General features: G+C 44.8%; 2 protein-coding genes, 2 long non-coding RNA genes and 2 pseudogenes across 4 annotated transcripts; 2 read left to right on the forward strand and 4 right to left on the reverse strand.

Moving 5' to 3' along the window:
- Positions 1-8,931: 8,931 nt before the first annotated feature.
- LOC136484074 (uncharacterized) lies at positions 8,932-13,406 on the forward strand. The gene is made up of 2 exons (XR_010765758.1): positions 8,932-12,506; positions 13,199-13,406. It is a non-coding gene; the product is annotated as an uncharacterized lncRNA (long non-coding RNA).
- Positions 13,407-31,143: 17,737 nt separating this feature from the next.
- LOC136482580 (uncharacterized) lies at positions 31,144-34,751 on the reverse strand. Its single transcript, XR_010765127.1, has 3 exons — positions 34,365-34,751; positions 33,555-33,699; positions 31,144-31,709 (listed from the first exon to the last, which is right to left on the reverse strand). It is a non-coding gene; the product is annotated as an uncharacterized lncRNA (long non-coding RNA).
- Positions 31,719-33,205, forward strand: LOC136482579 (thaumatin-like protein). Its single transcript, XM_066479805.1, has 2 exons — positions 31,719-32,779; positions 32,965-33,205. The coding sequence occupies exons 1-2, from the start codon at positions 32,189-32,191 to the stop codon at positions 33,058-33,060; spliced, it is 687 nt and encodes a 228-aa protein (XP_066335902.1). The 5' UTR covers positions 31,719-32,188; the 3' UTR covers positions 33,061-33,205.
- A 735-nt stretch (positions 34,752-35,486) lies between the features above and the next one.
- LOC136480524 (rust resistance kinase Lr10-like) lies at positions 35,487-40,581 on the reverse strand (annotated as a pseudogene).
- Positions 40,582-49,747: 9,166 nt separating this feature from the next.
- On the reverse strand, positions 49,748-52,212 carry LOC136482581 (MEIOTIC F-BOX protein MOF-like). Its single transcript, XM_066479806.1, has 4 exons — positions 52,054-52,212; positions 50,530-51,627; positions 50,281-50,430; positions 49,748-50,187 (listed from the first exon to the last, which is right to left on the reverse strand). The coding sequence occupies exons 2-4, from the start codon at positions 51,613-51,615 to the stop codon at positions 49,861-49,863; spliced, it is 1,563 nt and encodes a 520-aa protein (XP_066335903.1). The 5' UTR covers positions 51,616-51,627; positions 52,054-52,212; the 3' UTR covers positions 49,748-49,860.
- A 3,890-nt stretch (positions 52,213-56,102) lies between these two features.
- LOC136482582 (MEIOTIC F-BOX protein MOF-like) lies at positions 56,103-58,767 on the reverse strand (annotated as a pseudogene).
- Positions 58,768-65,106: the final 6,339 nt, after the last annotated feature.

Below are 65,106 nucleotides of genomic sequence, written 5' to 3' on the forward strand. Positions count from 1 at the left end.
ATTAGATAGTGATAAAAGAGTCCAACTAGCTTGCGACCTCTTTCATCACGCCATTCGGATTGTTCTGCTGTGTCACAATGTCGTTCGGTCTGAAAAACGCAGGGCTACATACCAGCGTTGTATGCTTAAGTGTTTCGGGGACCTCATCGGGCGAACCGTTGAGACTTACGTAGACGACATCGTGGTCAAGTCCAAACAGACTGACCAGCTCGTAGCGGATCTAGAGCAAACTTTCGCGAAACTCTGAGCAAATGGCATCAAACTCAACCCTACCACGCCTCGTCTCATCACCTCTCCAGGAATCATGAGCACACCAACTCTGGCCGATCCCTCAAAGGATGCGCCGGATAACAATTAGCCCCTTCAATGGGCCAAAAACCGCCGTAGATAGAAAGGGATACAGAGCTGAAAACACTCCCATGGCCCATTACGGCCTAGGAGTTTGAAGGTTGGCCCACCGACAGGTTCACAACCGCTCTAGGGCACCTTTAGAGTGAGGGGTGGTAAGGGATGGGCCCGCTAGCGGCCAATACCCGGGCGCACGAGTGCCACCGGCATCCTGGCCCACGTTTGAGTCTTGGCCAGAGCATAGTCCATGGTTTTTCCTCAAAGAAAGGCAACGAGCCCTTAGGACCGGTTGAACGGACCCAAGAACTATATGGACCGACTGCTAGGAATCTAGAGTCGGTCACCAGCTGACCCATGCTGGACCCTCACGAATGGGAAGCCAGGGCTCCACTCGGACTAGCCCGTTAACAGCTCACCGAGCACCATGATTCGTCCATCGAGGAAAACATGGCACGGCTCAACCCCTCTGTTTTATCAAAAAAACGCTTGAGGGAGGACGATCATAAGACGAGCCGATCCTCCGATCAGACCCCTGCTACGCGTGGGGACTCAAGGGAAGTTGGACTCGCAAGGAGACCGAATACGCGGTCGCATGGCAATGGTGGATCGATCGGATCCTGGGAAAGGATTGGAATCAAGAGAAATCCTTTCCGATCCCCCGAATCCCGCGCCTGCATGCTCCTGAAGAGTCCGATCATAGCAGAAAGGAATCGTAACCCCACCAAGACATCCCGTGGGCCACAAAAGATCAAGGCTCTCAGAGTCCCTCCGTCTGAAAAAGCCTTCAAAGGAGTATACTACTCCTCCACAGGCTCAGGGGCTACTGTTGGGTATCAATATTAGGCATACCCGGAAGTAGGAAGCTAATGGCCGTGTAACGATGATTCACCCGGATGGTCAGGGGCATATTTAAAGTCTCACCTGACCCCGAGGGCACGGGCTTCATCACGCCTCACCCCGAGGACGCGAGCTCCATCTCGCTAGACCCCTCGGGCATGGTCTTCGCCTTGCCAGACCCCTCGGTCTCGGTCGTTGCCTCGCCCGACCCCGAGGGCACGGGCTCCGTGTTGTCCGACCCCAAGGGCATGGGCTCCGTCATGCCTGACCTCGAGGGTGCAAGCTCTGTCTCGCCCGACCCCTCGGGCGTGGTCTTCGCCTCGCCAGACCCCTTGAAGGGGGATTCCACCTAGCCTGACGGGGGTCCATATCGCCCCCAACCACTACGAGTCTTAGGGTACGAACCCAGGGTCAAACTTCTGACACCGAAAAGGGAGTAGGCGCGTCTTGACATGACCCATGGCCACGACGGGCCATACCTGGGGGCTCACATCGCCAACAGTGTCAGTCGTGGCGGCGCTATGCCGCCTAATCCCCGTACGGCTTCTGACAGGGGTGTCTGTTAACCATGCTACCCGCTGGGATGGAATGGAGCGCCACGACCGACTGATGCCCGCGTATAGTGCCAGTGGTGAACAGGGCCACGACGTAGAGCCATCCCCGTCATCATCGACAGGACCAGTGGGACCCGCATAAAGGAGATAAAGGACGCCGCGACCCGAGGGCCTTCCTCCTCCTTGCTTCTCTCTCTCTCTCTCTCTCTCTTCTCTTCTCTTTCTCTCGTGTAACATGTGCCTTCCTCTTCACCAATAAAAGGGGAAGCAGAACGCCCCACGAAGGGCACGGCTCAACGAACTCAACGAGACTCAACCCCATTCGATCTTTCACCAGAGACTTGGGACTCTTTCCCTCTCTCGCCTGTTTGTAATCCCTACTGCAAACCAGTGCTGGTAACATGAGCAGCCACAGACCGGACGTAGAGACATTCTGCCCAAACCAGTATAAACCCTTGTATCCCCCGAGCACACCATCCGGGCCAGACGTGCAAATACAAATTCACTAGCCGATGATTCAAAACACCGACAAGAATGGACGATGTTTACCAAGTAGGAGCATATGATGATATTTAAATTCCCATTCTGTTGTCATTTGTGACCTCATGATGTTGTTTCCTAATTAACGATTGACAAAACGCTTCCCGCCATCAGCAGCTAAGCAAAATTCTGCATTGTGAATTACGAGAAGGTTCGGTGCCAACTATCATTGGCAGCGTCATGCATGTTTGTGTGAACATCATCATGGTTGACAACTATCGTTATTGTCAGCAAAAGGGCAATATGACGGTGTTTCCTAACTAATGGTGGACAAAACGCTTATATTGTTTTTACCGAGAAGAGCCAAGCTACTATAAAAAAGGTAGTGTGTATATATACATTGTTATTACAGTGTGAAATTTCTACAATGGAGGATAGCTGTCCCATAGGGGTGACGGCTTCTCATACTTTAGGTGGTAGACACATGGCCCCCTGATGGTCGGATTATAATGACTCTATTTGGCAAACAAAAGACACTCCAAACCCGTGCCTGGCTTGATTCTGTGGGGATGGAGCACTCATTCTCATGCAGGTTGAAAGTGACGTGACGAGAGAGAGAGAGAGGTGAGAGGGGACGCAGCAGCAGGCAACGAGCTTTTCATGAAGCTCAGGTCTGCTCCATGCATGGTGGGCTCTCCACGTGGGCATCCCGGCCCGCCTGTCAGTGAGCAAAGGAAACACAGATGAAGTCCTCGTTTAGTTCGCGAAATTTGGATTTTGGGGCTACTGTAGCACCTTCGTTTTTATTTGGCAAATAATGTCCAAACATTGACTAATTAGGCTTAAAACGTTCGTCTCGCAATTTCCCACCAAACTGTGCAATTAGTTTTTCTTTTCGTCTACATTTAATACTCCATGCACGGGTCGCAAACATTCGATGTGACAAGTACTATAGTAACTTTTTGGATTTTGGGATCCAACTAAATAGAGCGCGGGCAGAGACCAGAGGGGACGAGCGATGGTCACTGCTTGGAGAAGGACGTCAGCTTTTTCAAAACAGGAGACAGTGAGCAACCTGCTAGCCTCCCAACCTGAACTTGAAAGTTTAGGCTGTGATTTTTGTTTCCAAAGTTTACTCCTATCACATCAAATATTTAATATATGTATGGAATATTCATATATAGACTAATTACAAAACTAAATACACAGATTGTGATTAATTTGCGAGACGATTTTTTAAGCCTAATTAGTCCATTATTTGATAACGTGGTGATACAGTAAACATGTGCTAATGACGGATTAATTAGGTTTAATAAATTCGTCTCGCGAATTATTAAGGACTTCTGTAATTTGTTTTTTCTTCTGAACTTTGAAAGGTGAACCGTGATTAGTTGGAGATTGGGCTAGCCATTACTACTAATAAGCAGACCACAAATGGACTGAAATCCGCATGACAATTCCTACTCCCTCCGTTCTAAATTATAAGTTGTTTTAACTTTTTTTGTTACATCTATTTTACTATGTATCTAGATATAATAATATCTCTAGATACGTAGTAAAATGAATAAACCAAAAAAATAAAAGTGACTTATAATTTGGAATAGAGGGAGTACAATCCTACCGAGATGCAGCAAGTTATCGGCTTGTTTCATTGACGGGGTGAATTAAAAATTGAGGAACATGTGGAAACCACCTGCCACTTATTTTTTTAGTATAAGTCACGCTTTATGCAGATAGTCCTGCTGCGTGGTTGGACAAATTATTTAAAATGTAATTAAATATAATAATATTACCAGTAATTATAATTTTAACTGGCAGTACTATAAAAATAGATTCAAAAATGAATCTAAAGGCTCATAAACAGTAGTATTTTCTACAGAAATTTTGATTAAAAAATAATTATTTGAGCGGCAGTACGTGTACAAACTAGTCTCTAGGTGGAAGCCAATCTCTCCTCTCTACCTACAGCCAACAGGCCAATCTACGAACCAACACACAGCAGCAGCGCATGCAGCCAATCTCTCACATTTCTCTCACCTCTCTTTCCCCTCGCGTCACTTGAGAATGGATTTTCTCAAAAATTCAAAATGCAATATCACACAAACCGCAAGCCCGTTTGACAAGCCTTTTGAAGACTATTGTTGGAAATAATGTGCCAAACAAAATGAGATCCATCAGGGCTACGTTTTGATTAAGTTTCAAACGTAGGGCCCATGTGCCACTTATTTTTTAGTATAAAAATATAGTCATTATGGGTCTTGTTTTATAGATTTAATTACAAGGAATATTCTAGCGCAAACATATTACAGAAAATAATACACTGTTTAGAAGCTATGGCCTTGCAAATCATTACAATATGTTTGTTTGACACAAAAAACACTATTTCCATCTTCACAAAGCACCGCATAATCCGGCTCGATCACTAGATGAGTCGAGCTGCTAGATCAGGGGGGCGGAAGATTTCAAGAGATGGCGAAGCATTGCTGAATAGAATAGGACAGAACCTCAACGGAAGACTGAAATCGAGAAGGGTTCGCGAGGGCCGAAAGCTAACAAGTCAAGGGTACGGGAAGCGGGGCGAAAGAAGGAGGCTGCGGAGCAGGGCTTACCGAGCGCCGCAGCGTGAACCGGGGAGGAGCGGATCCTGCCGGAGGAGACGCGGGCGTGAGTTGAGAAGGGCAGCGCCGGCGCCGGCGCGACCGGTGCCTAAACTCTCGTCTCCCTCTACGGCGGCGAGAAGTAGGGGAAGGGAAGTGCACAGCCGAGCAATTTTGGGCCGGCGAGTAAAGGCCCAGTTGCCGCCACCGAGTTTCTTCGCTAGGGAGGATTCGTTGGGGTTTTTTTTTTTAAATCTCTATCCATTTCTCGATTAGGGACATGTTTTTTTAAGTATACCAGAGTTAATTGCTAGCAAGCCAAAAATTAGTCCTCACTGAATTAAAAAATATTTCAATAGTTGGTCTAGTTGTTAGCCAAATATCTAGCTAGAAAATAGATGTTCTTAAACAAATACACAACTTTTGCTTCTGAGAAAGTAAAAAAAAAACGTTTGCTTCTGAGAAACCAATTTTCGAACTTGGTTGTTTGTTTCATTATTTGGCTTTTGACCAAAAGCCAAAAGAGAAATTTCTAACAAACATGACCTTAAGCTCTGCACTCAGTCTCGCAGCCTCCATTGACATGCTGTTGCATAACCTGCATTAACCTTTGTTCCTCCTCCCGCCACTAGAAACACCCTGTTCAGCCATGGCGCTAGAGGTTAGGGATGCAAGGTGGGTTATCCGTGAACCTACAAATAGATAAAAAGGACAACCTGCCTTGCATCCCTACCGATAGTGTACCATTGCTTTTGCCACACTTTGTGTGAGTCCAAATTAAAGGGCCACCACTTCGGTTGTCCCACTAAGTCTCTCCAATCAATTTTGGACCCTAATCCCTAACTTGGTGGTGCCAAGGTGGATGTTTGGTTGCCAAGCAAACTTTGCCTACCATTGTTAGCTCAAGAGTGACAAACCTTACCAACATGGTAGGGGCAAAATTAGCTTGGTCGCACAAGGTCAAAAGCTTGCTAGCACATGTTGCGAGGTGAGCTCGACAAGCATCCAAACACATGTGCCTCTCCAAATCCTCACTCAGCAAGTCAAGGCAAGTTTTGCCAGGGGGTCAAAACACTAGTACAGCCGATATTCTTCCAACGATTTAGATGCGTTTTGAACTGGTTCTAAAGTGTTGGATCTTGCGACATATCCAATATTTTGGGGTTGGTCATTAGATTCGGCATAAGATTGCATTTTGGCTCCAGCATTCGAGGGAAGCACTGTGGGAGAAGACGATAAAAGAAAAAGAAAGAAGCAGCATGCACACTGTCACAGCATATACACTTTTACATGCCAAGCTAAGCACGTGTACACTTTTACATTGTTAACGTGCGCTGCACATGAAAATTGAGTGTCTTAGTTGGTTAGAACATGTCCATCCGATTTTAAGTTCTTGATTCGACATAAATACTCTGTTTGTGTACATGTATTCATAGATATAAGCATAATTTTTGGAATGAAAAAAAAGGTCTGAGCACCGCCGCATGCATGCATGCCGTTGTCACAAACCGCCTCGGCCCTGGTTAAATTCAGGGGCCTCGGAGAAACCTTGGGCTGTGGAAATGGGCCTCCAGTGCGCCATCCGTCCCACACGATTCTTCCTGCCCGACATGTACCCGTACGACCCACCCGTAATCGATTGCTGTGAAGGAATAGGAATCTTCGTATATATAGGATTGTTGATCTCTAATACGGAAGTACATCTTCGTAATCTTGCGTTGCCTCCCGATTTAGCTGCACATCCCGTCTCTTAATCGGATCGGATTTCGTGCGTTCTTGTGTAGATTGGAAATAAATGGGGATTCCACTCTACTGTCCCAACCAAACTTTTATTTTTAAAAAGTTATCTTCAAGTCTTTTTTTTTGGCATTTATTATTGTTCAGACAATTTCTGCGTGAGTTTGAGCCGGATTCTGATTTCTGATCTGTCACACCCTTGGCCGCCGGCTATCGACGTGAGCACGAGTAAATGGTTGTCGATGTTTCACCACCGATAGCCTGCCACGGGGGTACCCGGGGCAGTACGTTCGGGCTTCGGCGTATGCTCAACTCGATGGTTAACGCAAGAGACGGTCGATTTATTCTGATTCAGGCCCTCGATCGTAGATCGAGTAATAACCTTACGTCCAGTCGGCGTTAGCCTTTGCGTTGGATTGATTGTGATATGTTGTGTTGTACAATTGTCGTCCTCCTCTCTCAGGAGCCCTGCCCTCCTTTATATAATCAGGAGGCCAGAGTCCTAGTCGGTTTACAATGAGATTTCCTAGTAGGATTACTTAATAGTTCTACTACTAAGATTACATGGGAAGAATCCTAGTTGGACTAGACCTTCTCTCTCCCTTGCGAGGTATCCTGTGGGTCCCGCATCGACAAGCCCCCGAGCACTTCATGGTTGAGCTCTGAAAGTCTCGCCTTGCTCCTTCAAGTCTTGTTGAGTAGGAACAAAATGTCATCCGAGTGCTTTCTGGAGTGAAACCTTGTAGCGCTTCTTGGGATCTTCGGGTGATGAGTGCTTTTTGAAGAAAAAGTGCATCCATCTGGTTGTAGCCCCCGAGCCTCCTGCTATTTGGAATAAGGAGCTGGAGGATCTTGTCTTGAAGTTGCTCTGATTATTCGTTGAAGTTTTATCAAAAAGAACTTGAACATGGCTCGTTCCGGGTTCTTTTTGTCGTAATGTCTTGAAGTGGTCTGCGTTGAGGAAGTCTTTTGGTGACGTGCGCTTTTTCAAAGAAAAAGTGCACTCACTGAGTGTAGCCCCCGAGCCTCTTGCTATTTGGAACAAAAAGTTGGAGGGTCTTGATCCTTTATGTTGTTTGAAAATTTGTGTTCTGAAGTAGTCCCCGAGACTTGGATTATGTTATCATTCGAGTAGTTTTGCGGCATCTTTCCGAAGCGGCCCTTTAGTCTTGGATTAAACCATCATCCGAGTAGTTTCGCGGCATGCAGCCTCCGAGCTTATGTCCGGGTTCTTTTTGGGTGGGTGCAATTTTTCGTAAAAATTGCACTCACTGAGTGTAGCCCCCGAGCCTCTTGCTTTTTCTTGCAAAAGTTGGAGGGTCCAGATTCTTGTCTTCAAAAAATTCCGGGGCTATGTATCCCGCAGCCCCGTGCTTTCTCCGAGTTCTTCTCTTTAGAAAAGAAGTCGGATGAAGAGTCTTGATGTGTCGGCGTCGTTGTAGTCTTGAGTTTCTTGTATTCTTGGTCCTTTGTCTTTGGTTCCGAGCCTCTTTTCGCTCAGTATTTCTCTCGTGATCATTCTGGCTTCTTTTTCTCATCTGAAAATGAGAGAAAGTTGTCTTCTGAGGTGGACGCTCTGAAAGCCGATCTCGACCTTCTCCGGGCTGAGTTGGAGACAGAGCGTCAAATGCACCGAAAGGAGGAGAAGACCCTTCGTGCCCGGGTAGTGGAGACGGAGAAGCAGAGAGATGCCGCGGTGGAGTCTGCGAAGAATGAATGCAAAGGTGCCGCGGGTTCTGCCTGTTTCTTCTTGTATCTTGACTTCTTTTTCCGCTGACTTGTTCTTGGGTGTCTTGTCTAGTTCTCCGAGTTGAGAAGCAGAAGCTTTCGGAGAGTATCGATGAAATGAAGGCTCTTGTCCGCTCCAGTCATAATAAAGCTGAGGAGGTAATTACTCATGCTGAGGAAGAACTCGCCCTTGCTAAGCTGATTAGGCGCGGAGCTGACAGAGATCTTGTGCAGGCCCAAAAAACTATTGAAGGCTTGTCCGGGAAGCTGGCGACGGCTACTGAAAATTGGAACGTTTTGTGGAAATCTTTTCGTTCAGTAGCCGATGTTCTCCGGACTCCAGCGGATGACGGGCAATCTTGGGCGCAGTTCATTCCCCAGATTCCGACTCGTTTCCAAGAGTTCGCGAAGAAGTGTGCTCAAGTATGTACCAAGAATGTGCTGGCCCAGGTCCGGGTCCTTGCTCCAGAGGCGCCTCTGTCCAAGATAGCAGAGGAAGCTGAAAGCCAAGAATACCTTGACGCCGTCGAGAGGATGGAGCCTGAGGTCGAAGGTCTAGCCAGTAGGGTTGTAGACAGTCTAAATATTGACATTTCCCTTTCTGATGACAATGCCTGATTCGATTGAGCGTCCCCTTCACTACAAGAGATGTGTGGCTTTTTGACGTATTTGGTATGACAACAGGTGATAATGTCATTATATCATTCGGTTTATGACATTATGTTTTAGGCAATTCGACTTGGTGACAATAAAAGGTTGTATGTCACAAACAATGTCATACAGCTAGTTCAATTCCATCCAATGACGATATTTGTGATGTCATAGAGGCATTTTCTGTGTCACAAAGGCTAATTTACAAATTCCATCAATCTATGATAGAGTTTGTGCGTCAAAAAAATAAAATTTTGATTTGTTTACATGTTGTTCTCCATGTTGGCATGTTCAACAGCTGTGCGGCCGGGTTGGTCCATATACCTTTTTATTTTCATTGTTTTCCCAATATATTTCATCTCATGTTATCTATGTTTCACAGCCCACGTTGTTAACATGGCATTTTATTTTATATAGCCTAATCACTACATAAAAAAAACACACAAACAAAACATGCATTCATGTGATGTGAAGAGGGGTCGCTAAAAATATCAAAGCACCGGTGGACGATTGGTCGTTTAAGACTTATAGTCGGTCGCAATAAAAAATGTACGCATCCATTGTTTAAAAAATAATAAAAGAATAATTAAAGAAACATTGAGTGTTTTTCTTATCATGTGTGTAATTATTCATTTCTAAACTCAAACTAATAGGTTGGTGATATGAAAAGGATATGCAGAAAAGTGAAGTGGAGAGATAAAAATTAATAGAAACATACATTCATATATATAAAGAAAGAAAAGAAAATAAAAAGAAAACAAATTTAAACACACACACACCACCCTGAACGCCCGACGCTCGCTGTATCCTCCCTGCGCCTGACGCTCTCTCGCGTAGTCGCGTGCGCGACTGCACAGCCTGAGAGCCCAGCGAGTTGCGCGTCCTGAGAGGCCCAGCAAGCATGCGAATCTTCTTTTTTTTTGAGGGGCAAGCATGCGAATCCTGAGTGCCAGCCCATTTGCAAAGGGTCAAGCGTGAGCACGGAAATTACCCAAAAATACAAGTTGCTGCTAGAGGCGCTCGAACCTAGGACAGAACAGATCCAAGGCAACATGCTCACCACTGCGCTGTGATGGTTTTCATAATCAATTGTCCATCCATAATAAATTTATAAAGCAAGTATAGCAGCAAATTGACTTCCCCCTCAGCGACCAGCGGACGTACCGCTCGAACCTAGGTTTCGGCGCGCCCATCACGTAGGGGACTCAGGACACACCAACAGTTTTTTAACAAAAAAAACTACAGCAACTAGGAATGGAACCTGGTATCTCTAGGCCTCTAAGCACCATACCATTAGACCACGACTAGTTTTTGTTCAATTGCTGTGACCAGCCCATATTTATAAACAATCAACATTACAGAATTTCCAGAGTAAAATATAATAAAATACTAGATAAATCAATAAACAAGATTTCTAACTTTTAATCTGTGGATGAAGCTTCAAAATTGTTTATTACAATCATACAAACTCTAAATTGGATGATCTTTTTTCATTGTCCATCTACAATAATTATATATGCATGGTTCTTTTTTCATTGTCCATCTACAATAATTATATATGCATGGTTCTATGAAACATAGGAGTTGTAGTCCGGGTTCCATGAAATGGCGCATCCATTTTTGTGAACCATTCAAACAATGTTGGATGGAGAAATGACCAATACAAAATTTATAGATATTAATGATTTCTTCAGCTTTGTAGTTGACAACTTTTCCATTTAAAATCATTTAGTATCCAAAAATTCTGTTTGAAATTCTCATATTTTAAAATTTAAATATTGAACTGTTCAAACAAAGTCGTATGGAGAAATGACCAATACAAAAGTTATAGATATCGATGAGTTCTACAACTTTATTGTTGATGACATTTTCATTTAAAATCATCTACTGTACGTTGTTCATAAATGGATACATCTCTCACATAGTTATATGGCTAAGTGAAAGATCTATCTATTTGTAAAGAATGTATAGTCTCCCTTTATTAAAATTGCTTGAAATTTTTATGCAGTGCTTATAGACCTAAAGTATGCTGTTGTGTCAATTTATAGATTTTGCTGACCAAATTTATATATTATTACAATTATATTGTGGAATTACCATGCAATAGTTGTAATAATATCTAAATTTGGTTAGAAAATTCTACAAACTTGCATGAAAAGCATGGTTTTGGTGTATGATCATTCCTAAAAAAATTCAATTCATTTTAGCAAAGCGTTACTACATATTGTTCACAAATCTATACATCTCTCACATAGTTACATGACTAAGTGAGACATGTATCTATTTATGAAGGATGTATATAGTTTCACTTTGTCAAAATTGTTTGAAATTTTTATGGAATGCTTATGGAACTAAAATATGTTGTTTTGTCAATTTGTAGATTTTTTTCAGACAAAATTCATTTATTATTGGAAATATATATCATTATGAGGGCATTAAACTTATTTTATATTACTTAAAAACTATAATTAAGTTGCTGAGAAAGAATTTAAACTAAATTAATAAACATAATGAGGACACTACGAGCTCAAAACTTAATTAAAGCACTTAAATGATGTGCTTATATTAAATAGCCAACGAAACTTATATTCTAAAATAAATAAGTCTTAATTCGTCTTTTAAAAAAAAGGAACAACCAAACCAGGCCATTTGGCTCCCAAGCGTGCGGCCTGCTAAGGCCCGTTCAACTCAGAGAAGCCCAATAAAGACACGAACCAGGGAAACCCTAATACCAAAACGATAGCAGCCATTGATCTCAATCTGATGGCCAGGATTCATCTGAACAAGAAAAACACATATATAAGCCAATGAAACCCTAGCGAGCTCCTCAGCCCTCACACTCTTCTCTTTCTCTCACATCGGCCGCCGCTTTCTTGCTTCTCACGCGCGGTGGCGCTGGCGGCTGGCGGCTGGCGGCCCTAATGCGTGCGTGCTACGCGCAACAGGCAAGGCGCTCCTCCGGGATCCGGGGCGGCGGGGCCCCACGGCGGCGAGGTGCGGGCGCGCATGCGGGAGGTGGCCTGCTGTTGCGCAAAAGGCACAGCGGCCTGGTGTGTGCGGCACAGGCTCGCGCGGGCGAGCCGCACTTATGCGCATGGCGGAAGAGGCGACACAGTACTTTGGTGGTGGCTCCTGTGGCGGCGGCGGTCCCTCGCTCAGGGCTAGAGCGGTAGTGACTGAATCTGCCGTGGCCGAGTCCTAGCAGCAGCGGGCCTGCGCCTCTGTTCCAGCTCGCGAGGCGAACCAGTGCGTGTCTTCTCAGGGCACTCCAGATCATCGTCCAACGAGCGACTAGAGCCCAGGAGCGAGGGGCGCGTCCAGCCATCCGAAATCACTACTGCGGTCTAGCACAAGGAAGCTAAGAGGCAAGTTTCAGTTCTAATCTCATCAGTTGGTTGGAATTCAATAGATCTCAATCATGGTGGGTTTGTTGGTGCTCGCGGATTGCATGGAGTAGCCTGTGAAGGGAGCAAGGATGAAGATGCTGCTGCTAGTCTGTTGGATTACTAGATGATAAAAAATTGATCTTCCTCTTGATGTGCTGCTTTTTTCCATGTGTGGTATGGGCTAACAGGTCTGCGAGCTGCTCAAGCATCAACCTTGTTTCATGATGCTCGAATCTTTTGCAATGAACTATCATCTGGACTATGTTAATCAAGTTGCCTTCATGTGATCTGGCGCTGGGCAAAAAATTTGTGCAGATATGTGTTTTCTCTTTGGATTTGTAGTGTCCGTAGGAACTTTGTACCACATGCCTTGGTGCAATTTTAGTCAAAAAAATAGAGGAATTATTCTTTTGGACTACTATGTCTGCGTCCAGTAGTGCTAGCCCAGGTCATACTCCTAGTTGTGTCAATTTATGTTGCTGCAGTTTGACCTTGCTCGTTATCATTTATGTAGTAGTAGTAGTGATAATCTGCTCAATAGCTTGTGTCTTGATCCGTGTGACATGTTAGATCTGTGTGATTATTGAATCATTGATCTTCAACTGTACAGGTGCTTCCATGTTGGTCTGTTCCTTGTATTTGCAACTTGTTTGATATCAGAAACTTGTTTTTCTAATTTGTTTCTCTATTTGTATAGAAAAAGCTAATTGCAGCAAAATTTTGTATAAAAATTGTCTTACATTAGAGCATACATAATCAGTGTTTCAGATTTCATTTGATGTCTGATTCGGATCTAGATTTATTTTGTACTCGTGCATGTTGTTCTATGTGATTTTTCCTTTTGTTCGTTGAAGTTGCTAACTCCTCTTCTACTATGTAGGTTGTCACTGGCTGTCCCACTATTCATCAAGCCTGAGTACTGAGAAATGGAAGTAACGGTGATGGGCACGCACAACACGACAGTGGGGCTACGATTTTTCTCCAGTTTGTTTATATGTGATGCCGATACATTAAATCGGATAATTTAAGTGGATATTTTATAATGTATTTTGAATGGTTGATTAAATAAATTATGTGGGCTTCTACTCCGTACGGGTTACATGGGCTGCTTTGATCTATTATGTTTGGGCTGTTTTGATGGGCTGTACAAAATTAAAATTCTGGTTGCGTGGCCTATTATGCTTATGGGCCCGAGAAAATTTGCACCGGCTAGCATTAAAATTTGGTCGCAAAAAATTCTTGTGGGCTACGAAGTGGGCCCAAAATAAAATTTGAGAAAGCTAAATAGGCCGAAAGACTACAAATAAATGGGCTGCTATGTAAAAAAACAGGCTAAACAATGTTTTGGGTCTGTTATAAGTCTGCCAACCACGTGGGCCTTAACAGGCCATATTTTAATTTTATGACATTTATTGATCTGTCAACTCAGTGCCACGTCATATGCCTACATGGCATGAGGCAAGGTTTTGTGACAATACACTAATGTCAAAACTTGTGACGTTAGATATATAAACGTCACATAATAAATTTGTGACGGTGGTTTTTTGACGTTTGGATTTTCGTCAACTGGATGTCACAAATATTAAATTATGACGTAAATTCCATATATTATGACATATTATAATGTCAAAAAACCACACATTTCTTGTAGTGCTTGTAATATTACACTCCTCTTTAAATGAAGATTCTTTATTTTTGTTGATGTATTCTTTGCCTGGGTGCGGTTGAAGTTACTTGACTTGCTGAGTACTGAGACCCCTCGATTTGTCGAGTACTTTTCTTTTCTTCCTCTTTTGTGATCCGTCGAGTGCTTTGTCCACGCTATGACTTGTTAGATGTAAATCTTTGTGTTGATAACCTTTCGTCCGTGCTATGTGAAAACGACTCGGCATAGAATGTTGCCTTGACGAACTTGGCGCTTGTGCTTTTCTGAGGAAAAAGTATTCCTATCTGGATGTAGCCCCCGAGCCTCTTGCTTTTTGGAACGAAGAGCTGGAGGGTCTTTTGAAGTTCAATTTCGGTCGACTAGTTTTAGCTTTTAGCTACCTTCATCGGCAGGCTCAAGCGTCTTTTCAGCTATTTTGCTCTTGGCCGGGATGCTCAGGTATGTGTTCAGCCATTTTGCTTTTTGTTTCGGGTGTTAGCTTTTAGCTACCCTCATCGGCGGGCTCAAGCGTCTTTTCAGCTATTTTGCTCTCGGCCGGGATGCTCAGGCATGTTTTCAGCCATTTTGCTTTTTGTTTCGGGTGTTAGCTTTTAGCTACCCTCATCGGCGGGCTCAAGCGTCTTTTCAGCTATTTTGCTCTCGGCTGGATTGCTCAGGCATGTTTTTAGCCATTTTGCTTTTTGTTTCGGGTGTTAGCTTTTAGCTACCCTCATCGGCGGGCTCAAGCGTCTTTTTAGCTATTTTGCTCTCGGCCAGGATGCTCAGGCATGTTTTCAGCCATTTTGCTTTTTGTTTCGGGTGTTAGCTTTTAGCTACCCTCATCAGCGGGCTCAAGCGTCTTTTCAGCTATTTTGCTCTCGGCCAGGATGCTCAGGCATGTTTTCAGCCATTTTGCTTTTTGTTTCGTGAAAACAACTCGTTGGAAGTCATGACAAGACATGCTATGGATGAATATCATCTTTATTGATCATGAGTATAAACTAATACATATGTTGTTGAAGAGTATTGTCTTTCGTCGATTGTGAACGTTGGTCCCTTGTGGCTTGCATATCTGTTTTTTCTTGAGTTGTTTTCACGCGTAGAATCTTCTTAGCTGGCTGATGTGCCATGTATTGCTGACTTCTTTTCCATCTTCGGTTATTAACTTGTATGTGCCTGGTCCGGTGACTTTTGTGACAATGAACGGACCTTCCCATGGACTGAGTAGCTTATGTCGTCCGTCAGTCTTTTGTATCCTTCTTAGCACTAAGTCTCCGACTTGTAGTGATCGAGGTTGGGTACTCTTGTTGTAGTGCCGTCTTAAACCTTGTAGGTATCTGGCTGATTGGAGGGTAGCGTTTACTCTGACTTCTTCTGAGCTGTCGAGTTCTAATCTTCTTGCGTGTTCTGCTTCTCCTTCATCGTATTGTTCTATCTTTGGGGATGTCCAGATCAAGTCGGCGAGCAGTACGGCCTCTGACCCATAAACTAGGAAGAAGGGTGAGTAGCCTGTTGCTCTGCTTATTTGAGTTCGTAGCCCCCATACTACTTTCGGTAATTCTTCAATCCATTTGGACCCATAGTCCACTAGTTCTTCGTATAACCTTGGTTTTAATCCGGCTAGTATGAGTCCATTAGCCCTTTCTACTTGTCCGTTGGCTTCTGGATGTGCAACAGACGCATAGTCTATACTGAAACCATAGTCTTGTGCCCAGCTCTTGAATTCTGTAGCTGTGAAGGGGGAGCCTAGATCTGTGATGATTCGATTTGGCATGCCGAAGTGGTGCATAATGTCTTGGATGAACTCGACTGCTTTGGTTGCGCTGTATTTCGCGAGTGGTTTGCATTCAATCCACTTGGTGAACTTGTCGATTGCTACAAAGATGTACTCGAAGCCGCCTTTTGCTTTTTTCAGGGGTCCTACTTGATCCAGCCCACAGCAGGAAAAAGGCCAAGCAGGTGGGATGCAGATAAGATTGTGAGCTGGTACATGGGCTTGTCTTGCAAACATTTGGCAACCTTTGCATTTTCTGACAAGCTCTTCTGCGTCTTTCAAAGCGGTTGGCCAGTAGAATCCGGTGCGAAATGCTTTGCCAACCAGTGTCCTTGAGGCGGCATGATTTCCACAGCAACCTGAGTGTATTTCGTCTAGGATCTCTTTACCTTCTTCAAATGAGACACATTTTAGGAGTACTCCTGATGATGCTGCTCTTCTGTAAAGTTTATCTCCTACTAGAACGTAGTTTTTGCTTCTGCGAACAACTTGGGTGGCTTCTGCCTTATCTGCTGGCAATTTGTTTTCTTTGATATAGTCGATGAAAACTTGGCTCCATGAAGTGTTGATTACCAAGATCTGAACGCTTTTAGCCTGAATTTCATGTGTTGTTTCACCGGGTTGTTTGATAGAGGGAACTGATAGCTCTTCTATGAATACGCCGGGTGGAACCTTCACTCTGTCTGATCCGAGCTTGGCAAGGACATCTGCTGTAATGTTGGAATCGCGTAGGACGTGTAAAATTTCTAATCCTTGGAAATATTTTTCAAGTTTCCGTATTTCAGCACAGTAAGCACCCATGTTTTCTTTGGTGCAATCCCAATCTTTGTTGACTTGGTTGATGACTACTGCTAAATCGCCGTATACGAGTAATCTTTTTATTCTGAGGGTAATTGCCACTCGTAGCCCGTGGATGAGGGCTTCATATTCTGCTTCGTTATTTGTAGCTTGCCATAATATCTGAAGGACGTACTTGAGTTGTTTTCCTTCTGGAGAAATGAGGAGAACGCCTGCACCGGCCCCACCTAGTTTGAGTGATCCGTCAAAGTACATCTTCCAGTGGTCAAGGATTGTATCTGATAAAGGCTGTTGAATCTCTGTCCATTCGGCCACAAAATCGGTGAGGGATTGAGATTTGATTGCTTTCCGTGGGGTGAAATTGATGTCGAGAGCTCCGATTTCAACTGCCCACTTGGATATGCGCCCCGTGGCATCTTTATTGTGTAGGATGTCTCCGAGTGGAAAATCTGTCACCACGGTAATCTTGTGGCTTTCGAAATAGTGGCGAAGCTTGCGTGAGGTGATAAGTAGAGCGTAGAGTAGTTTTTGTACATGCGGGTACCAGATTTTGGATTCTGACAGTACTTCGCTGATGTAGTATACGGGACATTGCACTTTATACACGCGCCCTTGTTCTTCTCTTTCTATGACTATTGCCGTGCTGATTACGGTAGGAGTCGCCGCAATATATAGCATCATATCTTCATCTTTCTTTGGAGGTGCCAGGACAGGCAACGAGGTGAGGTATTCTTTAAGTTTTTTGAAAGCTTCGTCGGCCTCTATTGTCCACTCGAACTTGTCTGTCTTCTTTAGTAGTTTAAAGAAAGGTAACCCCTTTTCGCCGAGTCTCGATATGAAGCGGTTGAGGGCCACCATGCATCCTGTTAGTTTCTGCACATCTTTTGACACTTCTAGGTGGGCCCATTTCTGTTATAGCTCGAATTTGCTTGGTGCTGGCTTCGATCTCGCGCTGACTGACCAAAAATCCGAGTAGTTGTCCTGAGGGAACTCTAAATACACATTTGTTTGGGTTCAATTTCCATCTCCATCTCTTTAAGTTTTCGAAGGTTTGCTTTAAATCTTCAATCAGAGTGTCTGGGTTCTTTGTTTTCACCACTACATCGTCCACGTATGCCTCCACATTTTCACCGATTTGATTCCCAAGGCAAGTTTGGATAGCTCTTTGGTACGTGGCGCCAGCGTTCTTTAGTCCAAACGACATGGTCTTGTAGCAGTAGGCACCAAACGGGGTGATGAAAGATGTCTTGCTCTGGTCTTGTTCTTTTAGTGCGATCTGGTGATACCCTGAATAGCAATCGAGAAAAGATAATAGTGCAGATCCTGCTATTGAGTCAACTATCTGGTCAATGCGTGGTAGCCCAAACGGATCTTTTGGGCAATGTTTGTTGAGATCTATGTAGTCGACGCACATGCGCCACTCGTCTGTGTTTTTCTTCTACACAAGGACTAGGTTTGCTAGCCAGTCTGGATGAAGGATTTCCCTGATGAATCCGGCTGCCATCAGTTTTGTTATTTCCTTTTTAATTGCTGCCTTTTTGTCAGGTGAGAATCATCGTAGCCGTTGCTTTACAGGCTTGGAGCTTTCATTAACATCAATTCTGTGCTCAGCCAACTCCCTTGGGACTCCTGGCATGTCGGTCGGCTTCCAAGCGAAGATATCTTTGTTGTCCCGAAGAAAGTTGGTGAGCGCGAGTTCCTATTTTGCCGAGAGGTGAGCACTGATGGTTGCTGTCTTGGAGGTATCGCCTGTGCCTAAGTCGATTTGCTTGACGTCGGCTTCTTTTGGTGGTGCGATGATGCTGGGCTTTTTAGCCGGTATTTCTAATTCTTCTTGGCTTGTCTCTGCAGCGATTGCGGCTATTTCTTTTCTTCCATTGTCGGCTTGTGCTTTAGCTGCAATTTGGATCGCCTGAACGTCGCAGTCAAAAGCACGCTTCAAATCGCTTCGAAGAGAAAGGATACCGTTGGGTCCTGGCATCTTAAGCAGTAAGTACGGATAATGTGGTATTGCCATGAATTTGGCCAGTGCTGGACGTCCGAGGATTGCATGATATGACGAATCGAAGTCGGCGACCTCAAATTTGATAAACTCTGTTCGGTAGTTTGAAGGAGTTCCAAAAGTAACGGGTAAAGTAATTTGTCCGAGTGGCATGGCTGCTTTGCCGGGTACTATTCCGTAAAAAGGTGTGCTTGTTGGCGTGATCATCCCGGCGAGTTGTAGTCCCATTTTTCTTAGAGTTTTCTAAAAAGATGATGTTGAGTCCAGCTCCTCCATCGATTAGTACTTTGGTGACGGTCATACCAGCAATAGTTGGATCTAGAACCAGTGGATAATGGCCTGCGTTTCCCACGCTAGTCCATTGGTCTTCTCTGGTAAATTGGATAGGATACTGTGACCAATTGAGGTATCTTGGTGTAGCCGGTTCTGCTGTCATAATGGTCCGTAGTGCTAGTTTTTCTTGATGTTTGCTTCTGCAATCCGGAGCCCCTGAGAAGATCACTGCTACCATTCCCCTGGGTTTTTGAAATCCTTTGTCCACGTGGTTGTCTTCCTCTCTTTTCTGATTGTCCTCTTTGGTGTTTTCCTTACTATCTTTTCTTGTGTATCGATCATAGAAAGTGTAGCAATTTCCGATGGTGTGCCTCCCATTAGGGTGCAATGGGCAACGTATGTTTTCAATGTCATCACTTCTGGGTTTGGAAAACTTCTTTGATTTGTCGGCCATTGCCACAGTATTATCTGGTCTACGTTTTCTTTCTTGATGTCTGCTATTTCGGTGATTTTGCCTGTCCGAGTTGTCCTGGTTGCTTCTGTCTAGGAACCTCTCTCGTGTTTTTTCTTCTGCAGTAATCATCTTTTCTACTATTCGTCTGAATTCTTCATTGTTTCTCGGATTTTCTTTGCAGAAGTCTTGAAATTGCCACCTAGCCATGATTCCGTGAGAGAAAGCTTCAATTACTTCTCGTTCGGTTATGTCATGCACTTGAGCTCGTAGTTCGCCGAATCGTCGATAGTAATTTCTGACACTTTCACCTCCCTTTTGCTTGAGTCCTTTTAGTTCTGCGTGAGTGATTGGGTGTGTAATGATTCCTATGAAATTCTCACAAAAAGCTCTTTGCAAATCCTCCCAATTTCTGATAGATCCTGGGTTTAGTTTGTCGAACCATTGGAGGGGCATGGCTTCCAGTGCCATGGGAAAGAACAGGGTTTTGATATCATCGTCTCCTCCGGCTAGTTCAATTGATTGTGAATATATTCTGAGCCATTGCCTTGGTTCAGTTTTGCCATCATACTTGGAGTGGTTAGACGGTTTGAATTTGTGAGGTAATCGTACCAATGCAAGCCTGTTCGCGAAACAGGGGAATCTGTCGTGTGCCTTGGTTTCTTTGAATTCGGATTCGGCACCTTCTTCTGGCCAACTGTCGTTCTGATGGGAATAATCTTGCGAGGTTGTCTGGGTAGGTACCCTACTCCTAGTCGTCCTTGGTTGTTCAAATCGGTGGCCTTGATTATGTTCCTTCCTACTTCCTCCATCATGGCTTCCACCCGGCCCAAGTCTTTCGAAAGCGGATTTCCTTTGATTTTGATCTTCTTGCCTGTGGGTTGTTGATCTGGCGGATAGTCTTGATCGAGCTCTCTCTTCATGCGTTCTCGGGATCATCGATCGGATCAAGTCTTGGAGCTATTCATACTTCTCACCGGGATGTGAAGTTGCTCCGAGTTCTTCTAATGCTTCTCGAATCTTATCGTAAGGCGTATTTGCCGTGCGTCTTCCTTCGACTTCTCGTTGCGATTTTCTTTTGTCGTACTCAGCCAATTCTGACTCATATCTGATCCAAGCTTCCCTGCGCTGCCTAGCACGGTGTTGGCGCCCTTGCTTCAACTTGTTTTTTCTTTCTCTAGCTTGTTTCTGAATTTCGGTTTCTCCATCGTAGTCCTGGGCAAAGGGTGATATGTTGGATTCTGATTCATCTGATGATCTGACATCGGGTGCTTCTAGGGGATTTAATGGTGACCGAGGATGTCGAACCATGAGCACTTCTCATGCGTGAGTCGTTCTGTTATTGGCGTTAGTTCTCATGCTGTCGGAGTCGCTGATAACTTTAGTAGATGCCTCGGTGTCGTAGATCGAGTCTCCTTCTTGGTAAGGTAGAATAGCTGTTGTTGTTGTGCCGACTAGTTGGGTTCCGCTACCTTCAGGAGCGGAACCTGGCCAGTGGATGATATAGTCTTGCGATGTTATCGTTAGCACGAGACCCTCCTGAGCTCCTGTCAGTGGTATCCCAAATCTTGGATTGAAAGATCTTTCGAACTGTTCCTGATAGGATTTTGCCATGTTGTCGAGCCCAAATGGAAAAGAACTCGACTTCTTGAAAGAACTCTGAGGGTAATCCGAGTTGTTTTGGGTTGTGCTCTGGAATCTTGCCAAAAAAGAACTCGGTTTCTTGAAAGCTCTCGGATAAAACTTCGCCTTGGAGCTTGAATTCGAATCGGATACGAGTGGCCGTGAAATCTGATTTGAATCGGACACTATGAGCTGCGCGAATCTTCTGGTGAGCTGATCCGTTGTAGTTGTTGAAATAGGAAATTCTTTATGATGATCTGGATCTTTGAGGAGATGGCCCTGAAGCTTGCCGTTGTTGTCTGCCTCGTAGATCCATGAGCCGAAGATGAAAGTTGATCCCGTCGGGAAGATTATGTTGTCGAGGTCCATCGAGCTCTCGGATGCAAAGTCGCTGAAAGCCCCTACCTGGCGCGCCAGCTGTCGATGTTTCACCACTGATAGCCTACCATGGGGGTACCCGGGGCAGTATGTTCGGGCTTCAGCGTATGCTGAACTCGATGGTTAACGCAAGAGACGGTCGATTTATCCTGGTTCAGGCCCTCGATCGTAGATCGAGTAATAACCTTACGTCCAGTCGGCGTTAGCCTTTGCGTTGGATTGATTGTGATATGTTGTGTTGTACAATTGTCGTCCTCCTCTCTCAGGAGCCCTGCCCTCCTTTATATAGTCAGGAGGCCAGAGTCCTGGTCGGTTTACAATGAGATTTCCTAGTAGGATTACTTAATAGTTCTACTACTAAGATTACATGGGAAGAATCCTAGTTGGACTAGACCTTCTCTCTCCCTTGAGGGGTATCCTGTGGGTCCCGCATCGACAATGGTATGAAATGAGGACACTGGCGAGGTTAACCCCTCGGCCTTGGCAAATTCGATTACGATGCAATGTCTAAATCTCCCAACCAGGCACGGGTGTGGCTGGCCATCAGGGCCCATAAGACAGTGTAACAACTAGAAAACGTAAATAGATGAATACGCCAACTAAGTAGATGACACGGCTTTCTTCAGTCGCCACCAGCTTACTGTATGTCGTCTGGCACGACATCTCCCCCCCTTGAGGTGCCGCTTGTCCCCAAGCTGGCGCATCTGGGAATCTCTTCTTGAGCACATTGTAATCTTTCCAAGTCATAGCTGATGGAGGAAGGCCGGTCCATGTGACCTTGACTTGAGGAATCACCGTGTTGCCCTTCTTGACCAACCGGCGTTCCAGGATGGCTTTAGGTTTGGCCGCTGCAGCTTCCAAGTCAGTAGTGACTGGAAGGATATCATATACAGGAGTATAGTCTGTAATGAAAGGCTTTAGCTGAGAAATGTGAAAAATAGGGTGAATCAATGAACCTTCTGGCAATTGTAGCCGATAGGCCACATTGCCAATGTGCTCCTATATTGTATATGGTCCAAAGTACTTGTAAGCTAGCTTTGGAAAGAGCCTCTTAGCCACTGATTATTGTGTGTATGGCTGGAGTTTCAGCAACACTTGATCTCCAACAGAGAAATGATAGTCTTGCCTCTTCCGATCTGCTAGCAGTTTCATTCGATTCTGTGCTTTGGCTAGATTTGTCTTGAGGGCTTCTAAATGCAATTCTCTGTTTTCAATGATCTCAGCTACGGTAGTAGATGTTGAAGCTGGTACCGTTGGAACTGCTCCCATATTGGGTTCATAGCCATACAGAGCCTTAAAAGGTGAGCATCCTAGAGCAGTATGGTAAGATGAATTGTACCACAGTTCTGTTAATGATAGCCACTAAGTCCAAGCTTTTGGGGAGTCTTGCACAGAACATCGGAGATACATTTCCAAACACTGGTCAACTCTTTCAGTCTGCCCATCTGTTTGGGGATGGTCACTGGCGGAGCCAAGGGGGGGCTGGCAGGGGCCATGGCCCCCCCCCAATGTTTCACAACAAAAAAAATTAGTAGTATGACTTAATATTTTTTATTTATATTAAGAGGGAGATTATATAAAATTCTTGTCATATATACCTATTAATATTTTTAGATAATATAATCATACAAAACACAACTAGATAATAAAATTATCACAATGAAAAAGACCGAGCCGGCCCCCCTGAGTATAATTCCTGACGGTCGGCCCCCCTGAGTATAAATCCTGGCTCCGCCACTGGGGATGGTAGGCAGTGCTAAGTTGGAGATTCACTTTATACAACTTAAACAACTCTTTCCAAAAGTGACTGAGGAATACAGTGTCCCTATCAGTTACTTAGTAATCCATGTAGTTTGACTACATTGTCCATGAAAAGCTGTGCAATTGTTGCTGCAGTGTATGGGTGTTTGACTGGCAGAAAATGGGCAAATTTAGTGAGCCTGTCGACCACAACCAATATAACACTGAAGCCCTATGACTTTGGTAAGCCTTCTATGAAGTCCATGGACAAATCCCTCCATACATCATCTGGAATTGGTAGGGGTTGGAGTGAGCCCAATGGATGAGTGTTCGTTTAGATTGTTGACAGACAGAGCATTGTTTGATAAATGATTCCACATCCTGTTTAATACCTTTCCAAGTAAAGTTCCTTTTAAGTCTGTGGTAGGTAGCAGCAATACCTGAGTGTCCTCCAAGAGCACTGGAATGACAGGCAATAATGGTTTTTGTTTAAAGTGCTGCATTTTGAGCAATCCAGACTTTGCCATGGTGCCTGATCAACCCTCTGTCCAAACTGTACCCCTGAGCATCTGGACTGGAGATGGCCAACCTGGTCAGGAGTTGCTGGGCTTGAGCATACGTGGCATATGAGTTAAGAACTTCATGTATCCAAGCAGGTTGCACAGAAGACACAACTTGCAATGACATGAGGTGGGCTACTCTAGGGAGTGCATCAGCTGCCACATTTGCCTTTCCTTGTCTGTAGACAATCTTGAAATGCAGTCCCATTAGCCTTGTCATTGCTTTCCTCTGCATCTCAGAGTGGAGGTTTTGTTCATTGAGACATGCTAGTGATTTATGATCTGTCACTATAACAAACTCTTGCCTTTGTAAATAAGCTCTCCACCTTTCCATTGCCATAATTAGAGCCAAGAACTCCTTTTCATATATGGATAATGCTTTATGTTTCTCTCCCAGTGCTTTGCTAAGATAAGCAATGGGTTGACCTTGCTACATCAACACTGCTCCAACGCCATCATGGCAAGCATCTGTTTCAATTGTAAAGGGTTCTTGGAAGTTGGGCAAAGCAAGGACAGGTGTTGTTGTCATTGCCATTTTGACATTGTCAAATGTTGACTGGGCTTCAGGAGGCCAAGTGAACTGTTTCAATCTGAGCAAGTTGATCAGTGGTTTGGTGAGGATTCCATAACCTTTTACAAATCTTCTATAGTAGCCTGTAAGACCCAGAAATGCTCTCAACTCTGTGAATGAAGTAGGAGTTGGCCAGTGTAGCATAGCTGAAATCTTATTTGGATCTGTGGACACCCCTTCAGCTGATATAATGTGTCCTAGATATTCCAAACTTGACTGTGCAAAAGAACATTTGCTCTCTTTGAGGAAAAGTCTGTGCTTTCTCAATTCAACCAATACCTATTGCAAATGATGTTTGTGGTCTTCCATAGTGTCACTGAAAATTAGGATGTCATCTAAGAATACTAGTACAAACTTCCTTAGAAATGGCTGCAAGATTTGATTCATGATGCACTGAAAAGTGGCAGGTGCATTTGTAAGGCCAAATGGCATCACCTTGAACTGATAGTGGCCTTGATGAGTTTTAAATGCAGTTTTGTGCTCATCATCTGGATGCATTCTCACTTGATATCCTGACCTCATATCTAGTTTTGTGAAGAACTAAGCTCCATGTAATTCATCTAAGATCTCTTCAATTACTGGCATAGGAAATCTGTTTTTGATTGTGATGTCATTCAATTTTCTATAGTCTACACAAAATCTCCAGGTGTCATCTTTCTTTTTTGACCAAAAGGACTGGTGAAGCAAAGGGACTATGGCTATGGGCTATCAATCTAGCTTGCAAAAGCTCCTGGACTTGTCTCTCTATCTCAGTTTTGTGTAATGGTGAATAGTGATAAGGTTTAGAATTGATAGGAATAGATCCAGACAAAAGTGGGATGGTATGTTCATATTCTCTTTGGGGTGGTAAGGCTTTGGGATCAGTGAACACATCACTATAGGCTAAAAGAATGTCAAGAATGTTAGATTGTTGTGAAGTGTCACTAGGTGTGGATATGATGGTTGTTGGTACATAGTCTAGAAGAACAAAAGCCCATATGTCATTGCCCTTGGTTGAGTTAAATACCTTAGTGGCAGAGATAGACTAAAGCTGTAGTGGTTGTTCTGTGATCCCTTTCAGCTTGACAGGTCTGCCTTTGACACAAAATTCTAGAGTTTTGAGTTTCCAGTCACATTGCATTGGACTATTGGATTGAAGCCAGTTAAAACCGAGGATGGCAACATATGGGTGCATATCCAAGACCACCATATCATTAGACAGTGTATGTCCTTGGTAATACCATGACAACCCTTGTACCTTTTTGTTTGTGACCATCCATTCACCATTTGCTAACTTCACTTTTCTAGGTGGGATTGACATTGTAGGTAACTGAGCTAGAGCAACAAACCGAGAACTAATGAAGATATGTGAGCTGCCACTGTCAACAAGGATGAGCATCACTTTATCCTGAACTCTGGTTTTCAGCTTGATGCAATTTGTGTTGTCAACACTTGAGATCGCATTCAATGATAGCTGGCGAAAATCCTCGTGAAGTGTGTCTTCGGTTGCCAGTTGATTGAGGACATCGTCAGACAGTTCCCTGTCAAGGTCATTGATGACCAATGCATTAGTTTGAGGCTTGTTTCTCTTAGGACACACTTCTAAGTGGCCTGGTACAAATTTGTCACAACAATTGAAACAAAGGCCGTTTGCCTTCCTATAGTCCCTTAATTGCCTATCTTTCCACAAAGAAGTGGGTTGAGGTGCTGGTTTATGCTCAATTCTTGGTTGCATGTATGATTTTGGTTGATTGGTATTTCTGTGGTATCTAGCCTTGCTTCTGTCATGCACTCCCTGCTGAACCTTAGCAATGATTGAAGCCTTATGCACAGTTGTGGGCATTTGAGTCTCTATTGTGCCTCTGAACTCTTCCTTGAGTCCTCTTATGTATTGAGGTGTGAAAAACATTTCATCATAATGAGGATTGTGCATGGTAACAGCAAATTGCAAAGCTTGGAATTGTGTGGTGTATTCTTCCACTGTCCCAGTCTACTTGAGGTCCAATAAGTCATTCATTGCTGTTCTAAAATCATCTGCTCCAAACTTTTCTTCTACCACGGCACAAAAATGATCCCAATTCCTGAAAGTATGGTTTTGCTTGTAAGCTTGGTACCACTTAGCAGCATTACCCTCAAAATGTAAGTGTGCAACAGTAATCCACATGATACGCATCTCTCCTGCGTATTCGAGAAAAAAGATTGAAGACTCTTATGCTTGTCTCTAAATGATATATTCATATTGCTAAAATCTTCATGGTGTAGATCACAACTTAATTAGATGTAATGGTTAGAGTAGTGATGCTGCAATAATTACTTAACCAAATAAACATTATCGGAAGAAGTAGGCTCAGTTAACTAACTGCTTATAAACATGAGCGCCTTTTTGCACAGGGTCAATTAACTTGTGGAGTTGTGGAAATCAAAAGATTAGCAGCGTATTCTAGTCAAGGTTTGGAACAGTTCAGAAATGAAATTAGATTTATAGCAAAGCTTCAACATTTAAATCTTGTCAAGCTGATTGGTTGTTTTTTTCTCGACCGTGCCATGAGGCACGTTTTTCATTAAGAGGAAGTAGATGAAACACACAGACGAAGTACAAAGGAGGTAATTGTCGATTACCGCAAGCGAAAGAGACGAAAAAGGAAAAAAGAGAAGACAGAAGCTGCACTGAAGAAGGTGCTGAAGCACAGCAGCTGCTGCCAACTCAAACTGCACCAGCCATACCTCGGAGGTCCTAGCTATCGCCTCTGAGGGATGAGCATGCAACAAAATGAGAAGATACTTGTTTATGAGTACATGCACAACAGGAGCTTGGACGATATTTTCAAAGGTATGTTCAGCTGTTTGCTTGTTCACCAAATGGCAACCCCAGTCCTCGACCCCTTAAATAGAAATAAAAAATTCTCGCCATTCATAAACTGCACTTCATTATACTTGCAGACGTTACAAAGTGGGGATCAATGACATGGCCTATATGTCAGAATATAATTGATGGCATTGCTCAAGAACTTCTTTACATCCACAACTTATTGCAACCAGAAATATGCATTGTCCTGAGGAACTTGAAAGCAAGTAACATTCTATTAGACAATCAAATGAATCCAAAGTGCGGATACATGGTCGATAGGTACCCATGTGTTCTCGGTGTGATGAGTGATTGTCAACGTGATTCGCGTCTTGAGTTGAGTTTGTGAACTAACCATGGCGTGAGTTGTGTTGTGCAACATATCTCTTGGTTTGTGGTGCGCAGGTGTAGAGCTCGGAGGCGGTGGTCGATGGCGAGGTGAAGGTCAAGTAGAGACGGGCCGTGCCGATGGACCGGGAGCGGTGAAGGGCGGACGTGAGGCTTGGACTGAAGGACCGGAGCACCGGAGGACCAGCCGCGGTGGCTGACACTTGGGGACATCGACAAGCACAAGTGTGCATGGAGGAGTGACCGTGTTGACCAAGTCAAGACAGCGGACGTGCAAGTCGAGCGGAGGCTCTGGAAGACTTGGCGGCCGGGTGGTCGAGGACGGTGGTGACACGTGTCGAGGAGCGTGGGACGCGTATGGAGTACGCTACTCGCGAGCGGGTTTGGTGGTTTGGGCCGCAAAACCACCGGTGAACGGTTTTCGGGTTTGGGCCGCAAAAACCCAGGCGGAGGTTCCGAGGAGGAATGGGGCGGCACGTGGCGAAATCACAGAGATTGCGTCGAGGCGAAATAAATCTGTGCAGGAAACGTGGCCGTCCGATCAACAGAAGATTGAGTTGGACCATAATGCCTTAGGGTTAGGTGGTTCGCTCTAATTATCCAGGGGCAGTTTGGGACTTGTGTAATATCCCTGTTAAATAAGGACGAGGGTGCCCCAATCACCCTCACCTCTTGGCATTTTCATTTCCCCTCTCTAGGTCTTCCCCTCCCTCTAGTTTCTTGCTTGAGAGGTCCTCAGATGATTTAGCCACTTCATCTGTGTAATCGAACTGAAGATTTGTGCGGGAATGGAGGCCCTAACCTCCTCGTGCCCTCTGGGATTTAAGGTTTGAGTATTTTGTGTGATTCTCGTTCGTGTTCTTCGCGTTCTTGTTTTTTCCTCTCAACCCCTTCTCACGTTCTTGCTTGGATCTTGAGTTGTGGCTCGTCTGGAGTCAAACCGATTGATTTGGGATGAACTAGGACATGAGTTGATTCCTTCCACCGAAGGAATTTGTCTGAATCCTCACTAGTTCATAGATCAGGGCGATTCAATTTTCGGAGTGGAAAAACCGGTGTTCTTCGCGTGATTCGAATTTCCCGTTGATTGGCTAATCTTTGAGTGATGATCTTTTAGAGGTAGCTCACCCACCTGGTTCAAATTTGGTGGCAATTGGTTTTGATTTAGCCGCAAATCGGGCGAATTTGTGTTCTTGGCGATTTTCAGGCGCTTTGTTCTTGCTGATTCGCGATTCGCGGACAGTTCGGGCCTTGACCGCGGACAGTCCGGGAGTCAGGCTTGTTTCTGTGCGTTTGGTGCTGTTCGATGTCCGTACCCGCAGACAGTCCGCCCCTAGAGCGCGGACAGTCCGGGACTGCTGTTCCAGCTGCGACCAAAACTAGTTCTCTCGGTCTGGTTTTAGATTTTTTGACCAGCGGACAATCCGAGCCTTGACCGTAGACAGTCCGCCGTTCATGTTTCAGTAGCGTCCAGAACTGTTTCTCATCGTCTGTTTTCGGAGTTTTGACCGACGGAGATTCCGGCACAGACCGCGGACAGTCCGCACTTGGCCCACGGACAGTCCGGCCCTGTGATGTCTTCTTGGTTTCGGAGCGTTACGTCGAGGGCTTGGCTTGGCTGTTTCTCGAGAGTCCCGCTATGTCTCTTGGTCATCGCCATAGACATCCAGCCACCTAGTTGGCTCGTGGACTACTCCTCTTTCATGTGGTTGTCTTTGGGGTTTGATTTTGAGACAGTGGCTAAATATTTCGAAAGAAATTTGAGGCTCCTATTCACCTCCCCTGGTCGCTGTTTCGGTTCTTCACAAAGATTTCTGATTTTGGGGTGGATTCTACAACCGTGTCCTGGATGCGATGTTTACGCGGCTCCTACTCGTTTGGTGCGAAAATTAGAGAACATCCTCTGGACACAAGCACATGCACAGATACGTATGTGTTTTTATTTTACCACAACTGCATCTATTTTCATCCTCAGCCTGTTGGCCTTTTACCTTTCTCAGAGCCTAATACAGTGAGCCTATGTTTGCTAGATTTCAGATGTTGGTACTTCGCTTTAGAAATTGGAATGGGGAAGAACATGGTTATTGTTAGAAAAGTTTTATGTAGCTGGTGTGTGCTCAGTGTTAGCCGAACTTTTTTCCCTCTCTTTATCAGTCGGCATTTTGCAAATGTGTCTATTAGGAAGCAAGCAGATTGTTCTAAAATAAGCAAAAGGGAGTTCAACAATAACCTATATTGATTCAGATTTTGGGGCACGTGCTCTTATTGCTACAACATACTCCGAAGTCAGAACTGCATAGTTGAATGCAAGGTCGTAGGTCGGATCCTTTCGAATAGTGAGTTTTGGGATCCAAAATCACCGGACCCCTCTCTAAACAGCGCAATCATTACTTTAACATTGAATCAACCTGATGAATCTAGAGATGGGAATGGGCCGGGTCGACCCATTGGGTCGCTGACCCGACCCACAAGAACAAGGCCGATGGGCCGCATGAGTCGGTCCTAAAATTAGAAAAGGGCCAATAGAGCCGGAACCACCAAGCCAATGACCACGTAGGGTCGACCCAAAACTCCTCTCATGAATCCCATCTAAAATAGCATCAAGTCAAGACACTATGCAGTTAACTTATCCAGCACCTAAAAATAAACTAATGCAGCAGCGGCCAGCGGCAGCATTATTGCGTTAATTTACCATCAGAATTCAGAAGGCAAGACTACTGACAGTGGAAACCATACCTAGAAGGCTCCAGAAAAACTAACCTCGTACTAATGACGAGGCGGATTCATATCGTAGATGAGGCGCCCTTGGCTGAAAGATACCCTTAATCGATGGAGCTCGTAGAAGCGCCGCCGCCTCGGGACATCGCCGCGGTGACGAGGTTTCCGCCGCCGCGAAAGGTTCTGATTTGAGGCTTCAAGGAATGCAAGGTGGTCTGGCCAATTTGGGCTGGCTCCTCGTGTGGCGGCAACGGATAGTGGGCTTCACATGTTTGGGCGCCAGAAAGGCAGAAAGAATAAGCAGCGGCCCATTAGGCCAGTCTTGCACAGTTTCATGGCACAGTTATCAACACTGCAAACTAGGTAACCGAGCCCGGTGAGTTTCATGGCCCCTCTCCTCTGATGAAACTCCCCCTCTTAATGACCCTATCAAGTCAGCAATTTTGCTGATGTGGCATAGTAATTAATGTTCCTGAAACTCTCTATGAAACTCCCATTGAGACTGGCCTTATATGAATTAGGTGGGTGCTTTCTATGTCAATATTTTCATCTTATTAGCTATGAAATCCAGGTTTTCAGACCCTCATAAAAATGTCGATTTGCAAGGCCTTATTTAAGGGAGATTTTTTAATGAAAAAGGAAATTAAGGAAAACAAGTAGGGGAAAATATCAAAGAACGCCACAGAGCGAAGTAAATTTGCAGCGTGGGTGTTTGAAGCCATGCAAATTGAATGTAATCTCATGCGAGCCACATGGATCGGGTGTTATTACATTCTGAAATCTCCAGTTATTTGGAGTATGTTGCGTGTGTAGCTCATTCTTTGATTTTCGCTTTCTCCTTAGGGCTTGTTTAGTTGGCGAATTTTTTGGCGAAATGGTACGGTAGCACTTTCGTTGTTATTTGGCAATTAGTGTCCAATCATAGTCTAATTAGGCTTAAAAGATTCGTCTCGTGAATTTCGTCTAAACTGTGTAATTAGTTTTATTTTTTATTTATATTTAATGCTTCATGCATGTGTCCAAGATTCGATGTGACGGGGAATCTTAAAAAATTTTGGGAACTAAACACTACCTTACTTGTTAAGGTGGACTCTGAATTTTGATCTCTTCTTCATAACAAGTTTCCTATTCAGGGGTGTGATATCAACTGTCAGTACAGAAAAGTGTAATTTAACCAGTGCCACATAACGAAACAATCCTTAGTTTATGCATGAAGGAAGATTTTGTTACACTGCTCACATCTAATTTTCCCTTCCTTGCACTTTAGCTAGATGCTATAAACACCCCTCAATTGTTACAAGTAGAGCGCGACACCTTGCAGTCACAAGTTGTGGTGGCCGAAGACAGCCCAGTAGGCAGTCAGGCAGTCCAAACTCTGAGCTGGATCCACGCATAGCTGCCCCTCGTTTACCCTACAGAGTACATACTCTGGGTGTAGGTATTCTCGAAGAACTAGCCGGTCAAAGCTAAGACCAATCAAGCTATTACAAGTAGAGGGATGAAACATCAACATCCCGGTTAGGTGGTTACAAAGCTGTGGTCAACAAGACCTCCCCTTGGTTCACGGCAGACACTGACCTTCAGCCAGTCAAGGTTCGGCGTGTCCAAACCTTGAGCCGGATCCATGCTACTGCCTCTGAATATCTGACTAGACTCCAGACTCCAGACTCCAGAGCTCCATGTTTTCTGAGTGCCAAAACAAAACAGAAAGCCGATTAGGAAATATCAAAGTAACAATGACCGAATACATAACTAACATAAGATTAATCAAATCAAGTAGCATTAAGCAGCAGTAAATATCTTCTTCACTTGTACTATCTGCTATTTGGGATACTTTCTTTTTTTACTCCAACCCTAGCAATAACAGGAGAAAAAAATTGTTGTACTGGAAGTCAAAGCAGTCAGCTAATATCCCATCTCCCGTCCATTCAAATCTTCGTACACAATGACAATCAAGCCCCAGAAGCAGTCTAGCTCGTACGCTACGTTATTGACTGCACACCGTGGAACAAATTCAACAGGCAAAGCCAATAATGTTTGGAATTTTCCACCAACACTTACCTATCAACTACTATTTGCTGTTTCCTCTTTAACGAGGTTCCTTGCACCAATCAATTCTTCCACTGAGTCACAACTCGCAATTCATAAGAAAGCTACTAAGAAAAATGGCAGTGGTGGAGGCCGCCTCCCTGGCTCACCGTCTCCTCCCTATCCTCCTCCTACTACTACTCGTTGCCACCGATGATGCCGCCGTATTCAGCATCATCAACAATTGCAGCTACACCGTGTGGCCAGCCGCCACGCCAGTCGGCGGTGGCTCAGAGCTCAAATCTGGGGACATGTGGATCCTCAATGTGCCGGCCGGCACCACAAACGGGCGCATCTGGGGGCGCACAGGCTGCAACTTCAACAGTAGCGGCTATGGGGCATGTGAAACGGCTGACTGTGCTGGCGCGCTTTCGTGCTCGTTGAGCCCCAAACCGCCTGCTGCACTTGCAGAGTTCTCACTCGGTGGCCCAACAGATTTCTTTGATTTAACCATGATCGATGGCTTCAACTTGCCTATGGCCCTCCTGTCGGCCAAGGAAGGGCCAGAATGCAGCATGGTGCTACGCTGTGAGGGAAACAGCGAGTCACAGTGCCCAGACGCGTTCAAGGTGCCTACTGACAATAGCAAAACTCATGCCTGCCGAGGGAACACCGACTACGAGGTTGTCTTCTGTCCCCCAAGTGATCTAAAACCCATGCCTGCAACTGTAAGTCCTCAACCTCCACCCACAATCCAGATAACACCTTCATCATCAAGCCCTGTGGTTTCACCTTCTGGGGCAACAAGGACGAGATCATCCTCAGGAAGCCGAGTAGTTGTTATTCTAGCTACTATAAGCAGCTTTATCTTTCTAATATTATGCGTTGCTGTTTTCTTCATGTGCAAACGAAGAGCACGACACCGGGAGATGGAGCAAGTGGAAGATTACAGGGACCTACAAGGAACACCAGTGAGGTTCACATTTCAACAGTTAAAAGTAGCAACTGAGGATTTCAACGACAAACTAGGGGAAGGAGGATTTGGGACTGTTTTCATGGGACGGTTTGGTGAGGACATGATTGCAGTGAAACGTTTGGATCGAACTGGTCAAGGAAAGAGAGAATTTTCGGCAGAAGTGCAGACAATCGGCAGAATTCACCATATTAATCTGGTTAGGCTGATTGGTTTCTGTGCAGAGAAATCACATAGGCTCTTGGTTTATGAGTTCATGCCCAAAGGATCCTTGGATAGGTGGATCTATTGCCGGCATAGGAATAACACTCTTCCTCTGGATTGGAGAACGCGATGCAAGATTATTACTCACATAGCTAAGGCCCTCTGTTATCTTCATGAGGAGTGCATGATGAGAATTGCTCACTTGGATGTCAAACCACAAAATATCCTGCTAGATGACAACTTCAATGCTAAACTCTCTGACTTTGGACTATGCAAGCTCATTGATAGGGATAAGAGCCAAGTGATGACCAGAATGAGAGGTACACCTGGGTATTTAGCTCCAGAATGGTTGACGTCACAAATCACAGAGAAGGCTGATATATATAGTTTTGGCGTCGTGATAATGGAAATCATCAGCGGAAGGAAGAACCTTGACACTTCCCGATCTGAAGAGAGCGTACATCTCATTACCTTATTGGAAGAAAAGGTGAAGAATGGTCAGTTAGCAGATTTGATGGATGAGCACAATAATGATATGCAAGTACACAAGCAAGAAGTAATACAAATGATGAAGCTCGCAATGTGGTGTTTACAAATTGATAGCAAAAGAAGGCCTCAAATGTCCGATGCTGTCAAGGTCTTGGAGGGTACCATGAATGTGGAAACCAACATAGATCATAACTTTGTTGCAACAAGTCAAACAATCTATGGTGTTGCTGGAAATGTGAGCTTCTCAGCTCCACCTCTTGCCTCTGATGTATCAGCCCCAAGGTGAAATGGCTAATCACCAAGAGGATATCTATTGATATCATGCGCACGAAACTCTGTCCAAAAGAAGGCCACGCTCTGTTGTATTTTTCATTTTCTTTGTAGGCTAAAATAATCTGAGCCCACTACATATTGGGATAATTTTACTTTCGAAGTACTGTAACATGGCAAACATGCTGTGCACCAGATGAGGAATTCAGTTTAGCATATCTTTGAAATGCAGACCTGTCTCAATTTTCGTATAGTCTATTAACAATGTTTTTGATAGCACGTCTAACTGGCTACAACGAAGCAAACAATCACACAGGCTGGAAGAAAATTTGCGTACCAAAATAGCGTTTGTATGGGAATTGGAAAGGAATTATTACCTGGATCTGGGGTAAAAAAATGGAGTCTTGAAGCTTGCAGACACAAATGCCTCAGCCCATGTGGTCAGTAATATCCTTCACGAACGTGCCGTAGCCTTCCTTTCCAGGAACCCTGCCGGATCCCCTCAGCACTGGTGGGCTGGTGGCCGCCGGCCGCGTATACCAAGACAGCAAGCTGCCATCGGAAGGCCCTCGCCTGAGTAGAGGGGTAGCCGGATAAGGGTGGGTGGCGTTGCTGCCTGACCTGATATGTGTGAGACGCCGATATGGAGCCTCGTCGAATGGTTCGGCCGTTCGGGGATAGCCTCCGCCGCCGCCGCCGCCGCTGCGGCCACAGCGCCGCCGGGTGGCGTTGGTAGTGGTGCGGTGGGGGCACTTGGAGCCCCAAGGAATAATCGAGTCCAATTTGAGTGGGCCTTGAATTGAATAAGGTGGGCTGCGGTGAGTGAATATTTTGGGCTACTTTGTTCGTGGTGCATGAACTGATGGACATGTTGGGTCATGTGCTAAATTTGAAAAAAAAAATTCTCAAAAAAAAAGTGCTAAATTTGATGCTGCGATGACAGCCTCTATTATTTTTCTCATCTGCATCAAGAGAAGATATCACTCAGCCTCACCAAAATCGATTTCTTATCAATTTTGTAAGTGTAATATTGGAAGAACCAACGAATGCTATTCTAATTCTTCTTGGTCCATGTTCGTCCTACTGTGCATGTGCACGCACGTAAAGTAGTTTGGGGGAAGATAATCTAGTTGCAACTTGCAACCACTCCCCTTGTTTGAGAAGTGAGTCTCCATTTGGATTTTTTTTTTTTCCCACTGGTTTGAGAGGATTCATTGGGATTGAGTCTCCACTGGCTTGCAGACCATTGACCATTGACTTATTGTAGACCATTCACTAAAGGCAACCCAAAAGTCTTTAGATTTTGACTAGTCATCTTTACCAGACTTTCACTCATCTTCCTTCGAGATATCGCTGTCAGCTCAGAGGAGAATTTCAAGATTTCGCTGCAGTTTCGCTGCAGTTTCTTCTTAGGACTCAGCAACGACCACCACCTTCGGTGTTTCACAAGCGAATGCTTCACCTTATATAGTACCAGACCACAAACATATAGGAATGCTTCACTCATCTTCCTCTGGGACTGCAGTCAGATCAGAGGAAAAAATGGTTTGGATCCCCAACAGCGATATGCTCATCATCACAGAAGAAAGGCCTAGAAGGCATTTGTAGGCCATCGGTGCCACATTCAAGCATATCTATGACTTCACTAGCTCATCGTCGGACGATTGTGAGGCTTCATCTGAATGCACCGCAACCCAACAATGCACAGTTTCCTCTCCAACTCATGCATATCAGCAACAGCAGCAGAAGGTATCTCACTCGCTTCTTCATTAGCTAGCTGATCATACACCCACGACGGGTAGTATGCCTGACTTGAGCTTGATACGTTTGGGTCTGCATTTCTCCGCCCTCCGGCCATCTCTACAAGCAGCATACCAAAGCTATAAACATCAGATTTGCTTGATATGACACCGAAGCTACGAGATATCATTTCAGGAGCAATGTACCCAATGGTTCCTCGTAAGGCGCTCGCTGGCACAAAGCTCATGTCCCTTGGGTACAACTTGGCGACGCCAAAATCAGCAACTTTTGGGACAAAGTTGCTATCGAGAAGGATGTTGTGTGGCTTAATGTCAAAGTGAAGTATCTGCATATCACAACCCTGATGCAAGTATTCAATACCTCTTGCAATGCCTAAAGCAATCTCATTGAGCTTGTCCCAAGAAAAAATCTTCTCTGCTGACAAGATATATCTATCAAGAGAACTAATGCCGCGTAGCTGCCAAGGTTAGGCTACCCCGATCAACGTGGAGTAGAAAGGACTGCATTCACTTTAATGTATCTATTTACTTATCTAGTGGCGCAAAATATAAAAGAAGCATTGTTAATTACAAGACTAATAATTTTTTAACACATATCTTTTATTTTTGAAAAGGAGGAAGTGGGAACACCATTTATATATCACTCTCAGAGAAAAGGACTGCGATTGATGAAGCTTTATATACAACAAAATGCATTTTCCTTTGTTACATCACATTCTCATTAATATATCAATCATAATGATATTCCAAAAATAGAGGCATTTCAAAGGAGGTAAAGAGATGGAGTATTCCTCCTTCCTGTAGATAATTAGAATCACATTAAATTTTGGTAGGATGAATCCTTAAAAATTACTACATGGAAAAAAAATAACTAGGATCGACGTATAAAATGTGGTTGTACGTAGATATATTGTATCTTTTCTGAACTCCATAGTGAGTTTGTGCTCTGTGAGAAATATAAAAAAGCTGGAAAGGCTGTAGATACTTTACAACCTATATGATATATGGACACTTGACAGTACTCCTCTAGAGATGTTGATACGGATTGGACAAAAATTTAATTTTAGTATGAGATCAGATGTCAATCTTTACAAATCACGGTCACCACTTAACGCTTGTTACTATCTCTTTGGCATAGGTAGTGAGCTGAAGGTGAGTTGCTTACCTATGCTCTACATCATTAGCCACCCCCTTTGCTGACACCACCGCTGGCTCCTGGATGGAGTCATGGAATGGAGCACAAAACCGATTTCTCATAATCAAACCACTCATCAACAGTTCCCTGCTACAAGCAAGTAGGGCACGGAAAATCCATCAAATAGAAGAAATATCATATGCCTAAATTAGGATATGGGGATGAAATCCACGTGCAAAAAAACTTGTCGCCACAGAATTTTCGTTCCGTGCCAAGGACACACGCAGCAAGTCGGAAGGGTCCGCTTGATGGAGCAGATCCGCCTAGCTTCAGCGCAGGGATGGTCGATCCTGCGCAATCCTCCCGAGACGTGCTAGTTAATTTGACCCTGCAATTGACAAGGAGAGAAAGTTCATCAGTAATTAAGGGCAGAACTTGCCGGTGTTGCTAGACAGTCCCGAATGTGCGGCTATGAGAGCCGATATGAAAGGAGATCGACTAAATAGTCGATTCCAGCATATTCATGAGAATAAATCGGTTAAAGCTCATGGGGTTGTGTAAGAAGAATCGGTTATCATTCAGGATAAATATCATTGTTTTAGCAAATATGAATCAATGGCAATAAGATATCAACAATGATTGGTTTATGTCAAGCCAATGATTACAAGTAACCGAACCTCTTTTTATATAAAGAAACAATTCAACACCACTTAACCGTTTAATAAAGATAAATCTAATGAACATGTTAGATCTCATCTATTACCATGACCAGTGGAGCATAAGGCAGAATCATGCAGGCCGTAGAAATAACGATAGACTCGACGACCCTAACTCATTAATAATATCAGTGAGGCATGAGGCAGAATCATGCAGGCCGTAATACAATAATAAGATCATGGGGCTAACATATCTTTCAACCTATCTTTACTTCAATGGTCTCGTGATGCGAACTGTTCGTGAAAGCACTCGATATCGGCTAAAACAGCCGATTCAGGCATAACGCACAGTTAAAGTCATGTCTTACCAGGAATAGATATACTAAATAACGATCCCCACTCCACGGTGCTAATAGTGGGGTGTGAGGCAGAATCACACAGGCTGTGATAACGGGCCGTAGAACGGTTCTCGCTAGCCAATAGATCTACTCAAGACGCAACATGCCTTAACCGCACGTTATGCATGATTAAGATTAATGTAAAACAGCCGATAAAACATAACTCATCGTCTAAGGTGTAGATTAGATCAGTTTGAGGTTAGCAAACGATGGGTCAAATAAGATATAAGGCCGATCTAAATCAATCTCAATTGGGCAGAGTGATATTGCTGTAATTAGATAAATAATGAAAGCAATAAGCAATATCAGTAACTTAATGAATCTATCAAAGACTACCATTCTAAGATAGAGCCGATAACTTGACCTTGATTTAATTCAAGCAGTGGGGTGTGAGGCAGAATCACACAGGTCATACTTGAATTAAACAAGAGTCAATAACTAGCTTATACCAGAGCCGCAGTGGGGGGCGATCGGATCGATGCAGCCATACGAACAGAGGTATAAACCATGACGGCACTTTCAGACAAGCAATGGAGGTCGATCAGATCGATGCAGCCGTACTCGCTGAAGAACTCGCCGAGATCTACTCTACTCCTACTCTTAAGGGGTGGTCAAAGCCGAAAAAGTAATTGACTTGTATTTGGATTGATTGATTGATTCTTTACAATAGCCGGGGTTTGATATTTATACCCGGAGTCTAAACATGAATCCTACTTGAGCACGATTCGTTACAATTTTTTGTCATAAAAGAAAACATTCCTAATTTAAGATAACTTGGACCCTAATCTTTCCCTTTTTGTAGAGTCCAACATGCTTTGTCCTGGCGCCGATCGTAGCCTTCGTCGTTATCCGCTGGCGCTATCTGAAGAAAGCTGATTCCAGTTTTTGCATCTGAATCAGCTGGTTCTGATCTGCACGCAATTGATTCCTTGATGACATGATCTTGGGAGCCCTCGAGTCCCTGCGACTCTCTTTCCAAATTTTGGTGTAAACACATGCCCCCCAATTTTGGGAGAAAAGTAATTTTATTCCAAAATTATCACGTCTGTATCCCCGATAGGTCCGTCACGGGTAGAGAATCTTGGTCTAGGGTCTACTGTCTGTCGCTGTCCATATCAGCTCATGAGCCCATGCTTCAAACTTTTACGAGAGCATTATTGCTTCACGGGCACTTGGATTCATCCTTCTAGGTCGGCTATAAAATGTTTATCTGACCCTAGCGAGAGCAACTCAACAATTCAGCCATGTGCTTCTTCCTGTCTCCTCGAGTGCCCCCGACTCCGCTGGACCCTCCATGGTCTATTCTCTTGCTATGAAGATCTTGAGCGGCTAGAAGAATCCTTATGCATAGGGTGATTATGTCGCTCATTCTAGCGCCTTGTCGAGCAAGAGGATCAGCTATTGCGGTTAGAAGAATTCTTGTGATATCACCTGAGTCTTCTCTCCATGTTCGCAAAGCTGTTCTAGTGTTTGCAAGGGCTAAAATGTGTGGACACTTTCCCCTTGTTTGTTCCACTAAATGCCCACCAGGAAAGCCACAAGCTTCATTCCCATAGTTCCTCGATTTACCGAGAAATCGGCTGAGCATATGTTAGGCGGGCGATTTTTTCTCTTCTCGGGCATAATTTTATCAACGGGCCAATGTTGATTCGGTTCACGACGACCTTCGGCCCTGTGGGGCCCGGATTCCCTTCAATCTATAGAAGCCTTGATAGGTTGATCTCTGGTCAATGCAAAATCTTTGAATCCGTTTCACGACATCTTGTAATTTGGGGAAGTAATAAGTTCGAATCTGTTATCTCTTCGTTATCCGTCCCCTAAATTCCTGGAGTGTCGTTCCGCTTCCATTTCTGATTCCAATTTCACACCCCCTGCGAAATCTATCTTCTTGCCTTCCTAGGCTATATGTATACGGGCCACGGCCATGGATCGAACAACAACCCGCTTCATCTCAAACTTTCAACATCCTTAGTATAGTTTCTACTTTTTCATAGGTTTAAGATCATGGAGAACAGCAAGAGGTCTACTGAGGAGGCCCTCGATGGATCTACATCATTGCGCTAGCACATCCACCATCAAGAGGGTGCAACTGGCGATGTTCCTATCGTCCCAGAGCAGAGGGCCAACTCTGCTCAGCCTTTGGGGTCATCCTCAGCACCAATTTGTCGCCAACTCCCCTGCTATCCGAGGAGGCTGAGAGATAACAATGACTTGATCGCTTCCATTAACCAGACCGACGAGAGACTTGCCGAATGCCTCGCTATTGCGGAGTCGGCTTTGGCCATAGTTCAGAACCGCTCACCTCCTGAGGCCAACCCGGTGCGGGAGAGGCTGGCCAAGGCTGAAGCCAGAATCGCTGGTGAGACATCATAATTTTCTATGTCTTCTTAACCTTTGCCTCCAAGATCCTGATTACCTCTTTCTTAAATCCTTTAGATCTATCGGCTCAACTGAAAAGCCTCCATTTAGCTACGGACCATGCGGCGGGATTTGTCAATGCCAGGGGCGCCGTTCCAGTGGTTTGCTTGCATGACATCCCAAACCGTGGCAGAGAAGTTGCTCTTCATGGCGTTCATCATGGTGCTGCCATGGCGCTGGCTGCTGCGCAAGTTCATTCCGGCCACGATCTTCGACTTCTTCCCCATGGGGCTTCAGCCACCGGATACCCTAGAGATTATGAGCGCCTGGTCGAGGATTTCTCTGACGCCGCCAACTCTGTAACCTTTATCTCCTAGGCTGATGATATAATAGTCAAAGTGTTTTCTGGCCCGTAGTTTGTAATAGGTGATATTAGCAAACAATTCCTCTATCTTGAGTGATTTTTCTTTTTGTTTCGTACTTCATACTATATGCATCACTCTATCAATGTTTGCTTTGCTCCTGCGGGCGATACACATTGTACCGGCTTTTACCCTTCTGGGTTTATTTTCGCATGAGAAGCGATACCCTTCTGGTATCGGCTATTAGAGCTGTCAACCGAGCAAATTGGTTGTCAAGTATTAATCCAAACGTCAGGGTAATATTCCTTCAAATATTCCCCATTCGATGGCTCTGCCGAATCCTTCTTCTCTTCTCAGTGTTTCCAAAATGTATCAAGCGCACAACACTTGATCCGATAAAGTTTCTCCTAATTAGGTGACCATACCGGCTATCTTGCTTTTGGCCGTCATAAGTACGTCTTCGAGAGCATCCCTAGATCAGCCGAAGAAGTCAAACAGATCACGGGGGCTGGTGCTATTCAGCTAGAAATATTGAGAGTGACCCATGATGTTCTAGACTTGAGATCTGCATGTCAACGCGTATCTTGTGTACAATCGATCATACTCTCCGTTATTTAATTACTCTTCCTTTTTCGGCTAAAGAGCCGATTTGATACAGCCGATCCTAGACTTCTAATCCAACCAAGTCTGAAAACATGGCTTTTATTAAGAGAACCCTTTGATTTCCTGCCTTTAGTTGCTCAACGCCATATTCCCATCGGCATTAGTGAAGTGGCTCTTTGCCTTCCATTAATTGTGGTTGCCTTTTACACGTCTCGAGGCGTCCGCCTCTTCGCTTTAGGTCTTCAAATACCAGCCGATGACTTTGGCCTCGAACACATCTCCACTCGCAACTGTTCCTTTATTCTTCTCTGCCTGCTGAGGTCCTATAGCGGTTTTCCTTCTCCCTTTTGTAGATCCAATCAACCTTCATGGCCGACAAAGACAACCGAGGCAAGCGCGCGACGGAGAAAATCCCGGAAGAGAATATGTCGATGAACCAGCGTCTCCGACGCATGAGGTGAGATTGACATTTCTTGTTTATGACGATGAATAGTTCTGACTCATCTACAGGTTTGTTGTGAATGATAGTCTCCATCCTCTTCCCAGGGCTGGCGGGCCTTCTGACACCGCATCTTCTATGCCAGCCTCATCGTCGGATTCTTCTTACTCCTACAATGGCGACGACGCCCGGTGCTACCTTCATGAGTGGAGGATGGCTCAGAATCGCTATTCCTAGGTGTCTTGGGAGAATGACCAATTGGAGATTTGCCTCGGGGTCTCTCAGGCCGCCCTTCACGCGGCTAAAGAGGAGGCCAGCACTGTCCGAGCGCGGCTGACCGAATCCGACGCCATGGTGGCGGGTAAGATGAACTCCATGAAGGCTCCTTACTCTAACTTCCATTATCTTCATCTTGACCGTCTTCTTGTTTTGTGATTGTCAGTCCTAACAACATAGTTGGAATCTCTCCAACTAGCGGTGAATGTGGCCGTAAACGCCGTCAATGCCTAGGGTTCCCTTATTGGTGCTCGTCTCCAAGATGTCTCGGTCCGCATTTAGGAGATCACCCTCCATGGCGTTCGTCATGGTGTGGTAGTGGCGCTGACCGTGGCACAAGTCCAGACTGGGTACGAGCTCCACGCCATGGAGACTGGTTTCCCAATGGGCGACGGCCCTGAGGAGCATGACGACCTGCTCAAAGAATTTGTCATGGCAGCGGAGGCCATAGTAGACATCACATCCGCCTAGGATGTGGTGAACAAGATCTTTGGTTAGATTGTATCTATGGTCATCCGATGAACAAAGACTCCTGTTCTTTCCGTGAATGTACCTCAGTACAATGCTCTTGCGTATGACTGTTTTTATCTTTTGTTTTTGCTCTATAGGCGATACATATCGTATCGGCTTTTATTGTCTTTGAAGATTTTCATTTTTGAACTAGAGGCGATACCTTCCTGGTACTGGCTATTAGAGCCGAGAATGAATCGGCTATCAAATGTTGACCGAGTGTCAGAATAACATACCATAGAACTTTTCATATCAAAGGTCAAACGATTAATCAACTCAGGTCAAGCGTCCTATTGAGCGAAACAGAACTTCTTTAAGAAATCCATTAACTCTGAATCGCTCTTACACTTCGACTCAGCATTCACATACGTCGGCCTATGTTCATCTCAACGCTTATTTTTCCTTTAATCCAATGGTCGATGTAAAGCCGTGATTTTTTTTACTAAAACAAGCTTTCAAAGCCGATCGCTTGCATCGGCTGTTGACTTTCATTGCTGATTTTAATGAAGTCTTCTTTCCATGACTTGCTAGAAAAACATTCGAAGTCTCCTAGTTCCCAAAAGACTGGATCGGCTGTTGCGATGCTCACGGACTCATTAGCACGAACCAGTTCAACATCATCTCCATGCCATTGAATCAAACATTGATGCATGGTTGATGGTATACAACAATTCGCATGAATCCAATCGCGACCGAGGAGCAAACTGTACGACCCTTTTCCATCAACGACGAAGAATGTAGTGAGCAGAGTCTTGCTTCTGATTGTCAGCTCGACGTTTATTGCCCCCCGGGTCTTAGACGTATTACCCCCGAAGTCCTTAAGCATCATGTCAGTCTCCATCAGATCTTCTGGTCCTTTGCCAAGTTTACGAAAAGTAGTGTAAGGCATAAGATTGACAGATGCACCTCCGTCCACCAACATCTTGTTCATCAGCTTCCCATCGACAAGACCTTTCATATATAACACCTTTAAGTGCTGATGTTTGACTGGTTTGTCAAATATTGCTTGTTGTACAACTGTCAACTTGGCAACCATCTCCTCATTCTCTGATTCATCGAAATCCGAATAAACTTCTTGATCTGTCGGAGCTCTAAATTCTGATGGCAACAGAAAAGCCATTTGGATATTAGCCGATGGTTGCTTTCTATCGGCTATTTGCTTGGTACGCCACACTTGAGTCTTACCGGATGTCTGAGCCTGTTCCATCTCTTTATTCCTTAGGCGTTGCACCCTTCTCTTCTGGCTTCTTACTTCCACCTCATCTAGTAGTGATGGTCTCACTTGTGATGCCTCACTAGTGGTTGAGAATGAGAACCTCAAGAAGGAGGTCAATAAGCTCACTCACACCTTGGCTAAGGCTTATGGTGGTGAGGACCACTTGCTTATGTGCTTGGGTAGCCAAAGAGCTTCTCTCTACAAAGAGGGATTGGGCTATACCCCCAAAAAAGGCAAGGTGGCCTTTGCTCCTCACAAGACTAGTTTTGTGAAGAACAATGGTCGGTTTTGCACTAGTTGCAAGCAAGTTGGTCATAAAGAGCATGAATGCAACAACAAGAGCAAAAATGCTAATGTATCCTTTATAAAGCTTGATTCATGCTATATGCTTACTAAGGGTACAAATGGTGTAAAGGCTAAGTTTATTGGTAAACCATGGATGGGCTGAAAGAAGAAAGCCATTTGGGTACCAAAGAGCTTAGTGACTAACCTTCAAGGACCCAAGCAAGTTTGAGTACCTAAAAATAATTGATCTTCTTTTGTAGGTTAATTACAAAGCCAGAGGAAGGCATTGAGTTCTTGATAGTGGGTGCACTCAACACATGACCGGTGATGTAAGAATGTTTAACTCAATCAACACCAATGACAATGATGGTTATGATAGTATCACATTTGGTGACAATGACAAAGGCAAGGTCAAAGGGCTTGGTAAGATTGCAATATCCAATGACATGAGCATATCCAATGTGTTGCTAGTAGAGAGCTTGAATTTCAATTTGCTATCCGTGGCTCAATTGTGTAATCTTGGATTCAAATGCATATTTGGGGTAGATGATGTAGAGATCATAAGTGTAGATGGCTCTAACTTGATCTTCAAAGGCTTTAGATATGAGAATCTATACTTGGTTGATTTCAATGCTAGTGAAGCTAGATTATCTACATGCTTATTCACTAAGTCTAGCATGGGTTGGCTATGGCATAGAAGTCTTGGTCATATTGGAATGAAACAATTGAATAGATTGGTTAAGCATGACTTGGTTAGAGGCTTGAAAGATGTTGTGTTTGAGAAGGATAAGCTTTGTAGCTCTTGTCAAGCCGACAAACCAGTTGGAAACACCCATCCTAAGAAAAGCATGATGAGCACTAGCAAAGCATTTGAGTTATTGCACATGGATTTGTTTGGGCCAACACAATACACTAGCATCGGTGGTAACAAATATGGCTTTGTGATAGTGGATGACTACACTAGATACACATGTGTATTCTTTCTAGTGGACAAAAGTGACGTATTTGCAACATTCAAATCATTTGTCATGGGCATTCACAATGAGTTTGAAACAACCATCAAGAGAGTTAGAAGTGACAATGGTAGTGAGTTCAAGAACACTAGAATTGATGAGTTGTGTGATGAATTTGGAATTAGACATCAATTCTTGGCCAAGTACACACCTCAATCAAATGGCCTTGTTGAGAGGAAGAATAGAACACTCATTGATATGGCAAGGTCTATGCTTAGTGAGTACAATGTGAGTCAATCTTTTTGGGCCGAAGCTATCAACACGGCTTGCTATTGTAGCAACCGCCTCTATTGTCACCGATTGAAAGAGAAGACACCATATGAGCTCTTGAATGGTAGAAAGCCCAACATTGCATATTTTTGGGTCTTTGGTTGCAAATGCTATATCTTGAATAAAGGCACTAGATTGGGCAAGTTTGACAAAAAATGTGATGAAGGATTCCTACTTGGATATTCCACTACAAGCAAAGCATATAGAGTTTGGAATTTGGATAGTGGTACTCTTGAGGAAGTTCATGATGTTGAATTTGATGAAACCAAGGGTTCACAAGTAGAGAATGAAAACTTAGAAGATGTTAGAGGCATTCAACTTTCAAATGCCATGAAGAACATGGATATTGGTGAATTGAGGCCTAGGCAAGTGAATGATGATGAAGATGATCAAGTGCAAGTGCTCTCTAACTCAAATGTGCAAGATGATACAAATCAAGTTAGTACAAGTGGCACTCATAAAAATGAACAAGATCAAGTGGCTAGTACATCATCTCAACCCAATGATCAAGCAAGTGCAAGCAATCAAGTTCCAATCCTCCAACCAACCAATGTTGCAAGAGATCATCCTTTGGACACTATCATTGGTGATATTTAAAGAGGTGTACAAACAAGATCAAGATTGGTATCATTTTATGAACACTTCTCATTTGTATCATCCATTGAACCAAAGAAGATAGATGAAGCATTGAACGATGTTGATTGGGTGAATGCTATGCATGAAGAATTGAATAATTTCACAAGAAATCAAGTGTGGGAATTAGTAGAAAGACCAAAGGGACACAATGTGATTGGAACCAAATGGGTCTTTAGAAACAAGCAAGATCAAGATGGGATAGTAGTAAGAAACAAAGCAAGATTGGTAGCACAAGGCTATACACAAGTTGAAGGTCTTGACTTTGGAGAAACATATGCCCCGGTTGCTAGATTGGAAGCAATTAGAATCTTGCTAGCCTATGCTTGTGCTCACAATATCAAGCTCTATCAAATGGATGTTAAAAGTGCATTCTCAATGGTTACATTAATGAAGAAGTATATGTTGAGCAACCTCCCGGTTTTGAAGATGATAAGAAGCCCGACCATGTGTACAAGTTGAAGAAAGCTTTGTATGGTTTGAAGCAAGCACCTGGAGCATGGTATGAGAGATTGAGGGATTTCCTACTTTCTAAAGGGTTTACAATGGGAAAGGTTGACACCACTCTTTTCATCAAGAAGATTGGAAAGACTTATTTATGTTGCAAATCTATGTTGATGACATCATATTTGGATCAACTAATCAAGATTTTTGTGATGAATTTGAAAAAATGATGGCTAATGAGTTTGAGATGTCCATGATTGGAGAGTTGAGTTACTTCCTTGGTCTTCAAATCAAGCAATTGAAGAATGGTACATTTGTAAGTCAAGGGAAGTATATCAAGGACATGATCAAGAAGTTTGGCATGAGTGATAGCAAAGTCATTAGCACACCAATGCGAACAAATGGTAACTTGGATAGTGATGCAAGTGTCAATATGGTGGATTAAAAATTGTATCGGTCTATGATTGGAAGCCTACTCTATGTAACCACATCAAGGCCGGATGTCATGTTTAGTATATGCATGCGTGCAAGATTTCAAGCCTCACCAAGAGAAAGTCATTTGAAGGCCACAAAGAGAATATTGAGGTACTTGAAGCATACACCAAATGTTGGTTTGTGGTATCCCAAGGGAGCAAAGTTTGAGCTAGTTGGTTACTCCGACTCAGATTATGCGGGATGCAAGGTTGAAAGGAAGAGCACCTCGGGCACATGTCAATTGTTGGGAAGATCACTTGTTTCATGGTCATCAAAGAAGCAAAATAGTGTTGCATTATCAACCGCCGAAGCTGAATACATATCCACCGGTAGTTGTTGTGCACAAGTACTTTGGATGAAGGCCACTTTGAGTGACTTTGGAATCAAGTTCAAGAAAGTGCATTGCTATGTGACAATGAGAGTGCAATCAAGTTGACCAATAATCCGGTTCAACATGCAAGAACAAAGCATATTGATGTCCGCCACTATTTCATAAGAGATCATCAACAAAAAGGGGACATTTGCATTGAGAGTGTAGGCACCGAAGATCAATTTGCCGATATATTCACCAAGCCATTGGATGAGAAAAGGTTTTACAAGCTAAGGAATGAGTTGAACATATTGGATTTCTCAAATATGTGTTGATGCACCCCCACACTCATATGACATGCCTCTTCTTCGAGTAATTCAAGGTAAAAGTTGATTGGCATGACATACATCCTTGCTAAGGACATGTTTAGTGCATCTAGTCATCTCTCCATTTTATTAGGCTCATTCATGAAAATCAAATGAATTTGATGTTTATATGGTATCACTATTGCTTCTATACTTGACTTGATCTAGTGGTAGCATATGACATGTTTATGGGCTTGTAAACCTAGTGTTTAATCTAGAAAATGAACTCTAAGTATTTAACTCAACATGGTACAAGATAACCCTTATTTGGAGGTATGAAGAAGCTTGTCCTTGGATCAAACCGAGCTAAATATCTTTGGTAAATGATCTAGATTGGACCAAATTTGGAAAAATGATCCTCACCCCATTGATTGACATTAATAATCTCTACCTACCTATATTTTAAACCTTTGTGGTCATTGATGATAAAGGGGGAGAAATAGTGCACAAAGATAGTGAAAATATAACACAAAGGGGAGAGAGAAATAAAGATACAAGTGATAGGGGGAGAACTTGACATAAGGGGAGAAATATGACAAAGAAAATGGATCAATTAAAATTTTGAGCACACAAGTAGGGGGAGCAAGCTCATGAACTTATATGGTGCATTTGAATGTGCATTTCATATGTTTGCTTGCATGACATAAGTTCTAAATTTAAAATATCCATGCTTGTGTGATGTATGCTAGTTGTAAGATTGAATGATGAAATGAAATCACTAGATAACTTTCATTTCCAAGTGTTTCCAAGTGGTATAGAGCTAACAATGGTGCTAAGGATGGTATAATGGTGCACTCCGATTGGTATCACACTTCAAAGATCCATCTTTTATACCTTAGCATCATTTGGTAGACATTGTCTCCTACATTTCCTATCTACTCATATGTGCAAGCTACAATTCAAACTCTTAGCGCATATGTAGGGGGAGCAATTGCTACCATATGGAGTTCATGAAACTTGTCCATATCCTTTTACACATGGTAAACATGCTTGGGCAAGCAACACGAATTCAATTGAATTTTAATTCATATCTTTGTATAAGGGTTGTCATCAATTACCAAAAAAGGGGAGATTGAAAGCTCTAGTTTGGTTTTGGTGAATTGATGAAACCCTAAGTGCTAACCTAGTTTATCAAGTGATCATGAGATGGGTAGCACATTCCAAGTGGTGAAGCAAATGAAGATCATGACATGATGATGGTGATGCCATGGTGATAATTAAGTGCTTGGACTTGAAAAGAAGAAAGAGAAAAACAAAAAGCTCAAGGCAAAGGTATAAATTGTAGGAGTTATTTTGTTTTGGTGATCAAGACACTTAGAGAGTGTGGTCACATTTAGGTTTGATAGCCGTACTATTAAGAGGGGTGAAACTCGTATCGAAATACAGTTATCAAAGTGCCACTAGATGCTCTAACTCATTGCATATGCATTTAGGATCTAGTGGAATGCTAATACCCTTGGAAATGTTTGTGAAAATATGCTAACACATGTGCACAAGGTGATACACTTAGTGGTTGGTACATTTAAGCAAGGGTGAAGAAGTTAGAGGTGAAAAGGAGTTGGTCTCGCTGGTCACCAAGTGACTGGACGCTGGTCTCAGAGGGACCAGCGCGTCCAGTCAGTTGTAATAGCGAAGACGCTGGCGTCGGTTAAACGACCGGACGCTGGGTCTTGGACTGACCGGACGCTGAGGTCCAGCGTCTAGTCCTGTTGTCGGGCAGCATAGAGAAAAGTCACTGAGTGACCGGACGCTTGCAGGATCCGATCAAACATGACCGGACGCGTCCGGTCGAAGAAATTCGTTTCTGAAACCTTACTGGAAATGACCGGACGCTTGCTGGATCCCATTTTGAAGCTTTCATTGTTTTTCTTTTTTAAAAAATAGAAACTCTTCCAACAAGATAAAAAATGAAAGAAAATGCAAGTGGACACAGTTCATAGGGTTTTAAAAGAGAGATTTTCCAGAAGTAATCTTATCCTTAAGCAAGAAAGCAGAGTAAATTTCAATGGCAAGATTAACTAAGCAAAGGCTTATATCATTTAGAAATGAGTCAAAGTATATGCTCGCCACTTATTAAATGCATTTCAAATCGACAAGAACGACGAACGATGAGTGAGACCAAAAAGTCTCGACTAACAATAACGCTAATTAAATTTGGTGAGTCTAATGTACTCTGAGTGTTTGGTACCAGAATTTGAGTGAGATTAAGAGTACTGAGAGGTAGAAAAAGAACAGAGATGGGTTCAGCTAGACGAGGAACACTGACAAATTCAATTAGAATTCGGTCTGATTAGTTCATAATTTCTTGTCCTCTCCCTCAGACGCTCATCTATATATCCCTTGCTACACAACATAAACACGCCACTTTACATGGGCCATTCCCATTCTGGTCCCGAGATGCGCACGCTGGTCGTCCTGCACCGAGTTCCCCGACGAGGCCCAACTCCAGTTGAATGAGGCACCGGATGTTCAGCAGGAGCGGCAGCAGCGTCAGGAACAGCATCAGTTGTACCTTTGAGATTTGGTAGGCCGCGCACAAGCTCGTCAGCAGATTGACAGGCATCATCATCTTTATGTATGATTTCAAGCTCGATGTTCTCATCATGTAGGAAGTCCAGGCCATAGCAGCAACCAGAAGATGAGGTCTTGTCCAGTTTGTGCGTTCCTTCCTTGTCCTCAGAATCACCAGGGAACTGTGGGCAACGAACACAAAAGATGCGAGACCGATGATGAACTATGTTGCATTGGTTACATAAGGAGCTAGAAACCAAGCTACAGTGTAGTACCTTGCAGTGCCGCAACGTGACCTTCTCTAGATTAGGTGAACCCCGATGAAAGAATCGCAATATCCGGAAGTCGTCACTGAGGTCACAGTCGCCCAGCAGCAAGTTCCTCAGGTTCTGGAATTCCAGGAATGTGGGTTCCTTACCGAGCACCTGGAGTACATTGGAAGTAGATAGCAACACCAACACATTATCAGAGTGACGAATAAAATGGAACACTTGCAGAGAAAACAAAGATGCCAAAGAGCATACCGTTGTCCCGACACCTAACAAATCGAAACTTGTCACATTAGACACACCACAAAGAAGCTTGGATTGATCTCCGCCAAGTTTACTTCCACACATACTTTTGGACAAAAAACTGTATTTGTGACGGCGTAGATGAATCGAAGCCCTGTCAAGGGATGGCATCTCATTTATCGAAATACCTCCACGGAAGCAGACACCATCCACATCTAGGCGTAGATAGGCAACCATGGGGGCTGAGATAGCCAGCAGGTCGCCATACCAATTGGAGCCGCCATCGATAATCAAGGTCTTCAATGTTGGGGATGCAATGTCGGAGAGGAATCCACCCCATGAGCAACTTTTCAAAACTAAGTTCTGGAGCGAGTCAGAGGCGATCGAACGGATCTCACAGGTGCAATGGTCCAGCTCCAAATCCTCCAAAGAGCAGCACACTGAGCTAAGATGCTCCGCAAAACGATCGTCCAGAGGCACGTGGCAGAGATGCAGCCTTCTGAGGCGCCAAGAACTGGGGCTCAGATTCAATCCCTGACGCTGACAACTGATGGCATGACTTGGTCCTGGTGTGCAGTATTTCATCGCACGTCGGAGCCATGCTGCTGCTTGTCGGCCACTGTATTCCCAGCCTTGTATTGCACTGTCAGAGCAAACATAGGTCTGAGGTCTGCAGCCCCTATCAATGTCCAGCCTGAATGAATCCAGCAGTGCGATGTTGCAACGGAGCATGAGGTTGACGGTGAAATCCTCAAATTCGTCCCACACTTTGCCCTTGTCCTGGTTGCTGCCCAAGTCGGAGTCGGAGTCATCAGAGTCAGAGCTGCTGTTGCTGCCGCCACTGCTGGAGGCAGGCGCTGCCGCCTTGGTCCTGAACTCAACAATGTCGATGTCGAGGCACGGCACAGAGCGCCAGAGGTGCCTCCAGCGTGTTGACAGCACGCACGTCTGCACCACCTGTCGAGCCTTGAGGGAGGACATCATGACGTGGAGGAGGCAGTCTGGTAGAGCGCTCAGCCGGTCCGGGCCACCGGTGGAGCTTTCGCCACCGCCATCGCTTGCACGGGTCCGTTTCCTTGTGCCCTCTGCAATCTCCATGGAGTACGTGTCCTGCAAAGCTCCATGTATATGTATTTTTATATAAGATGACCAAACGATTAAACGACCAAACAACCCAAATATAAATCTCCAGTTCCATGTATTACCAAAGGACACCTCTGAATCCGGCTATAACTCACGCATAAATTGTCTGAACAATAAGAAATTGCGAAAAAAAGACTCAAAAATATTTTTTTTTAAGAAAAAAGTTTGGTTGGGGTACAGTGCAGCAGAATCCCCATTTGCAATTTACTCAAGAACGGACGAAATTCGATCCGATTAAGGGACGGGGTGTGCAGCTAAATCGGGAGATACGGCCATGCCCCCATGCACTTCCGTACAGTATTAGAGATGAACAATCGTATACGAAGATTGCTATTCCTTCACAGCAATCCATTACGGGTGGGTCGTACGGAAAGCGACGGCGAAGGGGCTTACCGAGCGCCAGCGCCATAGCCTCCAGCCTGCCGCGGGAGGATAGGCCCCAATACAACCAGAAGCGCCGGAGAGAGCGGGAGACGAGAGCTGCCGAAACCCTCGTCTCCGTCGGCGTCGACGGCGAGTCGGCGACGGCAAGTGGGGAAAAGAGGAGGAATGGGGTCGGCGAACTGGCCACACAGCGTGGTACGGTACATGTGCAACGCGAGCACGAGAATCGTCTGGGATACATGGGCCCCCGCTAGGAGCTGGAGGCCCATTTCCGCACAGGCAGGGTTTCTCGGAGGCCCCTGAATTGGACAGGGCCGTGACGATCTTTTATTATTTTAATAACCTAAAAAAACTAATACTTTAATAATAATAACACAAGACGAATTATTTTTTGGGCACCGCTAGAGCTTGCGCGTGCAGGATTTGGAAGTTCGGCGCGCACACCTCTCGCACTGCAGTTTTTAGTGGCAAAAAAAAACACACACCCACAACAGCTTTTCTTCCCCGACTCCGGCGCCCTCGCCCCTACCGCCGCCACCGCCCCGCCGCAGGCGAACTCGGCGAAACCCTAGCTCGCCCGCGGCGCCACCTTCATCCCCTCCCTCTCCCCCCGTCGCCGCCGCCACCATGGCCAGAGTTCCCCTGCCCTAACCTAGCACGGTCGTCGCTGTCGCCACCAGCTCCCCCTAAACCTCCTGCCAGGGCATCCCCACCGCCTTGCCAGCCTTCCTCCCCTGGTCGGCACCTTCTATACCCGACGGAGTTGAGGAAGATAAGGGGAGAGCTTGCCGGAACCCTAGAAAGCAGATCCGAGAGGAAGAGGAGAGAGGTGAGAGAGGAGGCCTACCTGGCGCAGATCCGCCGCCACCGCTGCTGGATCTGCCGAATCTGTCGCCGCATCTGCCAGATCCGCCATTTCATCCGTCGGATCAGCCGCCTCATCTGCCATGGCCGTGCATGGGGAGGCGGTGGGGCGCGACCGCGGGGAGGTGCTCGCTAGTGAGGTGCTCGCTGGTGAGGTGCTCACTAGAGAGAGAGAGAGAGAGAGAGAGAGGGAGGGGAGGGGGAGAGGGAGGGGTGTGTGGGCGCTGGGCGGGTAGGGTGTGCGGGCGTCGGGCGGGGCGTGGGGGCTGAAGCCTCATATCTTGTGCGTTTGCTTTTTAGAATTTCTGATATTTTTCTGGATTATTATTTTTGTCACGTCAGAAAAGACATTACATCTGCCTTAAAAAAATACATTACATGACAAATGAATACAGAGAGCCTGCTCAGCCGAGCTGCGCACCCGGGATCTATTGGCCTCAAATCAATTCATGTTTGGAATGCCCTGTTGATGGAGTTCTCGTTACCAGTTTTTCTTTTTCCATTTTTATATTTTTCGATGTTTGAAAAATATATAAGCGTCTATAGAAAAAAACAAACATATACTGTACTACTCAAGCCGTTTCAGTTGGCATTTATAAAAATGTCGTTTCCATGTGACTCTATATAAATACTGCCAATTCCATACATGGTAAGGCAGGGCTCGACTCTTTCTGGAATAACCCCGACTTTAGGGTGTGTTTAATTGGATGAATATCTTTGGATGGGAGAACCATTCATGGATAGATGGCATTTGGTTTGGTGGACTGGTTGGACGTGGATATCCATTGCAGGAATATTCCTTACAGTGGCAAAAAAAAAAAAAAAAACTAGCGAATGAGCTTATCCATGTTTCTAATCTTTTTCATTAGCAAAAAAATTAAAGATTATTAGTATGTTATATTATTAATTATGATGATCAAATTAGTTTTGATAAGTGCTAATATGATTTTCGCGACTGTCCAAATATTAACGTAGACGGTCGCAAATAATCGCCTCCTAAAATTGATTTACGGAGGCGGGCCTCTTAAGAGACCTGCCTAAAAAATATGGCACGAGGCCCAAAGAAGCCCAAAAGGCCCGTTACCCGTGTTCCATATATATAGTTGAGTTAGGGTTTGGGGGCTTCTCATCCTCTCTCTCGTCTCTCACAGCTCACCCGACACACTCTCTCTCATAGCTCACCTGACGGCGGCGCCTCTCTTCTTCTCTCCCTCTGCTCTTTCGGCGTGGCGTCGATGGCGGTAGGGGGCTGCTTGCGCCCCATGGCTCGACGGTGGAGGCCACTTGTGCCCTGCGGCTCGACGGTGGAGGACGCACCCTGGCTGTGGTGGGCCCACGCGCCCCATCGGAGGTGGGGCATCGATCCGCGCGCCCCACCGGCGGGGCTTCGATCTGCGGTGGATGGGCATTGGATCCAGCGGCGGATGCTCAGATCCGGGTGGCAGGTGCCCAGATCCAGCAACGGCTTATCTTTTTTCTTGTTTTTTTCTGATTGATTAACGTAGACGGGCATTGTCTGCGTTAACGCAGACCTTTCGATGGAGGCGGACCCATTACCCGCCTCCAAAAACCGGTTTTGCCTTCCTCGGAAAAGATTCCTACAGTAGTGCATTTTGTGAGCCAATTTGGGTAATAGTAGTACTAATTTTATTTTTAATTAGTGGTTATCATGACAAATTAGTGTTAGTGCATATTTATTAGTGTATAATTTATTTTTATTATTTTTAAAGAATGGATATAATTACTCAACTAAACAGGCAGTATAGATATCCATATCCCAAAATCCTTGATGGCCATATCCCATCCACCCTTGTCCTCAAACCAAACACACCCTTAGCTTATGTGGAAATACGGTTTCTTTGGTGGAGTTCAAATCTTAGGGAAATATTTTTCAAAATAATTTCTTCTATTTTTTTAGAAATAAGATTAAAGAGGTCAAGTATGCCATTGTGCTCTTGTGTATTTGAATCGGTAATACACATGTGAGCTTACTAAAATGCATGTTGCTATAGCCGCACCTAGTTACGCTACACGGAAGTATATTACACAAGATTTCTCAATGACATAAAATTAAGAAAAAAATCAGCCGCACTTATAAAAAGAGTCATATAAATAAATGTTCTAATATATAATCCTCACCACAAAATCATGGGCACTACCTCTGATCCAACTACAACTCTCATATAGGTTGGATGTTTATGCACAGACACGTAGTATTGAGTTAGAGATGGGTGCCCACGATATAGCAAGATTATATGGTGAGAAACGTCCCCGTCATTTTTTCCCCCGATCGGAGCATGCACATTCTAGCATGCCCTAGGACATGCTCAACCGTCATGGATATGAAGGAAGAACAATAAATCAGGGTTTGGAGAGAGAAATGAGATAGTTGATTGATATTTGGTTGGATCTCTGCTACCCTCCTCTATCGGCCGTGACTCTTTATATTTATATATAGGATGGAGAGATATTGCCTAATATACAATCAGATCCTAACAGTGACGAAGCCAGAAAAAAATTTAGGAGGGGCTGAATAAAAGAATAGAGGTTTTTTTTATCTTCTCTTAACCTTAGCCCCTCCTACCTAATATATATATGCATAAAATTTTAAAGGAAAACTTAGGGGAACTCCACGTGCTCAGGATGGGTAGGGGGGGCTGAAGCCCCCCTAGCCCCACCGCTGGCTTCGTCGCTGGATCCTAAGCAAACACAATATACTGGATACGTTGATGAAAGGAAAAAAAAAACATTAATGAACTAGCGCTAGTTCTTAGTCTTTGGAATTATGTATACCTTTGTTAAGTCCCAAAAACGATCCATGGAAAAAAAAACAGAAGGGAGCACGCAATTTCCATGCCCATTTTGAAGCTTTCAGGGTTTTTTAATAAAAAATTTAGAAACACTTCCAACAAGAAAAAAAATGAAAGAAAACATGCAAATGCAAAGTGGACACAGTTCATAGGGCTTTAAAAGAGATATTTTGAAGAAGCAACCTTATCCTTAAGTAAGAAAGCAGAGTAAATTTCAATGGCAAGATTAACAAAGCAAAAGCTTACATCATTTAGAAATGAGTCCAAAGTATATTCTCGCTATTTATAAAAAGCATTTAAAATCGACATGGACAACGAATCATGAGTTAGACACCACAAAGTCTGGACTAACAATAATGCTAAATAATTTTGCTGAGTGTAATGTAATACTTGACTGTTTGGTACCAGAATTAGAGCGAGATTAAGAGTACCAGGAGATAGAACAACAGAGATTGGTTCAGCCAGACGAAATACTGGCAGACAATTAGACTTCGGTCCGATTAGTTCATACATTTCTTGTCCTCTCCCTCAGACACTCGTCTACATATCTCTTGCTACACAACATAAACACGCCACTTTACACGGGCCGTTCCCATTCCGGTCCCGAGATGCGCACACTAGTCGTCCATTACACGCCACTTTACACGGGCCGTTCCCATTCCTGTGCCGAGTTCCCCGACGAGGCCCTACTCCAGTTGAATAAGGCACCGGATCTTCAGCAGCAGCGGGGTCAGGAACAGGATCAGTGGTACCTTTGAGATTTTCTAGATTGTCAGCGGATCGGCAGGCATCGTCATCTTTATGTATGATTTCAAGCTGGACGTTCTCATCACGTAGGAAGTCGAGGCCACAGCAATCAGAAGATGAGGTATTGTCGAGTTTGCGCATTCCACCTTCATTGTCCTCAGAATCAGAATCATTGTCCTCAGAATCAGAATCACCTAGGAACTTTCAGTGTGGGCAACACAAAAGATGTGAGATCGATGAACTATATATGTTTGCATTGGTCCCACATGAGAAGCTAGTAAAAACCAAGCTACAGTTTACCTTGCAGTGCCGCAAAGTGACCTTCTCTAGATTAGGCGAACCCCGATGAAAGAATCGCAACATGCGGAAGTCATCACTGAGATCACAGTCGCCCAGCAGCAAGTACCTCAAGTTCTGGAATTCCAGGAATGTGGGTTCCTTACCGAGCACCTGGAGCACATTGGAAGTAGATAGCACCAGAACATTATCAGAGTGACGAACAAATAAAATGGAACACTTGCAGAGAAAGCGAACAGCGTACCCTCATCCCGACACCTGATAACTCCAAACTTGTCACATTAGACAGACTACAAAGAAGCTTGGATTGATCCCCGCAAAGTTTACTTCCACATATGCTTTTGGATAAACCGTATTTGTGGCTGCGTAAATGAATCGAAGCCCTATCAAGGGATGTCATCTTGTTTACGGAAATACCTCCACGGAAGCGGTCAGCATCCACATCTAGGCATAGATAGGAAACCATGGGGGCCGAGATAGCCAAAGGGTTGCAATATCCATTGGAGCCTCCAATGATAACCAAGGTCTTCAATGTGGGGGATGCAATGTCAGAGAGGAATCCACCCCATGTACAACGTTTCAGAACCAGGTTCTTGAGGGAGTCAGAGGCGATAGAATGAATCTCACAGGTGCAATGGTCCAGCTCCAAATCCTCCAAAGAGCGGCACACTGAGCTAAGATGCTCCGCGAAACGATCGTCCAGAGGTACGTGGCAGAGATACAGCCTTCTGAGGCGCCAAGAACTGGGGTTCAGATTCAATCCCTGATGCTGACTGATGGCATGACCTGATCCTGGCGTGCAGTATTTCATCGGGCGACGGAGCCAAGCTGCTGCTTGTCGGCCGCTGTATTCCCAACCTTGTGTTGCACTGCTGGAGCAACCATAGGACTGAGGTTTCCTGCCCCTATTAATGTCCAGCCTGAATGAATCCAGCAGCGCGATGTTACAACGGAGCATGAGGTTGACGGCGAAATCCTCGAATTCGTCCCACCCTTTGCCCTTGTCCTGGTTGTTGCCAGAGCCGGGGTCGGTGCTGTCATCATCATCAGAGTAATAGCTGCTGTTGCTGCCGCCACTGCTGGAGGCATGCAGCCATGCACTGCCGCCTTGGTCCTGAACTCAACGATGTCGACATCGAGGCACGGCACGGAGCGCCAGAGGTGCCTCCAGCGTGTGGACAGCACACACGTCTGCACCATCTGTCGGGCCTTGAGGGAGGACAAGATGATGTGGAGAAGGCAGTCAGGTAGATCGCTCAGCCGGTCCAGGCTGCCGGCCGAGCTTCCGTCGCCACCGCTTACACGGGTCCGTTTCCTTGTGCCCTCTGCAAGCTCCATGGAGTACGTGTCCTGCAAGCTCCATGTACATATACTATACTCATAAGACGACCGAACGACCAAATTAGAAAAAATATATAAATCTCTATACTTCCATGTATTACCAAAAGAGTCCGGTTCGATTACAACTTAGAACACCTCAGAGTCCGGTTCGATTACACCTCAGAGTCCGGTTCAATTACACACAGAAATTGTCTGAACAATAAGGAATTTGCGAAAAAAGGCACAAAAATAAGTTTTCTTCTTAAAGAAAAAAGTTTGTTGGGGTACAGTACAGCGGAATCCCCATTTCCGATTTACTCAAGAACGCACGAAATTCGATCCCCCATGCACTACCGTATTAGAGATACGGCCATGCACCCCATGCACTACCGTATTAGAGATGAACAATCCTATACGAAGATTCCTATTCCTTCACAGCAATCGATTACGGGCGGGTGGGTCGTAGGGAAGCGGCGGCGCAGAGATGGGTGGTCCGGTGAAGGGGCTTACCGAGCGCCCGCGCCATAGCCTCCATCCTGCCGCGGGAGGAGACTGGAGAGGCTCCAATCCAACCGGAAGCGTCGGAGAGAGCGGGAGACGAGCTGCCGAAACCCTCGCCTCCGTCGGCGTCGACGGCGAGTCGGCGACGGCAAGTGGGGAAAAGAGGAGGAATGGGGTTGGCGAACTGGCCACACAGCGGCCCCCCGCTGGGAGCTGGAGGCCCATTTCTCCACAGCAACGTTTGTTGAGGCCCATTTCCGCCAGGGCCGTGACGATTTTTTATCATTTTAACCTCAAAACTAAAAAAACTAATATTGTAGTAATAACACAAGACGAATAAAATATGTTTTGGATTATTATTTTTGTCACGTCAAAAGAGACATTACATGACAGATGAATACACTGAGCCTGCTCGGCTGCACGTTTTCGGCATGGCTGCAGCTGCTGTGGCTGATGGTGCACCGTTATTAACTTCGCTCTATATGGTGTGTTTGGTTTGCGTTTTAGACCTAGCCTAGGCTAGCCAATTAAGCTACGACAACACAAGTTTGGCTCTCCCAATGTATGAAACTGTTGTTTGGTTTACTCGTCTTATCTAATCCTGGCTTACCCAGATCAGTGTTTGGTCGCCTCGTTATCTTGAATACAGTCACCTCATCCTTATTCAGGTAAGGTACCTCATTGAGGCATTCCGTCGAGCAGGTTTGTGAGCATTAGTACCGTGAGAGCTCCTCCAGAGTCCAGATGGATGGCGAGGTCAGTGCTCTCCCTCCAGGATTGAGGTCGCCGTCACCGTTTTGTGGCTCAGTCGAGGTTGTTGTTCCCTCGCTGACGAGTGCACTGACGCTGCGGCCGTGGACGCGGACATGCCAGCCACGGGCTACACACTCTAGTGATGTTGCCTCGCGCTATAGTGCTGCCTGCCGGAGACGCCGCCGCCGCGACGCATGCCGCTGGGCACGCCATGCAGTGCTCCTCCTCCGACCCCTCACCATGGCTAGGGCTACGGCGCCTCTGCTGGCATTGCAAGGTCGCGCGAGGGCCACGCCGGCAATGGCAGGGATAGGCGCGAGCCCATGTCGACGAAGGGTGGCGTGAGCCTACGCCGCTGGCGGCGGGGAGCAGCGCAACAGTGAAGGGGAGGTGACGTAATTCACCCCTGCTGCTTCGACTAGCCTGGCTACGGGAGAACGAGCACCCTCTGCGTTTCCACTAAGCCTGGCTAAGAGCATCTCCAGCAGCCCCCAAATTCCCATCCCTAATGAGAAAAACATGTATTTTGAGGGATTTGAAAGCTCCAGCAGATTCCCATTCTAGACCCCAATGAAAAAAAAATTCTCAGTCCCCCAAATCCATCCTCCAACCCCCTCAAAGATTAGGGAAACCTCCCTTCCCCAATACCTGAGATTTTTTGCGCTAGCTCCAACTGCAAGTTCCTTCCCTCCTCCGGTGAGCTATCGTTGCTCCCGGTGGCCTCCAGTCACGCCGTAGACGACGGGGGTGCTCCAGCTCGCGTCGGGGATGGTGGGGGTGCTCCAGCTCGTGTCGGGGATGGTGGAGGTGCTGCTCGAGTCGATGGGGGGTGGAAGTGCTCCGAACTCGTGCCGGTGGAGGTGGAAGTTGCCGTGGTCACGCCGGTTGGATCTGCCAGGCCCAATGGGAGGAAGGGCAGTGCTGAGCGCAGGTCGCCACGTGCCGCCAGGCCTAAGGCCGCCGGATCCTCCTCCATTGCGGCGGGGCGTGGGAGCGAATGGATGGGGGGCGTCGGGGGAGAGAAAGAAGCGGCGGGTTCTCTCGGTGCAGAGAGAACGAGGCGGCGACGAGGAAGAGAGTCGCGGTGGGAGAAGAACCGATCGGGAAAAAATATGTTTTTGGCTGACAAGTGGGACCCATCTGTATTGGGGTTGTGTTTTTTGATCTGCTGCAACACCTCCTCCAATACTCTAAAAAGTAGTATTGGGCCATCCCCATTATCAACTTATTGGGGGAGATGGATTAGGAGACTGCTAGAGATGCTCTAAGGGGCTCTCTCTGCACCAGCTAAGCCTACCTACGGATACCGAACATGCAAAGTGTTGCACAATGTTGTAAAGAGCACAGCCAAGCAAGCATGCCATCTTACTTGCGCGACCGATAAAATGAGTTGTTGTCTTGCTAGGTCTGACATTTAAGCACTTTTTACTGTCAATCCCAAACAAAGAACCTAGATACCATAAAATTTTAATCTTTTCAATGAAGCATAACCTATTTTACTTGGATCTGGTGTCATATTCATCATTTTTAGAATTATTAAAATTTCTCTCGAAATGCTATAACTGTCTGTTCAAGTAAGCTGTTTTTTTCCTTGTCGATCCAAATGTTTAAAATGAAGCATGGCCCCCTTTTTATCACTACGATAGACCAAAACTCCATCACCTAAGCTATTTTTCCTTATGGATCCAAATCTACCCTAGTAACAAAGCACCATTGTTACATTGTTAAATCTACACATAAAACCTCCCCCGCTGAGATGGTGCTCCATCCACTTACTCCAAAAATGTATCTAAAAAAACAACAACATTGAAATGAACCGTCCAAATGTCTTCTTAGTACTCTCTCTCTCCTTACTCAAATCTAACATCTAACAGATCATCTGTATCATCCTCCTTGGCCCCTACCACCAACCACGCATAAGGAACCTCAGTCCAACATGCACGCAACGCCTCAACTCCCGCCGGGCTTCATGTCGCCTCTTCTCTCGCACACGATCCTCTCCCCCACGCGGCGCGGCTCCTCCTATCCCCATGCCGCCTGGTCACCAGGGAGCCGGCCGCGACGCCGCGCCTAGCGTCGCCCGCCATACCCTTCGAACTGCACTGCCCCTCTATCCCCTCCATCCCCATCCGTGCGCGACGAGGAGGCGTGTGAGGAGCACGATGGTGACAGCAAGGGCGAAAGCGTGGAAGGCAAGGAGCCAGCCCAGGTGGAGGTGGCCTTGCGACACGCTCCCACCCCTCATTTTCCTATCCTAATCTCCGTTTCCTGTTAACCAAACGCCACCTCACAAGAATTGATTACGGATGGGTCATATGGGAAGCGATGGTGTAGAGATGGGTGGTCCAGGGAAGGGGCTTACCGATCGAGCGCCCGCTCCATAGCCATAGCCTACAGCCTGCCGAGGGAGGAGAGGTTCCAATCCAACCCGAAGCACGGCGAGGAAACCCTCTTCTCCATCGGCATCGATGGCAAGTGGGGAAAAGAGGAGGAATGGGGATTGGCGAACTGGGCACCAGTAAAATACACATGTACACAAACAGAGCATTTTTATGCCAAATCAAAAACTTAAAACCGGATGGACATGTCCTAACCAACTAAGCTACACTCAATTTTCGTGTGCAGTGCACGTTAACAATGTAAAAATGTACACGTGCTTAGATTGGCATGTAAAAGTGTATGTACCCCGTGACCGTGACAATGTGAAATTTTGTGCATGCTGCTTCTTTTTTTTTTCTTTCTTTCTATGAAGCCGATGCGTGCTCAACCAGGTCATCGTATGCTTCACGTGCGTCGGTATTTCCTTCCAGATAACCGACGCAGAGAACGAAACAAGAATGAACCACAAATAATTAAACGATCGGAGCTGGTGTTTAGTCTTTGAAAGTATATATATGTACCTTTGTTAAGTCCCAAAAAGGATCCAAGGAAAAAAACGAAGGGAGCACGCAATTTCCATGTCCATTTAGAAGCTTTCAGTGTTTTTTTTAATAAATTAGAAACACTTCCAACAAGGAAAAAAAAATGAAAGAAAACATGCAAATGCAAGTGGACACAGTTCATATAGTAGGGCTTTAAAAGAGATATTGAAGCAATCTTATCCTTAAGGAAGAAAGCAGAGAAAATTGCAATGGCAAGATTAACAAAGCAAAGGCTTACATCATTTAGAAATGAGTCAAAAGTATATGCTCGCTACTTATAAAATGCATTTAAAATTGACATGAACGACAAACCACGAGTGAGATACCAAAAAGTCTAGACTAACAATAACGCTAATCAAATTTGGTGAGTCTCATGTAATCCTTGAGTGTTTGGTACCAGAATTAGAGTGAGACTAAGAGTAGCGGAAGGTAGAAGAACAGAGATGGGTTCAGCCAGACGAGGAATACTGGCAGATTCAATTAGAATTCAGTGGTCTGATTAGTTCATAATTTCTTCTCCTCTCCCTCAGACACTCGTCTATATCTCTCTTGCTGCACAACATAAACAAGCCACTTTACATGGCTCATTCCCATTCTGGTCCTGAGATGCGCACGCTCACTACCGGACTCCTGTAGTTTGCCGAGTGTCCGAAACACTCGGCAAAATACATAAAACACTCGGCAAATGATTCGCCGAGTGTAACACTCGGCGAACAGCACTCGCCAAAAACAGTGACGGCAAAGCCAACTTTGCCGAGTGCCCGACACTCGGCAAAGTTGAAACCGAAAAAAACCCGAAAAAAATGGAATTTTTTTTTATCGATGGAGGCCCCCACCGGCCAGCGCCCACCCATCTCCGACATTTTTCGCGTGAATTTCATGGCTACGTGGCCGACGCGATTCGAACCCGAGACCTCCCGCTGTGCACGTACCTCCTCTACCACTACACCACACTCTCACTTGTGTCTGGATTCCGTTTTAGTTCCCAATATATTATACTAAACCGAGTGTAAATTGCATGTTTGAGGCCCTAAACGAATTCAAATAAAAAAGTTGTAAACTACAAAGTTTCATAACTTTTCGAGATCTACACTTTTAGTCTAGGAAGTTTTTCCATCCGAGGTCATTTACAAAATTTGAATTTTAAAATTTTGAAATTCAAACACAGTTTTGCATGACAAGATGTTTTCAAATCAAAAAGTTGTAAACTACAAAGTTTCATAACTTTTCGAGATCTATACTTTTAGTTTAGGAAGTTTTTCCATCCGAGGTCGTTTACAAAATTTAAATTTTAAAATTCAAACACAGTTTTGCATTACAAAATGTTTTCAAATCAAAAAGTTGTCAACTACAATGTTTCATAACTTTTCGAGATCTACACTTTTAGTTTAGGAAGTTTTTCCATCCGAGGTCGTTTACAAAATTTGAATTTTAAAATTTTGAAATTCAAACACAGTTTTGCATCACAAAATATTTTCAAATAAAAAAGTTGCCAATTACAAAGTTTCATAACTTTTCGAGATCTACAAAGTTTATTTTGGTTGTTTGGTTATCTGTTCATCCGACATGGTCGTTCTAACATTGTTCACAAATCTTATATATCTCTATTGTAGTTTCATAAAATACCAGAGAGATATGTTAGATTTGTAAACAAATTTATTTTCACTTTGTCGTATGAAGAAAAGACCAAAACAAACATTGTACATCTTGATGAGTTATACAACTTTATAGTTGAAAACTTTTTGATTTGAATTAATTTACTGTTTTAAAATGTGCTTTGAAATTTTCTTTGCCGAGTGTAAAAAAAACACTCGGTAAAGAAGCTCTTTGCCGAGTGTCAAAAAAAAAATACTCGGCAAAGAGACTCTTTGCCGAGTGTTAAAAAAACACTCGGCAAAGAGCCTCTTTGCCGAGTGTCAAAAAACACTCGGCAAAGGCGTCTTTGTCGAGTGCTCGAAAAAAAACACTCGACAAACCATGTAGCACTCGGCGAAGAGCCGGGTCTCCGGTAGTGGCTGGTCCTCCTGCGCCGAGTTCCCCGACGAGGCCCAACTCCAATTGAATGAGGCATCGAATCTTCAGTAGCAGCAGCAGCGTCAGGAACACCATCAGTTGTACCTTTGAGATTTGGTAAGTCACGCACAAGCTCGTCAACAGATCGACAGGCATCGTCATCTTTATGTATGATTTCAAGCTCGACGTTCTCATCACGTAGGAAGTCCAGGCCACAGCAGCAACCAGAAGATGAGGTCTTGTCCAGTTTGCGCGTTCCTTCCTTGTCCTCAGAATCACCTGGGAACTGTATGTAGGCAAGGAACACGAAAGATGTGAGATGAATGATGAACTATGTTGCATTGGTTGGTTACATAAGGAGCTAGAAACCAAGCTAGTGTACTTTGCAGTGCCGCAAAGTGACCTTCTCTTGATTAGGTGAACCTTGATGAAAGAACCGCAATACACGGAAGTCATCACTGAGATCACAGTCGCCCAGCAGCAAGTTCCTCAGGTTCTGGAATTCCAGGAATTTCATCGCGCGACGGAGCCACGCCGTTGCTTGTCGGCCGCTGTATTCCCAGCCTTGTGTTGCACTGCCAGACCAATTATAGGACAGAGGTTTCCTGCCCCTATCAATGTCTAGCCTGAAGGAATCCAGCATCGCGATGTTACAACGGAGCATGAGGTTGACGGCGAAATCCTCGAATTCATCCCACCCTTTTGCCCTTGTCCTGGTTGTTGTCCGAGCTGGAGTCGGTGCTGTCATCATCATCAGAGTAATAGCTGCTGTCGCTGCCGCCACTGCTGGAGGCATGCGCCGCCGCCTTGGTCCTGAACTCAACGATGTCGACGTT

Source organism: Miscanthus floridulus, chromosome 9, assembly GCF_019320115.1.
Source record: "Miscanthus floridulus cultivar M001 chromosome 9, ASM1932011v1, whole genome shotgun sequence".
Lineage (NCBI taxonomy): Eukaryota > Viridiplantae > Streptophyta > Magnoliopsida > Poales > Poaceae > Miscanthus > Miscanthus floridulus.

Excerpts from the sequence above, each read along its gene's own strand:
- LOC136482579 (XM_066479805.1), top strand. The coding sequence starts at position 32,189 with ATGGCAGTGGTGGAGGCCGCCTCCCTGGCTCACCGTCTCCTCCCTATC. Across the intron at positions 32,780-32,964 it reads TAAAACCCATGCCTGCAACT|AGCACGACACCGGGAGATGG; the intron begins GTAAGTCCTCAA and ends GTGCAAACGAAG.
- LOC136482581 (XM_066479806.1), bottom strand. The coding sequence starts at position 51,615 with ATGGAGATTGCAGAGGGCACAAGGAAACGGACCCGTGCAAGCGATGGC. Across the intron at positions 50,431-50,529 it reads TGTTAGGTGTCGGGACAACG|GTGCTCGGTAAGGAACCCAC; the intron begins GTATGCTCTTTG and ends AATGTACTCCAG. Across the intron at positions 50,188-50,280 it reads TCACGTTGCGGCACTGCAAG|TTCCCTGGTGATTCTGAGGA; the intron begins GTACTACACTGT and ends CGTTGCCCACAG.